The sequence below is a fragment of the Triticum urartu genome, chromosome 1 (genome assembly GCF_003073215.2).
Source record: "Triticum urartu cultivar G1812 chromosome 1, Tu2.1, whole genome shotgun sequence".
Taxonomy (NCBI): domain Eukaryota; kingdom Viridiplantae; phylum Streptophyta; class Magnoliopsida; order Poales; family Poaceae; genus Triticum; species Triticum urartu.
Window position 1 is genome coordinate 473165655 of NC_053022.1, and position 72089 is coordinate 473237743.

Consider the following 72089-nt stretch of genomic DNA (forward strand, 5'->3'; position numbering starts at 1 on the left):
CCTAGCCCCCTCCGGTGTCTATATAAACCGGAGGGTTTAGTCCGTAGGACGACAACAATCATATCATAGGCTAGCTTCTAGGGTTTAGCCTCTACGATCTCGTGGTAGATCAAATCTTGTAATACTCATATCATCAAGATCAATCAAGCAGGAAGTAGGGTATTACCTCCATCGAGAGGGCCCGAACCTGGGTAAACATCGTGTCCTCCGTCTCCTGTTACCATCCGCCTTAGACGCACAGCTTGGGACCCCCTACCCGAGATCCGCCGGTTTTGACACCGACACCCTGATTGGTACGATTAGCCGTCTATACCACTTTTTTAAGTATAATCGCCCCACTTTGTTACGATTTCAGAATAGTTACATCATGTACCAGTAGAGGGGAACCGGATCCTTTAACATTGAGAAGGAATGTTAGAGAAGCTACAGTACCCTAACTTTCCTTCTTTCTCTTCAAATGATTATGGCTAAAATGATTTAAATTAATTTGCAAATTGATAATCTACCGTATATATTTATAGTAATTACATGCAAACAAATTGATGATGAAATAAAATAAAATTTAAATTATTTATATCTACAGTAAATACCAACACTAAACAACCTATTAACTATCACCGTCCCTAACTTTTCTTCTTTATTTTACACTAGGCTAACACTGTAGCACTGTGACATTCCTTTCAATGTTAAGAGGACCCCAGGCTTTACACTTTATGCTTCCGGCTCGTATGTTGTGTGGAATTGTGAGCGGATAACAATTTCACACAGGAAACAGCTATGACCATGATTACGCCAAGCTATTTAGGTGAGACTATAGAATACTCAAGCTTCCGGCAGGACCATCTCCACTGTGTATTGAATCCTGCCAGCCGGCCACAGATCTGTTCCGATCTGCGAACCACACGAGCGACCCCTGTCCACAAAAAGCTTGCGGTCTGTCGACACCGCATCGTGTATCTCGTCAGTGCAGAATTTCCATGCTCGCCGAGATTTATTACCACGTTACAGCTCGTATCCGTTGAAACTGAATCAACATCCAAATTTACCACATTGATCTTCATGCAAAGTGCTGAATGGTCTGATGATTAACATTGTGCAGACTACACAGCTAGCACACCATGACCAGAACGACAGTGCAAAATTGCTGGTTCTGCAATTTAATGGGTTAACGGCCCGGACACAACATGCATGTCTAATCATTGAAGAACCCAGAGCGCATGGCATCTCGATCATATATTCCCTGCGCTCGCTGCCACTCTTCTTCGTTAACCTCCCACTATCCACTCACGTTTCAAGCATCGAGTGAGAAACAGCATCGTCGACGTCCATCGACCTCTTCGTGCATGAGAAACGGCATGGCCGCTCCTAGGTTCAGGCCGATCGAGGAGTGCGCCACGGAAGGGCGGTCGCGGCAGACGGTCGCCGCCGACCTCGACGGCACGCTGCTCCTGTCCCGGAGCGCGTTCCCCTACTACCTCCTCATCGCGCTCGAGGCCGGCGGCCTCCTGCGCGCGCTCGCCCTCCTCGCGTCCGTGCCGCTGGTGTACCTCACCTACATCTCCGTGTCCGAGCCGCTGGCGGTGCGCACGTTCGTGTACATCGCCGTGGCTGGCCTGAGGGTTAGCGACGTCGAGGCGGTGGCGCGGTCGGTGCTCCCCAGGTTCTACGCCGGCGACGTGCACCCGGAGGGGTGGCGGGTGTTCCGCTCGTTCGGCAGGAGGTGCATCGTCACGGCGAGCCCCCGGGTGATGGTGGAGCCGTTCGCCAGGGCGTTCCTCGGCGCCGACAGGGTCATCGGGACGGAGCTGGAGGTGGACGGGTCCGGGCGGGCGACGGGGTTCGTCGCGCAGCCCGGCGTGCTCGTCGGCGAGCACAAGAGGCAGGCGGTGACGAGGGAGTTCGGCGACGCGCTGCCGGACGTCGGCATGGGGGACAGGGAGAGTGACTTCGACTTCATGTCCATCTGCAAGGTATGCTCAAGTGCTCGACTACTCCATGTTCAGTTAATTGACAACCTTCTCTACACACATTTCTCGCGTGTACAGTTATCGAAAAGTAGGCCGTCAGCCCTGATTTTTGTTGGCGTACATTTGACCACCAATACATTAGTGCAGTGCAGTACATTGCTTCCCCATCTACATCGTAGTCTGCAATTTTGCCGTCCTAGATAGCAATGTTGCAACTCTGGTGCAGTTCGACCCATTATACTCAAGGATTGGCCACTTGTCGACATATCACATATTCCATAACGGGATTACTAAATCTCTGTCGACTGATACATAACTAAGTCTAGGTCGATGTTATATTCGTGAGACCTTATGTGGAGATTCATGCGAAGCGATATATTTTTTTAAAAAAACTTCCATTCCATTTATATATTCTTCCACTTGACTGAGACTTGGTTAAGTTTTAATCGACTGGGATCTAGCCACACCCATTCCAGAATGCTCTTGTTAGTTGCATCAAAGCTGCATTTATAGGAACCCTTATAACGACATTTGATGGGATCTATACTCTCAAAAGCCCTCGAGTAAGATATTTGAATATAATAGTAAAACAAACACGACCACATATGAATAAACACACTATATGCATTGAAGTCACACAAATTTATTTGTAGAGAACATGTCTCTATTTTCTTTGTTAGAATTGGAAGCAAAACAAATTTAGATAAGGATTACTCTAGTCCCAAATATTCATTAAAAAATCCAATGAAAAATATAATTTTAAATCCGAACGTATCTTCCACAATTGACAACCAAAAAAATATAGAATAAGTACGTGTTTTAATATTTATCAATGCGGTTAAATGAGTAGTCTTGAAAATTGGTAAAGTATTTAAGGGTCTCAATGAAAAAAAATATACATTTGGTAGTACGATAACTTTTGAAGTAAAAAGGATTAGTACAAACAAAAAATTGTTGTGTCATCTCGAACACTATTATCTAATAAAAGTGGTGGAAACCACTAAGACACCTAAAAATATTGCAAACACATATGTACAATCGCAAGCAAAGACCCTGTTTATTTAGGTTTTGTTATTGCACAAAAAATGCAAGCAATTTACTTGTAATAGAATAATAGCTTCATTGATATAAGCATTCACATAAAATCTGAATTGTCAACTCACGGTAGTTTTTCATGTATAAAAATATTTACACTAACAAAAACTTAAATGTTTTTCTCATGACTAAACCACCCAAGTTGGTTATTCTTTTTGAGAAATTTGATTTTCTTATTAAAACTTAGTAAAAAATTGGGAAAAAATCATAATTTCAGATGAGTTCAAGAATATTCTCAAACTCTCCTAGGGTATGTATGAGCCTAGATTGAATTGGCAGAGTCTCTTCAATTTTATTTTAAAAAATTATATCCAACTTTGGCTGAAGGTTCTACAACTATTGTAAACTTTAAATTGGATGGTCATAATTATCTCAAAATATCCAAAAGTATTTGGCGGACATGGTTTATAGTGCGAGAATATTTTGATTTTCTAATATAGTTTGTATCTCAATTTGGATAAAAAAAGGCAGGGCAACCAATGGCATGTGAGGGTGCAGTTGGAACTGGGACAAATTGGTCGGACCCAGTTGCATGTCGATTGTGGACTTTCAAATTGGACAAAATATGTTAGCAGTTGCGTATCGAGGATGGACTTGCAACTGGGACAAAAAAGACGAACCACTCAATTGCATGTTAGAGATGGAGATGCAACTGGGGAAAAATGGCTAGCCCCCACCCACCCAACCCCAATTGCTTGTCGAGGGTGGAACTGCAATTTGGACAAAATTGGTTAGGGCCCAATTGCGTATGTAGGGTGGATTAGCAACTAGGACAAAAAATGTGCCCTCCAATTGCATGTCGGGGGTGTGAAGGTGCAACTGGGACAAAAAGAGTTGCCCCCTCCACTGCATGTCGAGGGTTGACTTGCAACAGGACAAAAATGGAGTTTGAGTCTAGGTGCATATCGACGGTGGACTTTCAATTAAAAAAGGCGGGCCCCGAATTGCATGTCGGGAGTGGAGTCGCTACTGAGACAAAAAAATGGCAGGCCGCCTCAATTGCATGTCGGAGGTGGATTTGCAATTAGGACAAAAAGGGTGGGGCCCCGAGTTGCATGTCAAGGATGGACTTGTAACTTGGACAAAAAATGGGTGAGGCACTAGTTGCATGTCGAGCGTAAACTTGCAACTAGGACCCCCAAACTGCATGTTGGGGGTGAAGTGGCAACTGGGGACAAAAACGAGTCGGCCTCCTAGTTGCATATCGAGGGTGTACTTGCAAGTTGCTACTAAAAAAGGGACCTGCTTGCATGTTGGGGATGGCATTACAACTGGGACAAAAATGGTTCCCGTCCCCAACCAAAAAAAGGTTGTGTGCCGAGGGTGGACTTATGATCAGGACAATAAAAAAGGCTTTCCTGAGTTGCATGTCAGCGTGGACTTGCAACTAGGATAAAAATGGATCGGACTGACTTGCGTATCGAGGATGGATTTGCAACTAGGACAAAAAAGGTCTATGAATAAAAACCACAAAATCCAAAGATGAAAATAGGGCAAAAGGGATACAAATGGATCTGAGGTCACTCGTCACATCATCATTCACTGCCATCTTTTTCGTCGCGAGAAAAAAAAAATCAAACCCCTCAGTCGACTCCCTCCTTCCTACTCGCGTCGGCTCTACTCCAAGGCAAAGGGCAATGAAAGAGAGATAGTGACAAATAAAACTAAGGAGGCAGCAACCATCTCATATTTTCAACTTGTACAACACATTCTTAAAAGAAATGGGCCCTCGAGGCCGTGTCATGAAGACAACCTAACAAAAGACACATGCACGAACGGGCCAACAAGTGGACACTGGACCTACGATGAGACATGGAAGTACAGGACGTACGTGACAAAACAACCTACGATCAAGATTTGTACAACATTTAAAACGAACAGGTCAAACGTCGGGAATTAGATGAGACCTTGCTAAATCTATTTAAAAAATAATGAATTTAAAACAAATAAATAAGAAGGAAAAGGAAAAATAAAAAATAAATAAGGAAAAGGAGAAATTAAAAAACCAATATTTTATAGAAAAAAGTTATGAATTGAAAACAATTGAACTTAAAAGAAAGTTCAAAAAATCAAAGCAAATAAATTAAAAACAATAAGGAAAAGTGGAAAAGGAAAAGGAAAAGGAAAGTAACACAACTCTGACTTGTACTCCCTCTGTAAACTAATATAAGAGTGTTTAGATTACTACTTTAGTATTCTAAACGCTCTTATATTAGTTTATGGAGGTAGTATATTTCTACCCCCACCCCATAGGGGAAAACAATGAAAAAGGCCCACTCTTTGATTGCATTGCATGAGACAAAAATATGTCCTTTTAGCCATTTTTTGTCAAGTTATATTTGAGCAAATAAAAAAGAAAAATTTAGAAAAACAATGCACTGCTGAGTTGCTGAAGTTTGAAACTCCTCCCTTACATATATGCATAAACTGTATGCTAGCGTCGTTGCGGGCAGTGTGAAAAACAAAATCGATACACCATTTACTGAGCATAAAAGAAAAAATTACAAAAATGTATTGTTCAGTTTGTCTCATCCAAAATGCACACTTTTTCGATTAGTCCTATCCTCTCAAAACACAAAACTAGAGTCATCAGTAAAAAGATATGAATAAAGTTCGAAGCCCTCAACACAGAGGCAAACATGGCCCAACAAAAAGCTGAAAAACACTAACAAAGCACCGAAAATACTAATTGAGGAGTACTTTTTTCAAGAGTCACTTACACCACCGGTGCTCAAACTTGGCGCGAAAAGTCACTTTAGTGCTAAAACTTGCGAAGTACATTGAACCGATGCAACAACTTGGCTTAGACATGCAAATACGGTGCAAAATGCAACTGAATACGCCCACGGGGCTCACCAAGCGTGACAGCATGGCATGGGTCCACTGTCAGCGACCCAAGTTGAAGACTTTTGGCCCGCTTCTTTCCAAAAACACCCTCAACATTTTTCTACTCACAATAAAGCCAGTGACATAGGTAAAAATAATTAGTTGTCTCAGCATCCTACGTACATTATATGACAAAAAAAAATTTGGTCAACCGCGGACTCAATCCGAGGACCTGCGGTACAGGGCGTGCGCAACTAGCCACAGCCTTGGGAATTTGTTGTCTCATATGAATACATATCTTTTATACAATTTTCCTTAAAGAATGTAAATTAAGATTTTTGACACGTACAAGTTTAAAAAGATGGCTTAAGAACTCAAACTAGCGACCACATAAAGACCTGTAACCGATCCTTCCACTCCAATTAGAAAATTTTCATGTAATTTCATAAAATACTCAATTATTAATTTTATACTATACATATAATTAAATTAAGAAATACACAAATATTTGTATAACTCATTTAAACAAGTTTGTATATATTCAAATAAATGCTCATATAAGTAAAAAAAATCACAGTTTTACTAAAACTAGTCATCCTTTAGAAAACAATTATGTTGGTTCAAGAAGTTGTTTTAATAAAGATTGTGTGTTTTCTAAAAAAGCATGTATTAACACACAAATAGAAAAAATATATACAGGTGTGTTATATCGGCGTGTTATAAATATTATATACATAACAATGAAATAACTTACTTAAAATTGTCACGTATTATTTTGAAATATTCATGTACTTAGTTTATGAATTATAAAAAATGTTTGTATAATTAACGAATACAAATATTTCTTAAATTATAATTCATAAATATTATTTTTCAATTATTGAAACGTTTAAATAATTATACACATAATTTTATAACTCATAGGTATGTCCTTTAAAATAATGTTAGTATAATAAAAAAATATTCATAATGCAGAAAATAAAATGTTGATACGAATATTCAATAGTGTTAATACTTAAGTTATGTAAAAAAAAATAGGTCACAAGTGAAAATTATACAGAAGTTGATGGTTATAAATATTTAGTAAATGTTTGTATTCAATATTTTGTATAATTTAAATATGAGCCACGAATGTACAAAAATGTTCGTATTCCTTAAACATTTTGAATGATTTTATTTACTAACCATAAATTTTCATGTATAATATTTATAGCATAGTAATATTTGAACATTATTTTATTACTTACTACATGTATTTTGCAAATATCTTGAAAACAATTATCGCGTACAAAATGAGCCACACTAACTGCAGTCCATGCCGAGTGAGCGTCATTGTTATAAGATATTTAGGCTAGCTATCCAATATATCCGAGGAAAATGTTGGGGCTGCAGTGGCTAGTACCTTCAGTGTGCACGTTGCAGTTCTCATGTTTACACGGAGCAGGACGAATTTTTGTGATTATTTACAATTTATACTACTGACTGGGGGCCCCAGCTCGCTGGCGCTTTCTTGTGAAAAAAAATAACAGGGCACACGCCCGGCATCTTGCGTCCTAACAATGGACCCATGCCACCCTGTCACGTCTAGTCAGCCCTGTGGGTGTATTCAATTGCATTTTGTACCGTATTTGCATAAGGAAGCCAAGTTGTTGCATCGATGTGGAAGTAAAACCGTGCTTTTCACGAAAGGAAAAAAAATGTGACATAGTCTAATGTATTTGTAGAAATACAGGGGCAGAGCTGCCTATGCATTGAGCATGCAACATTCTCTTGGACCTCCATGACATGATGTGCATATGGGCTAAAGTTTTTTAGAGACAGCATACTGTATATGACTCTTTTTATAACCAAGAAACATATATGGCTAAGACGCCCCCATGCATGCAGGAAGGGTACATCGTGACTCGGAGTAAGTACAGCCCGGTGCCAAAGAACCAGCTGGAGGGCCCCGTCATCCTCCACGACGGCCGCCTCGTCCAGCGCCCGACCGACATCAACGCCCTGCTCACCTTCCTGTGGTTGCCGATCGGCTTCGCCCTGGCGCTCCTCCGCGTGCACGTCAAGCCGCTCCTCCCCGACCGCGTCGCCTTCTACGCCTACAAGCTCATGGGCGTCAAGCTCGCCGTGCGCGGCAACCCGCCGCCGCCGGCCACGAAGGGCCGGCCGGGCGTCCTCTTCGTGTGCAACCACCGCACCGCTCTCGACCCGACCATGGTCTCCGTCGCGCTGGGCCGCACGGTGACACGCGTCACGCACAACAGCGCCTCCGGCGTCCTGACGGACCACACCTCGCCGGTCAAGGCCGTCGCGCTGTCCGGGGAGCGCGACGGGGACGCGGCCCGCATCCGGCGGCTGCTGGAGGAGGGCGACCTCGTCGTGTTCCCCGAGGGCACGGCGTGCCGCGAGCCGTTACTGCTGCGGTTCGGCGCGCTCTTCGCGGAGCTCACGGACCGCATCGTGCCCGTGGCCATCGCCACCAAGGAGAGCATGTTACACGGCTCGACGGTCCGCGGGATGAAGACCATGGACCCCTACTTCTTCTTCATGAACCCGCGGCCGACGTACGAGATCACGTTCCTCGACCAGCTGCCAAGGGAGCTCACCTGCGGCGATGGCAAGTCGCCGGTCGAGGTGGCGAACTACGTCCAGAAGTTACTGGCCCGGGTGCTCGGGTTCGAGTGCACGAGCATCACGCGCGAGGAGAAGTACGGGGATCGTCGGAGCCGCGTGGCGTCCAACGACGACGGACCTGGAGAAGCCAACAGCGTAAGCACTTGAGCTAGGGGTATATATGAATGCATTCTCGATTTTTTATGTGTTAATAATGGCCATTCATCGTTTCCAATTGTTGTCATGTGTTCTAATTTTCTGTTTCAAGTTGTACAGTAACCCTTAGCAAGATCAGAGCCGCGAAGCTACCCAACCATGGTGTGTTTGACTTGTCGTGGATGTCTTGCTAGTTGCTATTTTCTTTTAGGGCATATTTGGTTCTAGGCAAAGTAGATTGAGATTGAATCCTTCGGTATAGCATTATTTACATTTTGGGTTCAAATGAATAGAGTAAAGGAAAAGCGAAGAAATATTCCTTCGATATCATTTGATCTCACTTTTAAATGAAGAACACAGTAATTTAACAATCCACTTTGACCTTTTTTGGGGGGCACAATAGCTAAATGTCAGCCGACTGACTTTAGCTTTTGTCGTGACTCGATTTTCAGAAGGGCAAAGAAGTTTGCATGAGGGAGGCCGGAGGGAAGGAAGGAGCTCCGCCGGAGGGCTGCCCCATCATCTATCTTAGGGTGGGGGTTGGAGGCGGCAGCACGATGGTGGTCGGGAGCGGTAGCACGGGACGGTGCAAGTTCGCCGGCGAAAATCTCCGTCGGTGCCGGGGCTAGGGGGGAGGGGGCGGCGACACGGTGGTGGGCCGCGGTTGGTGAAGGGCGGTGCGGCGAGGCTATGCGTGAGCGCCATCGTTTGCGGGTGGCGGGAGCAGGTGGTTAGGCCGGCGACGGCGGGGCGGTGGAGAAGAAGGAAGCGGGATGTTGAAGAAGGAAGTTGGTCCATTCATTTTCGCATCCAATGGTTGGTAAAATCGACTGACCCAAAAGAAAATTCAGGCGGTTGTCGAAGGAAGGGGGGCATTTCAGCCCACGCTTTTCTCCACCCACCGCCGCTTACGATTCCGGCCATACCAGCCGTCGGGATCACGACGGTGGGCCGCCACACACCCGAGATTGTCCTTCACCACTTCCTCCTTCCTCGGCCAGCGGGAAAGTTGCAGATCGGCGGTTGTTTGTCGTGGCCGCCGGATTTGGCGTTTCCGACCACCGACGGCTGCGCCAAACCATGGATTGGTCGGGGAGCACCCCGCACAACCCCGACAAAGCCCTAACGATGTATGCGGGTACTGGCTCATCCTCTAGCCGTCATCGTCGGTTTGCCGGCTAGGACTCGGCCGGCGCTCGCGCAGCGGCTCGCCGATGCCGCTCATACAGTGTGACTACTGCACACAGATAGTGCTGCGCCTAACGTCTAGCACGCCGCAACACCCCAGATAGGTATTCTTCAAATGCGAAAACGACGGAGTATGTTCTTGTTTTCATTCAGCTTTGTCAACCTATTCGGTTCAATTTCGATAGCTTATTGACATGGTCATGTGGGTAGGAAGGTGGACGCTCATTTTGGTATTGGGAAAAAGAATACATCAATTTATTGATAGGAATAAACTTAATATATGTTCGTGCGCTCGGTGGTAGAATTGAGGCTAATAATGCGACTGCATGTGCAATTAAAGAAGAAGCTAGAGGGGAAGCACCGTCTTCTTTTTTTGAATCAAAAAAGAAGAATGAAGAATGCCAGATTAAGAATCTGCAGATTAACAATGAAGGCATGAAAAAGATGTTGGTCCAACTAATAAGAGCAATTATGGAAATTGGATATCTTCTAGATGCTTAGTTGTGATTCTTGTTTTTTTGTATTACTATTCTACCAAAGATTTGGTGAATTATTATGTATCCAATGTCTTTGATAAAATAAAGAAGCAAAAAAATGTATATTCACGCTCGAAATTGAAATGCAAATTACTGATTTACGGGCCGGCGCAGGCGGCGGACGAGCAGACCCTGCAAAACGGACCGTAAAAAAGGACATTGCTGCCGCCCGTACTGGTCCCCAAAACCGTTTTTTCACTAACTGTAAATGCATTTTGCGGGTCAGCTAGAGATGCTCTTGGTCGTGAAGGTGGTTCATGCCAAAGTTTCGAAATGAGCGCCTCTTCGGCTAGAGATACTTAACTTCATTAATAATAAAATCATAACAATGTCTTCGAAGAAATAAACAGTGGTTTTGGCCCTCTTCGGCGCGACTTGAGCGCTGGTCACTCCTGGATATACAGGGTAGCCGACCAGTCCATGATATTTCTTGATATCGTGCAATCATACAAATCCATTACGTATCTGCTGCGCAACATGTGTTACATACATACATGCATGTGACATGTCCAGGTGACCACATCGTCCACAGGTCGCCATGTCACATCTTATGCGCTGGTACTGTAGTGGTACAACACACAGGGCGGCCAGATGCGGTGCACTGCATCAAGGTGAAGGTGCATGGGACACGAACTGCAGGAACTCGTCGTCGCACAGGAGGCGGCCCATGGTGTCCGGGGCGAGGCACACCTCCACGTCCACGCTGCCGTCCCCGGCCTGCCCCGGGAACGCCGACATCTTGCCGTCGAACTTGTTCGCCCGCCCGCTCCGCACCGCGAGCGCCCTGCCCCAGCCGAAGTCGTTGCCGTCGTACATCGGGAACCGCGGCGAGCTGCCCATGGTGAGCGCCGCGCCGTCGGGGTTCCCCAGCGGGAAGCACCGGGGCGCCGCCTCCCAGTCCGCCGCGGCCTTCCGGATGGCGCCGTCCTCGTGCGCCACCACGGTCGCGTGCAGCCTGGCCGCCGCCCACCCGAGGTCGTGGGACGCCAGCTCCGCCACCGTCGCCGTCGTCGCCACGCTCTGGATCGCGTTGCCGAAGTAGACCGGGGAGATCTTCGGGCGCAGGCGGTGCCGGCAGTTCACCGCCATGCGGAACGTTGTCTTCGCGTCGGCGGCCAGCTGCAGCCGCGCCCGCGTCACGGCCCTCCACATGTGCGCGCACATCGACTGGAAGGAGGAGATCTCCCCGCAGCCTCCCTGGACCTTCAGATCATGCACGAGCTTGCCTTTAACCTCGTCGTCTTCGTTGCTTTTTCTGCAGCGGTTGGCCGCCGCCTTCAGGCCGCGAATCGACGCGGCGCTGAAGTGGATGACTCGCTCACGGAGGGGCGCCGATGCGTCGAACGTCACCGCGGGGCCGTCGCGTCCGGAGAAGCGGAGGACAGCCGTGGAGCCGCCGAAGAAGTTGCGGCTGAAGTCCGGCGGCTGGACTGGCTCGCCACGGCACAGCCCAGCCCACGTGTTGAAGAAGTGCCAGAATGAGGTGCCGTCCACGACGGAGTGGTTGGCGACGAGGCCGACGAAGACAGCGCCGTCGCCGAGCACGGTGACCTGAAACGACGTGAGCGGGCGGCGGTGGCCTTCGTAGCTGACGGTGCGGTCCATCGGGAACAGATCCTTCGTCAGCCTGGTGGGCACGTCGGCGTCGCGCACGAGGAAGTCGGCGAGCGACAGAGCGGGCGCCACGGCATGGTAGAACTCGACGGCAGCGCCGTCGTTGCACCGGATGACGATGCGGTCGTCGGGGAGCGTGACGAGCCGTCCCGCGAGCGCCGGGAAGACGCCGAGCGCGCGGGAGAGCGACAGCGCGAGCGACGACACGAGGCGGGCGTTCGGCATGCCCGCGGGCGGGAAGAAGAGCCCCTTCTGAATGTAGTGGCACGACAGCATGGGCATGTCGGAGACGGACAGCCTGAGGTCTCCGACCGGCGGCGCGCCCTCCGGAAGAACCAGCTGCTTGGAGACGACGGTGATGCTCGGCGCCGGCGCGCCCGCGCAAACCATTTGGTTCAGCACGGCCATGGACGCAGGCGCCGGTGCGGCCTCCACCACGACGTCGGCGGAGATCGGCGGAGCCATACTGTGTGTAGTGGCTGCTGCGCGCGCTCTCGGTGATGGCGTCACACAGGATGGCGTTGGGCATCGCTCGGTGGTCGACACGTTATATAGACACGGAGCTGGGTCTGGGTTCATGCATCTGGCCTTCTCCTGTTCATCTTGTACATTGTTGCGAGGTGACCGTGGGCTGTGGCTCCCAGGTACACTTTGAGTGGATGTGCTGATAAGAAGTTGTGCTTCCTGGCCAGAGAAAGCAGAGAACCATAGAATAGACGAGGGGCCGCCCTTGGATAAAAATCCAACGGTTCACAACCCTGAAAATATATTAGTTTCAATCGACTTTCTCCGAACCCTGGACCATCCCTCTGATAAACATTCTCTTATAAATTCTGTCGTCGTGAGGACGGGCGTTGACCTATTGGCTGGGCAGCTGAGGTAGCTGCCAGCCCGCCCGGGTTCAAGCCTTGGCTCTAAGACGCGCTCGCAGAATTTCTTTTATAAAAAAAAGACCAATAAAGATTAGCTTTTGGGTTGGTCTTATTTTTAGAAAAAAAACGTCGTCGTCAAAACTAGCAACAACGTCACCCCTCATCCAAACTGGTCAACCATACGCACCAACGTGTTTCTCATGAGACCTCATTTCTTCTCCACCAAAATCGTCTGAAAACATAAAAAAATATCTTCAGTTGACGAGGAATAGGAAAACCGAGAGGATAATTTACCACTGGCTCAAACGATGCAGCATTTACCAAACCTGTCGCTCTCACAAAGAAAAAGGCATTGCAAAGTCACATTTGAGCGCACGTTTGCATAGGTGGGATTCTGCCCAGATATTTGCGGATTGGCATAGAAATTCACAGTAGTGTACGTATTCTCTCTGATCCTCAACGTGGGTAGTCTTGGACAGTGATGTGCACCTGGAAAGTGGCACCTTTTTCTTGCGGGGACTGGAAAGTGGCACTTTGACAGGGAATTACATTAAAACGTGTTGCTTGAAATAAAACAAATGTGTTTTTTTTTGCGGGAATAAAACAAATGTGTTATTATAAAATAAAATTTTCTATTCTAAGTTAACATAGAAATTACCATTTACATGTTGATAATTTCTAGTGGCGTTTTTTTCAGCAGAATTTAGTACGTAATTAAAGAAATTGTAGTCTGTGCACAACTAGATCGACTTAGGAATAACTATTTCCAGTGCTATGTAGAATCCAATAGAAAACTACATCTGATGATGAATCTATTCCTATCAATTATGTTGATGGTTCTAATATTAATTGTGTTAACTAATTACTTGATCAGGCAAATTGTAAACCATGTTTTCTCCAACCAGAACAAATTTCTCTGGTTGAGGGGAATCAGGCCTCTGTGTAACAAGTTCATTTTTTTTCTTAAAAGAGAAAACGGGTTTATAATTAGTGGACATATGTTGAAAGCAATGGTTATAGGTGGATCATTAGTTAAATCAAATGTTGCCGAACAAGCAAGTGGAAGGACTTGAAGAACAGTAAAAGCCATATATGATGGTCCATAGTTGGTAGTGCCATATATTCGAGAGTTAGACACTGATGCTACTACATGAAAAATACATTATGTGTTATCCCAAAAGAACACGAGCAAGGTTCAAATTCTCACAGTTCCCACTATTCTCTGCGTTTGCAACACTATCCTTGTTTGCCATTGCAGCATCACACCGCTCCATCATCTACACGCTCGTCTCTCCACACCATTTGCACATCTGCTCCTCGACTTTGCATCCTGCGTTCTCAAGCATAAGAGGTGATGTAAAGCACATACTATGTCACAACTTTACATAACCAACAACACAATCATGAACATTTTTTTTCTTAGGACATAGGTAGCATGAGTAAGGGCATGTACAATGGTGGCATATGGTTACATATGCCCCATGACAAAAAGTAATTTGAGGCATCTATATTTATTTTTTTTCTCCCAACGCAATCTACCACTAGTGACCTCATTAAAAAATAGAAAATAAAGACTCACACATGCATCTCTACTTTTTACTCCAACCTTTTCAGCTTTTGTCACCGGACCATATTTTTTCTCTTCAAGTACCCGCCTCCTGAAGAGGATCCCGCTTCCCTATCCGAACCTACTTTACATCATATCCGATCCTACATGGCATGCGAGGCATCACCTTGAGGCTATGCATTGTACATGCCCTAACACTATACCACTTGGTCAAGAATCCATCGAGGAACAAAGGAGTAGTGAAGCAATACTTTCAACCAACCCATCATAGTCCCCACTTGCCCTTCCACCCCTCTTCATCTTCCTAAACCAATTGATGCTTAGCTCTTCTGCTTTCTTCCCTCGCATTGCCTCTTTTTTCTTTTTTCCTTTTCTTGTACAAAAAAGCACTCATCACCCTTGTAAGAGATTGTTCGGATGTGCAATCGCCTGTCTTTTTCAAGTCTTTCCTCGACATCAGCCGCACATTCGACGTGCATCTTTTTCACAAAAAGAATGGTTAGATCTGCATGAGAGGACGCAGAAAACTATATTTATCCAGAGGAAAGTGTAAACCATCCACAAAATCATTCAAATGGTCAAAAAAAAGGAGCACAAATCTTAGAACAACCAACAACTAATAAGATTACGTAACTCAATCACATATTCTATCACTGAATAGCCATCCAGCCTGGTTGTCTAAATCTCGCATAACCATCTCAAGTTTGACATGAAGTTTTAGGACCTTGTTTTGTTTGGGCATCAGATTCGGCTGAATCGGCTATGGATTTGATGCGCTGGCCAAACTGATTTGACAGGATCGGAATCAGGTTTGGTACTGAAGTACACCGAGACATTGCTTTAGCTCAATACACTAAAAATAACCCAAATAAGATTTTTCACTCATTTTTTAAATCTTATTTGAAAGAGTTGTTTGTTTCAGATTCAGCTAATCTGAATTTGGTCCTCAAGGCCCGGTCATTGATTGGTCATAGAAATACAACAGATACAAACTCTTTAAATGGACCTTAAACGTGCAGTGTAGCCTGACCGGCACACCTCATATCTAATTCAAATGTAGATTCTCTAAAGCTGAAAAAAAACCCTGCCTTGGACTGCGCCCTTTGTTCGTACCCGTGCCGTGTGAGGCATGTGATGCATCGCCAAGTGCACCTCTTTGGCATGTGCGTGCAGGGCCAATCCCGGCTTGTCCTCCTGTCTCCAAACATTTTCATCTCACCAGCGCAGATCTCGATACAATGTACGCAGTACACATCACGATCCGGTCGCCACATGACATGCCGGGGCACACACGTGTCACACAAGCTTTCTGATTGCGCGCACAGCAACAGCGGCGGGACCCGCCTGCGCCTCGGCCCTTGGAGCGGAACCAGATGATCCCCAGCGACTGCTGGCGACGCGGTACGAGCTCCGGTCGACCGTCCCTCGTGCGGCCTGTCCCCGTGGCCCACCGCACCGCCGCAACGCGCCAGGCCATCGAATCCCCCCGGCGGTGCGCCGTCGCTGTCGCGGGGTGGCCGTGCCATTATTAGACGGAGCACCCGGGCGTGCGCGCGCGCGGCTGAGGTTCGCGGAGGCTGCGGAGGGGAGCAGCCGATGGCCCCCGGCGGCCCGGGGGCGTCGTGGCGCGTCGCCAGCCGCAGCCAAGCGGATGGGGGAGGGGCGGCCGGTGAGACAGTGTGGGTGCGCCGTTGGCCTCGGCGGGCCGAGGCATGGAGCTGCATGCCGCTCTGCCCGCCCCGCCGTACGTAGCGAGGCGACGACGGGGCCGGCGACGCGCCTGGGCAGGACGTCGGCCGGGAGCAGAACGAACAAGACAGTCGAAGCCATGCCCCCTAGCGCGAAAAACAGGAACTTGGGTAGGTGTGGTAGGGCCTGTCGTGTGATTTATAATTCTTTATTATTTATAATCCAGTTGGAACGTGAGCTAAATATGTTGAAAGTTCCGTCTATATCGAAGTTGATTGAGATCTTTATAGGGGTCCGGGGTGAACATCAGCTCTAGCAGATTCCCTAATATAAGTAATAATAAGGACCTTAAAACAAATTTAAGCTTTGGAGCTTAATGCTTTTTTCAGATCCTAAAAATTTAACAATTATATTTTTCACCTCCTATTTTTCTTTTCGAGGGGGTAAATGGAGTGTATTACTCAAGAGCAAAGAAATTCATCCCTACACAAATTAGAAATGTTCTGGGCCCGAGTGGAGCCAAACCACACGGTCCTTCGTCCTTCCCAAATTAGCCAACACATGACTATTTTATTCTACTTTCTTGAGTTATGAGTAATCCTACACTCCCGCTCAAACAAAAGCCTCTTAACCTCCGTGAGCACCATGGCATATTGGGAACGATCTTGCCCCGAAGCATTGATCAGTTGAACAGCTTGCAAACCATCACACTCCAAGATAATAGTAATTCTATTAATTGGTCTGCAAGTGCCCAACCCGCCATGCACGCAGCAAGCTATGCATGCTAAATATGAAAGAAGTTCCGTCTGTATCGAAGTTCATTGAGATCTTTATAGGGGTCCGGGGTGAACATCAACCCCACCAGATTCCCTAATATAAGCATAAGGATTTTAAAACAAATTAAGCTTTGGAGCTTAATGCTTTTTTTCAGATCCTAAAATTGTAATCATTATATTTTTCATCTCACATTTTTCCCTTTTGAGGGGGTAAAAGGAATGTAATACTCAAGAGCAAAGAAATTCATCCCTACACAAACTAGGTGATCATTACATCTCCTATTTTTCTTTTTGAGGGGGTAAATGGAGTGTATTACTAAAGAGCAAATGAATTCGGTCATCTCAATTTGAACAAAGTACAGACCAGAAATACTAACAGGTGCACAGTGATTATCAACAACGTCCCCACACCTCCCGGGTCGTCCCGCTCGAGCGACCACGGGGGTGAACCAATCTCGCTGCCGCAGGCAGCCCACCAGACTCCTCGTCTAGCCGCCGCCTGAGGCCTTGCCGACGAAGCCTGCACGGGTTTGAGGATGGCGGCGGCGAGGCGTTCTCTCTCTCCCGGCTTGGATCCCATTGGTGGCGTCTCACTGAAGGCCTCTGGCGGATCAACATGGCAACTACAGCAGGGCTGCGGCACCCTCCCGCGAGCGGCTGCTTGGCGTTGGTCATGCTGTGAGGCTCGATGCATGATGTGGAGGTGCGTGCTCGACGCAGGGTTGCTCCGTCCAGGTGTGGCTCCTTCTTCGGGCGGCAAGGTCCCGATCTGATCCCTGGAGGGAGTAGCGGAGCGGTGGCCACCCTCTGGGTCGGCTGGGGTTGGACCAGCGGAGTGAGTGGGCAAGAGTGCAAGACCAGGTGGTCGCGGCCGTCGCCGGGTTCAGGTCGGGTCCCTTTGGATCCGGCGCTTGGACGCTGTTGGCCGTGCTGGATGGTGGTGTTCATCACTAGCCATGCCTGATCGATGGATTCGGCGCCTGGATGATTGACTACAGTTGTTCTTCATGATCCTCCTTCCTTGTGGGTTGAGCACCATGGCACTTTCATCTCTGCAGGTTTTGGTTCACGCTCGCTGCCGGATCTAGAGCAGCAGACGCAGATTTGGTGGTATGGGATGGTTCGGCCCGACGTCGACGACGTCCCTCGACGTTGTTACCCTCCCTCGAGGCGAAGTCAAGGTCCATCCTATCCACCTCTGAACCTCTTCCGGACGAAAGTCCAAAATTCGTATGGATGGGCGGCGGCGGCCTGCATCGTACCCTGCATGGAGGCGCCGTCTTGGGAAGCTCAAGTGTTCAGGGAAGAGTTGTTGTGGGTGGTGGGCTCCGCGTAGCTCTAGCAATGCGACGGTGTGGAGGTTGGCAGGAGGAGCGGCGTTGTATCTACCGCGTCGACCGTCGATGACGACGAGTATTGGCAACATGCTGGATCTCGACGACAGATGTATCTGGATGAACGAGCGCAGGGCAGTGTTGACCGCCTCGAACTTTAATTTCACAGTACATTCGAGCATATAAACTTTGTTCGAACTTCAATTTCACATGAATATAATTCAAACTCTTTACATGTCCATATCACAAAAATAAATAGCATTTCAAATCCTAATTGTAAAATTTTAAATTCAAAATCAAACATAACAGAGGGTTCAAAGTTCAAACATAACACATGATCCACATAAAACATGAATAAGCACAACAAAACTATTGCCCATATGATGGTGGTTGGGGGAGGGGCGCCAACGGGGTCGGTTGTTGACCGCCTCGTCGCTAGATGTTTGACGCCGTTGGGTCTGCTCGGTTGGCCTTGGGTTGCTCGGTTGGCGTGTTCTAGGTGGGGTGGGGCTGGCATTAGGGGCCCGTTTGGGATTAGGCCTGGGAAAAAAGGTTGCCTGGATACAGCCTGAGAGGATGCAAAATTTTGTGTGGCGAGGCTTGCCTCCTGGACGTGTATTTGGTTCCTATCCATAGCCTGGCTCATGTGACTTGAGTATTTAAAATATTTTCAACGAGGATACAGTACAACTCCCAGGCCTTAATTACCTCCAGGCCGCTGCGGCAGCCCGCCAGGCGCATAGAAAGAGACGCCTGGACCAGGCTAAATCTGGCTGCCTGGGCTAATATTTTTTTTTTTTGCTGAGTGTACCAGGCTAATCACATATTCCCTTCGTTCGAAAATATTTTTCATTAAAATGGATAAAAATAGATGTATTTAGATTAAAAATACGTCTAGATACATCCTCTTGCATTCATTTTGATAACAAGTATTTTCCGAACGGAGAAAGTACGAGGGACAACCAGGCCAGGCAGGATTCGTTTTTACGAGGACATGAAGCAAACAACTCTCAGGCAGAATCCGGAGCATCCAGGTCAGGCATGCGGTGGCATGGAACTATGGAAGGAAGCCAAATACCCCCTAGGTCCCTTTGTCGGCCTGCATGGCTGGCATGGCTTCCCGGCAGGTGTATTCTGTGTAATCTATCTGCCGGTTCGGCTTTAGCGGCAGGTGGGAGGAGAGGAGCACGGACAAAAGAAGAGGTCGAAATAGAAATTGATGTAAGATGGAACTTTATGTCTTTCTTACGAGTAGTACTTACTGATGTTCACACATTTAAAAATTGTTAAAAATTTAAAAGAATAATGTAATTTAATTATTTAAATGTCTTCGCACATTTCGAAAATGTTAAAGTATTTTTTATTAAAACCAGATATTATTTTCAAAAATATTTGTTGAAAGAGTGAAAATTGGAAAGATGAAAAGAACAGAACAACATAATTAAGACAAAAAATAAAAAAGGGATTATAAAAGAGAATCAATATGTAAAATGGAAGACTTAATGAAAAGGAAAAGGGAGATAAAAGAAAATTAGTAAAAAAGGAAAACGGAAAACCGGAGCAAAATTCAGAAATAGACCAAAGACCGAACGACACAACCAACACTAACAAAACAGAGAAAACGCCGACAAGCTGCTCGTCAGTGCCTGCAGCGCTGCTTTGCGTCGATGGCGCTCACCTGCCTGCTTCTTGGGCCGGCCCAAAAAGTTCCTGGCTCGCTATTCACTAGTCGTGGTTGACCGGTCAAGTGTTGACTTATTAAAAGAGGCAAAAATCAAAAAATATCACGAATTCAAAAAAATTCATGGATTTGAAAAAGAATCGAAAATTCAAAATGTTCACGGATATAGAAAATTACGTGTACTTAAAACTCATGGATTTGCAAAAAAAATTAAGGATTTTGCTGAAAAAGTACGTGAATTTGAAATATGTCCATTAAATTGAAAAGGTTCCATTGATTTTGAAAAAAGAAGTTCAGAGATTTGAAAAAAAAATCATTGATTTTGAAAGATATTGAACTTTGAGGAAAAAGTTTTGGATTTGAATTTTTTATCGAATTTGAAAAAAAACATTAATTTGAAAAGTTCCAAATTTGAGAAAAAGCTTCAAATTTGCATAAAATCCATGCATTTTAAAAATAAGGAAAAATAAGAAGGAACAAGAAAAAAGAAAAAAAAAAGAAATAAGAACCGTCCGAAAACCGACCAGCGAACCGGGAAAAACAGTTTGGAAGCTTCCCAAAACCACCGGGAGCTTTCACGGATTGAAGAAAGAAGAAATGGAAGAAAAGAAGTAATTTGGCACAAACGTTAAGTCCTCGTCGGTCAATGTCATTCCCTAAGAACGAAGAGGTCTTGAAATCAAATCGCCATGCCCGTAACCTTTTTTGAAGTTTAGCAGGAAAGGAAAAGATGGTAAATGGGCCGAGCCAACACAGAGGGGTGTGTGCTCCCGTTTGCGAATAACAAAGTAATAGGCATTGAGGGTGCCGAATAGGACTTCGCGAAAACGCCGCCCTTCCTGCGCTACAAACTGGGCGGGCACATCCGTGCACTTGTGGGCCATTCCTCGCTATTGCCGCCAGCATTGAGCGCCATTTAACATGTTGCCTTCTGGACTTGCAAAATCAATATCTCGCTTATAATGAGTAGATCTGCAGTCTCGCTTGAAGCTTTTCCCCCGATCTGTAGCGACTGGGCAGGCCCATTTTCTTCTCTGCGTCGAGGGAGCGAAGTGACTTCTCCTGGTTGAGGTTTGATCCCTTTTTTAGTATTTCTTTTGGTTTTATATGTTTCTTCGTTCGTTTTCTATGTTTTTCTAGTTTTCTTTCTTTCTTTCACAGTTTCAATGGTTTTCTTTTCTTTCATTTTTCTTCCTTTTTCTCTTTGTATATGTCGGTTTCACTGTTGTTTTTTCAATTTTCTTTGTTTCTTTCTTGGTTTTCATCAGCTTTTTTGTTTTTCTTCATTTCTTTCTCAGATTTCTCGGTTTTTCCTTCTCTTGCATTGATTTTTGTTTATTTTTGTTTTTATTGGTTCGTTTGGTTTTCTTTGTTTCTTCACCCTTTTATCGATTTACGTTTTATTAAACACATGCCAAAATTTTCTCATACGCATTCAAAAAATGTCGCATACATTAGAAACATTTTTTATTTACACGTTAACATTTTGAAATACATTTTTTAAAGGTATACATTCTTTATCTACGCATACCAATAGAAACTGAACATTTGCCTAAAAGAAAGAAAAAGAAAAAAGGAACTGAACATTGTGCTTGCTGTTGAGAAGCATTGTTGATGGTGTTTCCTTTGAATATGCTTAGTGGGGTGTTATGAAAGGCCACGTATTCCATGCACAAAGCAGTATGAGTTGTGTGTTTGCATTTATAACTATACTGCTTACGAGAATTTCCCTTCTCTCGTTCCATGCTGAATACATTTTGGGATGATAAAGTAGGAACTTAGGTATGTGATGCTCAATTTTGTAGATGCATTTGCTTATATATAAGTCAGATGCTCATAAACATTGACATGCCTATCCATTCACAAAGTTCGCAAGGCAACCCTGCAGCAAAGACCATACTCATATCCATTTCTTGATAAATTCTTCTAGTTCCAGAATCCAGTTTGGGAGTACTCTACGATTGGTTTATTTGGTCACATCGAGAATGTATGCACATGTATGCTACCTTCATGTTGGTATATAGGGAGCTTTAAGTAGCATGCGGTAAGAGAAGTTTCGCATTACAAATTTTTGCGTGATTTCCTTGAAGAAATCTGTATGCCGCTTTCGCACAACTTAATAAACTTCTTGTATGTACTCTAGATGTATAAAATTTGAGAATGGCACGACGCTGGATTTCAACTTTTTTATAGTATAAACTTCTTGGTTATGCTTCGAACTTAACAAAAACTTGTCATCTGTCACAAAAACAAGTTGGACTTTGATGAACCTGTGCGTGCTAGCGCAATTAGTTTCCTATAAGTAGATTATGTATCTGGTTGGGCCTTGATGGATTTTGTTGGCCGAAACATTGCCCCACCAGCAGCAGAACTGATGGCGATTTGGAAGGGACTGGTGCAAGTTGGGGAGGCCTGGTCCAAAACACTGTTGTAATGGTCCCTGGCTTCATCTGCAGCACTGTAGTAGAGTGAAGCCGACCGTTGAATCAGATTTGCCGGCGAGGAGCGGCTGGCTACCATTCGTCCTGAGAATAGTTTTCCGAAGCAATCTCCTAGAAATAGCAGGTGCGCAGTTTCTGTTTAGAGGCTTGAAATTCATAGTAACACTTTGCTAGAACAGTAATAATTCAGGCTAGAGCTGGAGTGAAAGCTCACAGGCGCGGACATGTGGGCACTGCGATCTGGTGCGTGGTCCAGTCATAATTCCCCTTCAGATCTTTGCAAGAAATGAGATTTCTACTATGCCATAGCTAGCCATCTGTTAACGGGGCCACTGGAGTTGATGAGCACCAGGAGATATTTAGCGACTTGCAACCAACGGACGAATACCTCTTTGTTAATTTCCACCTTTTAACCTCACCCACACATGGGCAGGATGATTGCAGTATATTCTACTTACCTTTGCTATTTCTGTGCTAGTTTATTTCGTCCACAGCTAGTTATACTTTCGTTTGCTTAAATCTGTTGGCTGGGCAACTGAGGTTGCTGCCAGGCCACCCGAGTTCGAGTCCCGACTCGGACGCACGGTGCTCGCGGAGTTTCTCCTATAAAAAAAATGCCAACAAGAATTAGCCCTTGGATTGGTCTCATTTTTTATTTATTTTAAAATCTGTGGGAGCCGCCCGGCCCATAACCATGTTGTCTTACACAAATTTTAATTTGAAACGGATCGTTTTACACAAATTATTTCTCTATAGTATCCATCTTACAAGCTACCCTCTCTGTAAAGAAATGTAAAAGTGTTTACCCTAATGCAGTGATTTAAACACTTGATATTTTGTACGGAGGACCTTATATTTAGGAATGGAGGTAGTAAGTACTTATAGTCATAGAACCAAGAATCTTGATCACTTTCAGATTAAAAAAAAGTACGTAAAATGTGGAATGACAGTATGCCAGCTCTGTTATGGAAAACTTTGTCAAGGGTAGGGGAGCAAGAGAAGGCGCCACTTCTTCTTTCTTTTTCTTTTTTTTTATGGTAAAGAGAAGGCGCCACTTTGTAACTGGTAGGAGCAGGTTATTTTTGCTCGTGCGTGTTCCCCACTGCCACTGGGTGTGTGTGTGGTTGCGTGCATGTGCCCATTATTGGGCCTTCCTCTAGCACGCACCCAGGTGCAGCTCCCCCAGTCTCAACCGGCGCCTAGAATAATTGGATGGTCCTACATTTTCCGTTGCGAAATTGTAGGTAGTGCCTCTGAACACGTGACACATCCGTGTCGTGCGCGGTCTTGCAAGGCATACCGGCCATGTCTCTTTCTACGGGAGCGGATACGTACTCAAAATGCCGAGTTACACGTCGACGACACTCTACTTCTGGTAATACATACTACGTGTTGAACGGTTGCAGTTGGAGCTGGAAGAGCGGTCGGCCCCCAACGGTGATGCAGGGCTGGCCTGGCTACCTGCTGCTGATTCCAACGAGTCAGTGGTGGCGGTCGGTCGCCAACGGTGATGCAACGCCGGCCGGTCGGCAGCTGCTCGTCAGCCGGTCTGCAGCCCGGCCCGGTTGGTCTGCTGTGACGGAGCTTATTAGCCCCGCGGGCCAGCGCAGTGTGGCGATAACGATGCCCCTCCGGCTGTGGCTGGGGCATCCCGTCCCATGACGTCGCCTCAGCGAGATCAGTTGTTGCCGGGTTCCTATCTAACTCAACTCAGCAGCTCATCTTGACCAGTCTATGGCTTCCCAGCAGCAGCAGCTTAGAGCAACTCTAACGGGATGATTCATTTCGCCCACGGGCTTCCGTTTGAATCGGCGTGAACACAAAAGTCGGCCCAATGCGTCAATCCAAACGGACGCGTGTCCGCTTTTCGTCCGCTACGACCCATTTTCGTTCTTTTTTTTTGAGCCGGATTTACGTCGGCGCGGACACGATACGGACGCGCTCGCCTTCTCCCCCTATCCCGATGGTCGGTGGCACATTGACCATCCTCTCCCATGCCAACAAGCCCTCGTTAGCCTCCTTCATCGCCACCGTCGCCGCCCACACCGACCATTTATCCCATGGCTCTGCCAGCTGCCTGCGCCACAACATCTCTGCTGCTACGTCGCCACCTCCCACGTCGCCCGCCACCGTCGTCTTGCCTTCGGGAAACGAAAGCTAACCACCCTCGCTCCCATCGACACAGCCGTGACCGCGACCAAGAAGCTTCCTCGCCGCCCCGTCCAAATCCTCACCAGCACGCTCGTCGGACGTCGGCATGCTCATCAGACGCCGCCAGGGCAGATAGCTGGTCCGAGGACGACGCGAGTCCCTTCGCCGACCGTCTCCTTCGTCGACGCCTGCAAACTGTTCGACAGTTTGCCAAGATACAAAATGGACTCCGCCGACGAGTTTTTTTTCCACAGTTTTCTTTGCAACTCTGACGATTCCTCGTCCGATGATGAGGAGGAGAACTTGGCTGCCGTGTTGGTCCATCACCACCTCAATAGCCAGCGCCCGTCGTTCCGTGGCACCTTCCGGCGTTGAATCGCAACCGGGAGAGTGGACATTTCCTTCTTTGGAAGGACTACTTTGACACAACAAACCCGTTGTTCAAACATTAGAAATTCCGCCGCCGTTTTCGTATGAGTAGTCATCTTTTCAACCGTATTAGAGAGGGAGTGGTCGACTATAATGACTATTTCGAGTGCAAAGAGGATGTCGTTGAAAAAATTTGTTTCTCCTCTTATAAAAAATGCACTGCCGCCATCCGAATGCTTGCATACGGAGTGCCCAGTGAACTCTTTGATGAGTACGTCCGTATGAGCGAGTCTACATGCCTAGACTCCATGTATAAGTTCTGCAAGGCTGTTATTGCTGTGTTTGGCCCTGAGTATTTGAGAGAGCCGACTCCTGAAGATACAACCCATTTGTTGGCGATGAATGCCAGCAGGGGCTTCCCAGGGATGCTTAGCAGTATAGATTACATGCACTGGGAGTGGAAGAACTACCCTTCTGCTTGACAAGGGGAGTATAAGGGCCATGTCAGGGCATGCACTGTCATACTTGAGGCCGTTGCATCTCCATATTCTGGATCTGACACTCTTTCTTTGGCATGGCTGGATCACACAATGATATCAACGTGCTTCAGCGCTCACCGGTGTTTGTTAGGCTTGCCGAAGGCAACAGCCCACCGGTGAACTTTACTACCAACGGCCACAACTACGACAAAGGGTACTACCTGGATGACAGTATCTATCCCCAGTGGACCACTATTGTGAAGACAATCCCCAACCCTGTCGGAGAGAAGAGGAAAAGATTTACACAAAAGCAAGAGAGTGCTAGGAAGGACGTCGAGCGTGCCTTTGGTGTTTTGTAATCTCGATGGGGCATCGTTCGGTATCCTGGTAATACTTGGAGCACGCAGAAACTATCGGAGGTGATGACTGCTTGTGTTATCATGCACAATATGATTGTAGAAGATGAGCGCCCGGAACGTTTGTACGATCAAGTGTTTCAGTTTCAGGGTGAGAATGTTGTGCGTGAGCATGAAGGAACGGCAACGTTTGAACAGTTCACCCAATTTCATCGTGACATGCGTGGTTAGAAAACCCATATGCAACCATAAAATAATTTGGTTGAGCATATGTGGGCTTATGTTGGCAATCAATAGATATATCTTTTTTTATTCGACTTGCAAAACTATGTGAGACATTTTTTCTTTTATTCGGCTTGTAAAACTGTGCTATTTTATTCCGTTGAAACTATGTTATTTATTTGGTCCTCGACTATATGTATGAATGCAAAAGTTGTATGTGAAAACAATGCAAAAAAATGAGGTATTTATTGGAAAAAGGACGGCGAGCCGGTCAAACCGGCACATATGGATCGACGTGTTGGACGGCCGATCTAAACCGACAAAAAAGAAAAAGAAAAAACGCGCGTTAGAGTTGCTCTTGCATGCACTGAGCAAAACTAGCATCGCCCAATTCAAGGCATTTCTCGTGGGTCTCCTGCTGCCATGGCTGCACGCACGAGAGCATCCAGGATTTGTGATGTCTGGTGGGGGTTAAACTACTCTTGGCCCCCTGCCGGGAAACTGCACCTGCCGCGCCCGGTCATTACGTTCACCAACAATTCCGTCTGCCACCACCGTTGCCTACGGTGGTCGGTTCGGGAGCGCATTTGTTTACTGCCCTTGGCATCGATGTGGTCAAGTGCCAATTAGTACGCCAGAAACCAGACTGAGCTTTCGCTCGCTCCGAGTGCGGGGTTAGCTCGACCTACTTAACTTAGGGCCGATGATCATCCTCCTCCTACCAGTAGGCTCTTTCTACCGAATCTAGCGATGGATGCTCGCGCCTTTCCCTTCATTTTGGAAAACGGAGCGAGTGGCCACCCCCACCCTTTTTTATACGCGAGAGCGTGCCCAGCTGAAGTAGACCGGCGAAAAGATCAGCGATTGTGCGCCAAAAGCATTGCCGCAGCTTCTTTAAGCAGACGAACAAGCTACTACTACCACTCCTAGTAGTGCATAAATGAACATGCTCGTCGAATTTTGGTAACGCCGGCTGATAAGTGGCCCCGAACCAACGGATCCCAGTGATCCTGAGTGTACTTGTGTGCAGTGAGTGGTGCACGCTGACGCGGAGTCTTAATATGCTGCTAACTCGTGTGTTTAATTTTATTTAATCTAGTAATTTTTTCAAAGGAACCGGTTGGAATTCTGATCGCCGCCGGTGCATCTTTTCGCTGCTTTCGCAGTATCGGGGGCAGCAAATCTCTCTCCGTGGGTGCGGGTGGTCCGGGCGCGGGAAAGGAGGACGGAATCTCGAATCGCCGGGCGCAGGCACGCAGACGCAGCGGCCCTCTCCGCCTCCAGTCCGCAGTCCGGTAGCCCCCCGGCGGCTCAATCATACGCCCAGTTGCAGCGCGCGCCCCAGGAATCGGAATACCGGTGCGCGCAAAAGGGGCCCCCGGAGAGGGACGCCGACACACGATGCGGCCGGCCCCTCCCCCTCGACCTTCCTTCCGGAAAGGCGAAAGCGGCCGGGCGTGGAACTGTCGATGCGGCCACGGACGCCAGCTCCGGCCAATGGCAGCCCGGCAACGCCGAGCACACTCACCGCCACTCCGGTGCTCCGCCGTATTGTATGCTCCCCAGGGACAGAGGAAAAGGGGGGAGGAGGCGGGCAAAGCCAAAGCAAAGGAAAGGCCGCGCCCACCTTGCTTGCGTCGGATTGCATGCATCTTCCCGCCGCCCACTTGCGCTGCAAGTTGCACTCTTGTGTGGCAACTGTCCTACTAGAGTGATTCCATGGGCCGGAGCCGATGCTCGCTATAGCTAGCTAGCTAGGCTGCACTGTACCGTGCCACGGTGGTGGTGCTGTAATGAGCATCGCGACAGTGACGGTGTAGTATAGGGCCAGAAATATTCATATTTTCACGTTTCGAAAAATTCTGCAAAAATTACAGATACACATGGAGGCATGGTGTAAATGCGTGTAGATTTTCAAGACGGAATACGCTGAAATGAGGGCTGTGTAAAAGGAAAAACAAATCTGGGGCTTTTGAGCACATGGTACTATTCATCCTCAAAGCCCGTGAATTTGTTTTCTTTTTGGTACAAATCACATTTCAAGATATTTCATCTTGAAATTTTAAGCGCATATACATTTCATCCTTGTATTCTTGCATATATTTTTTAGACTTTTTTTAAACAAGGAAGTTTGAATATTGCATTGTTCAAAAAAAAAAGTTCTCCACGGAGCCCCGTCACTAACACGCCCCGCTCATTAGTTTTGTGGTATGCGAGCTACATAAAACCGGCTCCCGTAGAAAGAAGACATCCGACGACCATTAGAAGTAGAGAGGGGCTAAATACTAATAATGGTTGATGCGACGGGAGTGACATATTATATCTGCTAGAGCCGAGTCAGAAGCAACAAAACCAATGAAACAAGCAACTAATCCCACATTAGAAGTCAACATTGCTTGTAAATCTTAGTGACGGAGCCAGGAATCATGAAGGGGGCAATTTTTCCAGGAATTAGAAGGGTATCTTTGCACAATTTACCCCAGGGAGGGGGAGGGGGGCATTGGCCCCCTGGCCCCGTCTCTGGTAAATCTCTTATATGTATGTATGGATGTCTACAACAAAAGTTGATGTAGATGCCGAGGTGTCAACCTTCTTTTCGATGAAGCGGGGGCTTACTTGTGCTCCTCCTTCGTTCAGGGCATGCTTTTCTTGTGCTCTTGGTACGAGCGCGTCCGCCGTTGCTGCCCATCCTGTAGCAGGAGCGCTTGACCGCCAGGTCACATAAGTTGATGTAGATGTCAGGGCTCGTTACTGGTAAATCTCTAATATGTATGGCCATGTGCATAAGTTGATGCAGATGCCGGGGTTCCAACCTCCTTTTCGAAAGAAAAAACCGTGTCTCACCATGCCCGAATGTTATCGACGCCGACTCCTACTCCACGGAGAAGAAGAGACGTACACATTCCGCGAAAAAGAAGAAGAAACGTAGACAGGAGAGCTTGCTCGGGTGAGAACATTCTTGCTCTTGTGCATCGCCGATGACGAGGAGATGCCGCGGCCACTGAAATGAAGCGCCGGAAGGGCGTGCGTGCGCCACCGGTGGGCCTTTCCAAGTGGATCCGCGGGAATGTCTGCTCCTGTGCGAAAACGAAATGGATCCGATCCGGATTCCGAGCAACTTTTTGCGTTCCTTGCGATGATCGGTGCGTCTCCGTGGACTTCCGGCACGGAGGAGGACGAGGCGATCTCCGCTCTGTTGCGCCCTGCTGCTGCTCCTGGCCCCCTTTGGGTTGGGTGGCTCACGCACCGCGCGCCAGCCACACCACCGTCAGCATCGGTCGCAACCTCCGTCTCAGCCAAGCTAAACCGGCGGCAACGAGCCCTTCTCCTCCTCCGATTGGCCGAGGAGGAATCACTTGTCGAGGGCCGAGCACGGGCGTTGTTTAGTCCCGATCTCTGACACGACCAAGTCTCAGCCAAGCTACTACTAGCACGCACGATGGAATGCTTCCAACTTGAAATTTCCAGCCGGAGAGGAGCCAATAAACATGGAGAGTCGTAGTACGATATTGATCCGCCTCAGGCCTCGCTCCCTCAAAAACGACAGGGAACAGCACAAGAAAACCACGGTAATCATAATCATAATCGTAATCATAACCATTAATTAATATAGCAGGGGTCAATGAGAGGGTGACCAATGCTAACACACCCAAATCGAAAGATCAACACCATACGGTATGCTGCTGCTACCCAAATACGTACTCTACTGCATGCATGACACTAATAACGGACCAAATACATCAAAAGTACAGTAAATAAAAAAAGAAAAACTCGGCACTACGGTACTCCTGTGCTAGTGTGCTTCCCATGGCTCGGGAGTAGCAAATAATAGAGAGGAATATTGCTAATTATTTCACCGTGGTCGTGGTGTTATGTACACGGAGGCCAAACGCGGAAGAAATGCCGTCTCCATCCTGCTCTCATGCTCCCTCTCCGTCCGTCCGTCCGTCCGTCCAGTGTGCTCCTGCGTGGATGATCTCTGCTGGCTGGCTGGGACCAAGAGCACGTGCGACGCTGGGTGGCTCTCCTTCCTCGTGCACGCCCGAGGACGACGCAGCTTTCTCCGACGGCGGCTGGGCTGCGGCTGCTCCAAGGAACAGTGGTCAACCGAGAGGCTGGAGCTGGCCGCATTGATGCATCTGCATCAGAGCAGAGTCGCCGTGGTAGCCGTTATTGCTGGCCTCCAGCTTCACGCTGCCGTAGAGGTGGGCCGGCATGAAGTGGTGGTGCCCGCCCAGAGGCGGCGGCGGCTTGCTGTCGGCGAGCGCGCCGAACTGCTCCGGGGCGGAGGAGGTGGCGGTGAGCGCGGAGGGCGGCGAGGGCGAGGGGTTGGTGTTGCTGGCGTGGTCGTCGTCGGGAATGTTGACGGTGGTGATGTCGTGGATGCTGGAGCGGCGCTTGTCCTTGCCGCCGGAGTTGAGCCGGATGAAGTACTTCTGCGCGTGGCTGGCCACCTGCGTCGGCGTCCGGCTCGTCACGTAGTTGCGCGAGATGTTCCGCCAGTCCCCGCGCCCGTACTTCTTCAGGCCCATCAAGAAGAGCCTGCGGTGAACAGAACGAGATTCAAGGCTGTGTGGTGTACATGTGTGGGTGTGGGTTAGGCAATCGAGATTCAGGGCTTACTTGTGCTCCTCCTCCGTCCAGGGCACGCCCTTCTTGCGCTCCTGGTCCGCGCCGCGCCCGCGCTTGCCGTTGCCGCCCGCCGCCATGTAGCAGGAGCGCTTGAACGCCAGGTCGCCGCCGCCGTCCCAGTCGAGGGTGAACCCGGAGGCCGGGGCGTTGGCGTTGTAGTGGGGGAAGGGGACGAGGCCGGCCTCGATGAAGCAGACGTCGTTCTCGAGGTCGTCGTACTGCCGCATGACGTCGGCCACCGTCTTGCCGGGCAGCAGCGCCGCCACCCGCTCCCACCGGTCCGGCGCGTCCCCGTCGACCCGCGCGAGCGCCTCCTCGAACTGCTTGTTCTCCGCCGGCGACCACGCCCCGCCGCCGACGCCGCCGGTGCCCCGCTGGTCCTGCAGGAACCAGCCGCCCGCTTGGCCGGCGAAGTAGGGCGCCGGCGGCACCGGCAGCACCTCCATCCACGACTCCTGCTTCATCATCTCCCTCTCTCTCTCTCTCTCTCTCTCTCTCTCTCTCTCAGCCGACCAAGATTCCGCCCACCGTTGTCAGGCAAACCCACGGGAGGAGCGGAGGAGAAGAGAAGAGAAGAGAGGGGGAGTGGCAGTGGCAGGGGAGGCGGTATTTATGCGGTGGCGGCGGTATCGATCCGGGGCCGGCAGATGCCGAAGTGGGTCGAGGGAGGCAGAGAGGAGATGATTCGGCCTCCACCGCGGGAGGGGAGGGGAGGGGGGCGCGCTTAAAGAAGGAAGAGGCTCGGTGATTGGGCCTTGGTGGAGTTTGCGGTCTCTCGACCAAACAAAAGCCTCCTGATCTCCCACCCCCCCTCGCCCCTCGCTTTCTGTGTCCGCGACCGCGAGCGAGCGAGCTTCGGGGAGAGGGAGAGACAGAGGGCGCAGAGAGAGGCAGAGAGGAGGAGGAGGAGGAGGAGGCGGGTGCTTCGGCCGCGTGCTGTGCTGTGCTGTGCTGTGCGGGTGCAGGCGACGTCGCCTTTCTTTATTGGCCGTTGCTTGCCGCTTTTCCCAAGGCTGGGGCTGGAGCTGGAGCTCGACTCGTCTCGTCCTAGCGGTAGCAGCGGCATTTATTATTCCGCGCTCCGCTTGTCCGGAAACGCACTTTCTTCCATTTAGGGTAGGTCCACGCCCCTCGTTTCTGTGGCGCTCAACAAACTCATTTTTTTTTGCGACGGTGAGAAACCGTTTCCCTCCCTCCCAGTAACAATTCCTCGTGTTTTCCACACATCCTCACTTCCTCTCTCGTTTCTTCACTCTTTTCTTCTTCCTGGTGGCGCCTTCCACTGTTGCTGGTTTTGTACCGTGTTGGTATTCATGTGGACCGTGGGTGAGAAACTCATTACGTTGATTTTTTTAACACGGTACAGACGCAAGCACTCATGTACACGCGTATACACTCATCCCGATAAACGCACACACGCACATCCTATCTATACGAGCGCATTCGAAAGACTGAGCCAGCATATCACTTTGAAATGTACACAGTAGTCGATTGAAACGTATCCTCCCACTGAATGCGCATCGCCGAAAATTCTGAAATAAATTCAAAAATAAATGCAAGTATCATGATTTGAATTCTAAGGAACTTGAGATATCACGGTCTCTTTAGCCATCTAATTATAGGTTGGTCCGCCACATTGACCATCTTTGTTGATATCCGAATTCGCTCGTCAGCGTCACGTATGCTCTGGGTATCTTTGTAGCCCATAATAAACGTGATAACCAAGCGTGGATCGTTTTGGTTCGAACATCGGAATCACGTTCCGATTTAAAAAATTGGCGTTGCTGTCTCCAATCAAGGCAACGTGGCTCACCCTTGATTAGGTAGCTAAACCTGTCACTGTATATCGCGTCAATTTCATTTTAGGCAGATCCAAGCGAGAGCTTCTATAAAAGCTATATATACTTTGAACCCGCAAAAGGAAAAACAATATACTTTGTCTTTAAGCTGAAGTATTTGCTACGTTTAGTTTTTGTCCCAACCTTCAAAACCAAACACGATTGCTGACCCTTCAAAATTGATATTGTGTTCCCTCTGCCAAAATACAACAGTGGACATGGATGCACATGACCGATTTGAGAAAAAGAAAAGTCAAATGTTTCTGATTTTTTTTGAAAACAAACATGATCTAGCGTTATGCGTGTGTGTAAAGTATCACAACGGCTGCAAACAAGGCTCTGTAGAAGCCATCCCCCTTCCTCTCTCTCGCGACCGCGTCGCCCCCCGCGGGCGGCCGGCCGCGCACCTTTCTCTCCTGTCTCTTGCCCCTCTCTGCCCCTCATCCCCGCCGCCGTCGTTGGCGCCCGCGGTCGGCCTGGCCCTGGGGTCGCTGGTGGCGGCAGCCCTCCTGCACTTCCCCTCTTGGTGGCTCGGGCGCGGGGCAGAGTTGCACCGGGGGGTGCTCCTAGGCGGCGGCGGCCCAGCTGGCGGCGGGGTTCCTTGTCGCAGAGCGGGCGGGCGGCTGGGCGGCGGCGCCGTCGTTGGCGGTGGGGTGGCGCTGTGGCTCGTCCTGGGGGCGGCGCTCGGCCCAGATCTAGGCCCTACGGGGCCCATCTGGACCTGGGCGGGCTGGCGGCGGGGCTGGTTGGCGGCATGATTCCTGGGATGCAGGGGAGCAGCGTTGCGTGAAGGGGGCTGGCGGCTCCGACGCCATCTTGCTGCAGCACGGCCGACGGGGCTTAGCGGGCCCGTTTCGGGTCTGGCCGGGCCAGGGGTGGCCTGGCATGCCCCGCTACCATGTCCGGTCGGCTACCGCGATAGTGCCGGAGGCACGTCTTCTCGCACGACGGCGGTGGAGGTGGTTCCCTTCCGCTCGGCCTTGGTGCTGCTGCTCTCGTCGCGTGGCGCTTCTCTCCGATCTTCTCGGTCTCGTGGTGCTGCTCGTAGTGAGACGGCGTGGGCGGCGGCGCAACCGCGGTGGCGCATTGGGTGGTTATTTGGTTTGTTGGCTCCTGATGGGCGGTGGTGTTTGGTGTGCGGGAGAAATCCTTGCCGGTTCGTCCCGCACCGATGCCGTGACACCGGCGGGTGCCATCATTCCTTCTTAAAGGGCGTCGGTGATAGCCATCCCCTACTTTCCTCCGCATACCAGGGGAAACTCTAGAACTTGTCCGGGCAGCAGCGTCGTCGGCGTCGCATACCTTCTTGGAGATGCTGTTTGGTATGCGGCACTCGGAGCCTTGGGCTGTGGTGGGGTGTTTTCGGAGGGCGCAGCGGTGGCGGGCCCTTCTGCGTTTTGTCGAGCTGCCGTTGTTGGCATTATGTTTCTTCTTCTTTTTTGTCTTTGGGCTTGTTGTGCTCCTCGCCCCAACTTTAGATGTATCTATGTTGGCTGGTTGCTTTGGAATACAAAGCGGGGGAAACCCTTTTTCGGTAAAGTATCACAATAAACTGATAAAGATATAATATAAAGGTTACTATTTACACTTTTTGTACATGCTATTTTGTCTTTTTGCCAGAATTTCCACATGATGCATTTTGTCACGAAACTTTTGTTTAGACGTGGAACTATTTGTTTTGTAAAACTATTTGCATTATTGGGTTATTTGCACAGTCATAGGGCCTCCAGTCGGACGAGATGCAGCCGCGCATTGGGCGCACGACCGGCACATCGAGGAAAACCTTCGGACGCCGCCTCATTTCTGTATCCAAACGGATAAAATTCAAACAAAACCGACATTTGTTTGGGGTTGTGCATTGGAGTTGGCCTAAATCATGTTTGCTATTAAAAATTCCAAAATATTTGATTTTTTTCAACAACAACAAAAACATCATCATCAATAACAACAAAGCCTTTAGTTCTAAACCCATCAGATCTCGCGACCAACTCATGTTCTGTCACATGGATAGCAAGCTTCCACGCAATCCTGTCCAGGGGAGTTCTTTAGTGATATTCTAGTCCTTCAAATCTGTCTTTAGGGACTCCTTGCATGTGAAGTTTGGTATGCTCCAACCTCTTTTGACATTATCAGCACGCTTAAGCCGTTCGCTATGCACTAGAGCTTCTGGAGAACTGCGTTGAATACGCCCAAGACATCTCAGAACATGTTGGACAAACTTCTTTACAATATGTGCTACCCAACTCTATCCCCCATATCATCAATTCAGATCCGATCCCTCCTTGTGGCCACCCATCCATCTCAACATGTGCATTTCCGCTACACCAACTGTTGAACTTGTCGCCTTTTAGTCAGCGAAAACTCAACACCATACAACATTGTGGGTCAAATCGTCGTCCTATAGAACCTGCCTGTTAGCTTTTGTGGCACTATCTTGTCACAAAGAATCCCAGAAACTCGATGCCACTTCATCCATCTGACTTTGATTCGATGGCTCACATGTTCATCGATATCACCATCTTTCTGCAGCATTGACCCCAAATATCGAAAGGTGTCCTTCTGAGGTACCACATGCCCATCAAATCTCACCTCCTCCTCCTCCTCATGCCCAGTAGTACCAAAACCGCACCTCATGCACTAGGTTTTAGTTCTACTAAGCTTAAAACCTTTTGACTCAAAGGTTTGTCTCCATAGCACTAACTTTGTATTAACCCATGTATGACTATCATTAACTATCACCACAACATTCGCAAAGAGCATACACCATGGGACATCCCCCATTTATATATATATCCCTTGTGACCTCATCGATGGCTGTCGGTTTTTTCCGCTAAGGGATGGCATGATATCCTTTACTGACGGGACATGACACTGGTGGGGCCACCACTAGTAGAAAACAGGGCTTTGGTTGAGGCCAGGATAAGGGCATTAATCCCGGTTCACTCACGAACCGGGACCAAAGGGTGCATCAGTCCCGGTTCGTGAGGCCAGGGCGCCGGCCGGGCCTCGCGGGCCATTGGTCCCGGTTCGTCTGACCCCTTTGGTCCCGTTTCTAGACACGAACCAGGACCAGTGGGCCTCGCTCCTGGCCTAGCTCCTTTAGTCCCGGTCTATGGCTGGAACTGGGACCAAATGTTGTCCTTTAGTCCCGGTTTTAACCACAAACCGAGACCAATTCAGATCCGATCCCTCCTTGTGGCCACCCATCCATCTCAACATGTGCATTTTCGATAGAGGCAAAGGTGTCCCATCTTTTGATGAGAAAGTAATTATCATTTCGGTGGAGTAGACTTTGAGGACCCGACTACGAACGTGCGAGGATGTCGCGCCTTAGCAATCGCTAAACCAACTCTCCGAGGTTATTGACCACGCCGGAGCATGATCAACCTGACCACGAGGGTCTATTTCCTGCAAGCAAACGAAGAACAAGCAAGAAACTGAGATTGCAATCTGGATATTGCGAATATAAGATGAAAACTTTATTGATCAAGGTGGGGTTATGTGACATCTTGGTCTGGTCGTTGAGCACAAACGAAGTACGCAAAGTTACAACTATGGCAAACTTTTAATCTAAACAAAACCCAAAGTCTAAACGGTGCCCTAAGGGTTGTATATTTGGAGGAAGAGGGGCGAATTTCGTGGCCCTTGGAGGAGGGGTCCAAAACCAACCCTAACTCTTGTTTCCCCACACATAAGAACTCTAAAAACAGCCTATAATCAAGTATTTCGAAATTACAAGGGCCTAGCCCAATAATAAGGTGACGCAGCACCTAGAATAGCCTCTGGCCGAAATTTATGACGTGGCATCTTGTATATTTCGTCCAAGGCTTCATGCACTCATTATGGTGGCTTCAAAGTCCTGTAATCATCACTTATAACTCCGTTCTTGTTCCCCTTGCGCATGCCATCATCTCCATGCTTGAACTTGCTCCAAGGTTCATCTTTCTTGTCCAAGCTAGGCCCTTCATTTGTAAGCAAAACAAATGTATCCAATTTAGGCATCATCATATTCTCACGAACATTAGAATCGTTACCAAGAAACGAAAGTACCTGGTAATTCAATTGGCGTGCGCGAGCTCTAGTAATTGGTCCAGTATGTATAGCAGCAGGGGCTGTGGGTGTAACAATGGTATTGATGTCGTCATCAGCCTCCCTTTCTTGAAATGAAGTCGTCCTCGACGGAAGCTCGTCTTTCTCACCCAAATAAGGCTTCAAATCTGCAATGTTAAAAGTGGGACTAACCCCAAAATCTGCAGGCAGCTCAAGTTTATGTGCATTATCATTTATTTTCTCTAACACCTTAAAAGGACCATCATCACATGGCATTACTTTGATTTGTGCAAAGTAGAAAATATATCCTTACACAAATGTAACCAAACAAGATCGCTAGGTGCAAACACAACATGTTTTCTACCTTTATCTTCAGCAAGTTTATATTTAGCATTCATACGCTCAATGTTTTCCTTAGTTAACTCATGCATTTTTAAGATTAATTCAGCACTTTTTTAGCATCAAAATTAACCTTCTCCGAAGATGGAAGAGGGAATAAATCAATAGGTGCATGAGGTAGGAAACCATACACAATTTCAAAAGGCACATCTTAGTAGTAGAATGCAACGAACGATTATAAGCAAATTCAATATGAGACAAGCATTCTTCTCACATTTTCTTGTTATTCTTCAAAACAGCCCTAAGCATAGTAGACAATGTTCTATTGACTACCGCAGTTTGTCCATTGGTTTGGGGGTGACATGTAGTACTAAAAAGCAGTTTAGTCCCCAACTTAGCCCATAAACATCTCCAAAAGTCGCTAAGAAATTTAGTATCACGATCTGAAACAATAGTATTTGGCACACCATGCACGCGAATAATTTCACGAAAGAACAAATCATCAACATTAGCAGCAGCATCGCTTTTTATGACATGGTATAAAGTGTGCCATTTTCGAGAATCTATCCACGACAACAAATATGCTATCCTTCCCCCTCTTTGTTCGAGGTAAACCCAAAACAAAGTCCATAGATATATCCTCCCATGGAACACAAGGTACAGACAAATGTATATATAAACCATGAGGATTGAGTCATGACTTAGCTTTTTGACATGTAGTGCAGCGAGCAACAAAGCGCTCAACATCCCATCTCATCTTTGGCCAAAAGAAATGTGTAGCAAGTACATCCTCCGTCTTCTTCACGCCAAAATATCTCATTAGTCCTCCTCCATGCGCCTCCTGCAAAAATAGAAGACGAACGGAGCTAGCTGGAATGCATAGCTTGTTAGCACGAAACACAAATCCATCATTAATGACGAACTTGTTCCATGTTCTCCCTTCTTTATAATTCAGTAATACATCTTTAAATCCAGCATCATGCACATATTGATCTTTGATGGTCTACAAACCAAATTTTTTAAAGTCAAGTTGTGAAAGCATAGTATAACGACGAGACAATGCATCAGCAATAACATTTTCTTTACCCTTCTTGTGTTTAATGACATAAGGGAAAGTCTCAATGAATTCAACCCCTTTAGCATGTATACTGTTCAATTTTGCTTGACTTTTAATATGTTTCAAAGATTCATGATCAGAATGTATAACAAATTCTTTAGGCCATAAATAATGTTGACATGTTTCTAAGGTCCGAACAAGAGCATATAATTATTTATCATAAGTAGAATAGTTCAAACTAGGCCCACTCAATTTTTCAGAAAAGTATGCAACAGGTTTGCCATCAGCATCACATTCAAGCTGAAAAGTCTTATTAAAATCTGGAAGTTGGAGTAAAGGAGAATGTGTCAACTTATCTTTCAATACCATGAAGGCTTCTTCCTGTGCGATACCCCAAACAAAAGGCACATCCTTCTTTGTAAGCTCATTGAGAGGTGCAGCAATGGTGCTTAAATCTCTCACAAAACGCCTATAGAAACCGGCGAGGCCAAGAAAACTCCACACTTGTGTGACCATTTTGGGCTGCGGCCAACTCTCAATAGCTTCAATCTTGGCATTATCAACTTCAATTCCCTGTGGAGTAACAACATAGCCAATAAAAGACACTCGATTGGTGCAAAAGGTGCACTTCCCAAGGTTACCAAACAAACGTGCATCACGTAGAGCAATAAAACAACACGTAAATGTTCCTCCAAAGATCTGCTATAAATCAGTATATCATCAAAATAGACTACCACAAATCGTCCAATGAAAGCACGTAAAACTTTGTTCATTAATCTCATGAAATTACTAGGTGCATTAGTTAACCCAAAAGGCATGACTAAGCACTCATATAATCCAAACTTAGTTTTAAATGTTGTTTTCCATTCATCTCCCAATTTCATACGAATTTGATGGTATCCACTACGCAAATCAACTTTGGAGAATATTGTGGAGCCACTCAATTCATCAAGCATATCATCTAGCCTAGAAATAGGATGACGATAACGAATAGTAATATTATTAATGCCTCTACAATCAACACACATACGCCATGTATCATCCTTTTTTGGCACTAGAATAATAGGAACAACACAAGGACTAAGGGATTCACGTATATAACCTTTGTCGAGCAGCTCCTGTACTTGACGCATAATCTCCTTCGTCTCCTCTGGATTGGTACAGTATGGTGCACGGTTAGGTAGCGATGCACCGGGAATTAAGTCAATCTGATGCTCAATCCCTCGAATAGGTGGTAATCCCAGTGGCACGTCTTGTGGAAAGACATCATCAAACTCCTGCAAAATATTAGTGACAGCAAGAGGCAAAGAGGAAGGCACGTCCTCGAATGAAAATAATGCCTCTTTGCACACAAAAGCATAGCAAACAGATTTGCTGAAATCTAGATAATCAATATCAGATTTGGTGGCAAGTAAACATCCATTTTTCAATTTAATTTCGGAAGCAACATGAGATGATGGTTTGTTATTAGGCTTCATTTATTGCTCAAATTCTTTTGCCACAATTTGATTTTCACTTTTATTTTGCTCATGTTTTGCTTTACTAGCTCGATTAATATCATCTTTCAAAATAGAATCAGGAGTCATAGAAAGCAAATTAATATGTTTATCCTTATGAACAAGAGTATACTGATTGTCTCTACCATGGTGTACATAATTTTTATCGAATTGTCATGTTTACCAAGTAATAAAGAACATGCTTGCATGGGTACCACATCACAATCAACATAATCAGCATATGCAGAGATACTAAAATGCAGATGAACAGTATGTGTTACCTTAACCTTGCCGCTGTTGTTGAACCATTGGATATAGTAAGAATGTGTATGTGGTCTTGTGGTGAGAGATATCTTCTCCACCATCTCCATGCTAGCCAAGTTGCTGCAGCTCCCTCCATCTATGATGACGCGAACAGAACGTTACTTCACAACTCCCTTTGTATGGAACAAATTATGCCTCTGGTTTTTGCTCAGCTTTTGTAACCTACACACTCAAAACACGTTGAACAACTAAACATTCATAGAACAACATTCATACCTGTCAGCATCTTCAGGAGCCATGTATTGCGTCTCATGATCAGAATCATCTCCACCGTGTTCTTCACTTGTAATAAGAGCCAAAGTCTCCTCATCATAGTCACTAGCGGACTCATACCCACCATCCTCAGTAACAATCATCACACACTTAGATGGGCATTCTCTCGCATAATGACCTCCACCCTTGCATCGACGACAAATAATATAATGTGTTTGCCCTATCGATGCCATGGATGAAGAAGAGGTCTGTGCAGAACCGGAAGGTGTACTCCTGGCAGATGGTGGCGATGGTGCCTGTTTTCTTGTATCTCGGTTGGAATTGGCGGCTAAAGTCAGTGGTGCTGCAGTAGGACGTGTGAGGTAGAGGATTCACACGGTGTCCATGATGAAGATCGGCCTGCAGAAAAGTTAGTTCGCTCCAATGCCTGTCGATCCTGCACTTCACGTTTAGCTTTGCAAGAAAGATGGAATAAATGAGTGATATTATTATACTCAAATTCTAGAATGGTCTGAATCTCTTTATTTAATCCATCCATAAAACATGCAAGCATAGCTTCATTATCCTCAACAATACCGGACCTAATCATTCCAGTTTGTAATTCCTGATAGTATTCTTCTACAAATTTTTTTCCTTGTCTTAAACGCTACAATTTTTGAAGTAATTCACGTTGATAATATGGTGGAACCCAACGAGTGTGCATAGCAGTTTTCAAAGCAGCCCAAGCAGCTGGAATAGGATATAATCTACAATGTTCAGACCACCAAACACATGCAAAACTAGTGAAAGCACAAACAGCAGCAGGAACACGTCTATCCTTAGGATGTTGTAAACATGTAAAACGTTGTTCAGTTTCTAACTCCCAAGTAAGATATATATCAGGAACATATCTACCCTCAAATGGTGGAATATTCAATTTTAGTTTAGGAAGATGGTCATGATCTCGTATCTCAGGTGGTGGTGCAGCCCTACCGTTGCGACGATATGCATGAGGGCGACTTGGTGGTGGTGCTGGTGGTTGCACGTAGTTCTGATTTTGATCAACCTCATCCTCGTAATGGTCCTCCACCTCTGCAATAGCAGCAGGAGCTATAGAAGCATCAACAGTAGGGACAACAGCACCAGAATTTTGACCAGGCTCAAGGGGAGCGCACAGTGCTCGTCCCACTTGATTTGGAAGGCGATGTTGTTGTTGTTGTTGTTGTTGTTGTTGTTGCTGCTGCTGCTACTGCTGTAGAGGTGCGACAGGTGCAGCGGGCGGTGGTTGTGGAAGACGCATGAGTACTTCATCGAACTTTGCGTCCAACTTGGTGTCAATTGTCTTCTCAACGTCATCAATCCTCTCTAGTGCCTTTCAGAAGGTGGCCACGACGTCTTCCACCTGTTGACTCCACATTTGCTGAAATTTATCATGGAGCTCCTTCTTCGTCATGTTTTCCCAGTCAATATCGTCGGCTTGTGGTCCTGCCATGGTTAGCAGCAATAGGAACACACAAGAATATGATCCTACAGACTACTAGAAGCGACAGTGTAACACCCACGATGCGGCTATATCTCCCACGTGTCGGAGCACGACTTAGAGGCATAACCGCATTGTAGGCATGTCGCAAGAGGGGTAATCTTTACACGTCCCATGTACTGAATAAGAAAGAGATACAGAGTTGGCTTACAATCATCACTTCACACAATACATAAATATAACATTACATCATCCAGAATACAATCAAGGTCCGACTACGGAACCAAAATAAAGACAACCCCAAATGCGATAGATCCCCGATCGCCCCAACTGGGCTCCACTACTGATCGTCTGGAAAGAAAACATAGTAACGTCCTGAATCCTCGTCGAACTCCCATTTGAGTTCGGTCGCATCCCCTGGAATGGCATCATCGGCACCTGCATCTGGTTTTGGAAGTAATCTGTGAGTCACGGGGAGTCAGCAATCTCACACCCTCGCGATCAAGACTATTTAAGCTCATGGGTAGGAAAAAGGTAGTGAGGTGGAGCTGCAGCAAGCACTAGCATATATGGTGGCTAACATACGCAAATGAGAGCGAGAAGAGGAGCAAAGCACGGTCGATAAACTATGATCAAGAAGTGATCCTATAACTACTTATGTTCAAGCATAACACGAGACCGTGTGCTCTTCCCGGACTCCGCCGAAAAGAGACCATCACGGCTACACACGCGGTTGATGCATTTTATTAAGTTAAGTGTCAAGTTTTCTACAATCGGACATTAAAAAATTCCCATCTGCCCATAACCGCGGGCACGACTTTCGAAAGTTCAAAACCCTGCAGGGGTGTCCCAACTTAGCCCATCACCAGCTCTCACGGTCAACGAAGGATATTCCTTCTCCCAGGACGACCCGATCAGACTCGGAATCCCGGTTACAAGACATTTCGACAATGGTAAAACAAGACCAGCAAGACCACCCGCTGTGCCGACAAATCCCGATAGGAGCTGCACATATCTCGTTCTCAGGGCACACCGGATAAGCTAAGCGTACGGTAGCCAACGTAACCCAATTTGCCAAGGGACGGCCCCGCACGGTGCTCTAGGTTGGACCAACACTTAGAGAAGCACTGACCCGGGGGGGGGGGGAGTTAAAATAAAGATGACCCTTGAGTCCACGAAACCCAAGGGAAATGGCTTAGGTGGCAAATGGTAAAACCAAGGTCGGGCCTTGCTGGAGGAGTTTTATTCAAGGTGAACTGTCAAGGGGTTCCCATTATAACCCAATCGCGTAAGGAACGCAAAATCAAGGAACATAACACGGGTATGACGGAAACTAGGGCGGCAAGAGTGGAACAAAACACCAGGCATAAGGCCGAGCCTTCCACCCTTTACCAAGTATATAGATGCATTAAAGTAGACAAGGTATAATAATGATATCCCAACAATAATCTTGTTCCAACAAGGAACAAACTCCAATCTTCACCTGCAACTAGCAACACTATAAGAGGGGCTGAGCAAAGTGGTAACATAGCCAAACAACGGTTTGCTAGGACAAGGTGGGTTAGAGGTTTGACATGGCAATATGGGAGGCATGATATAGCAAGTGGTAGGTATCGCGGCATAGGCATAGCAATAGAGCGAGAAACTAGCAAGCAAAGATAGAAGTGATTTCGAGCGTATGGTCATCTTGCCTGCAAAGATCTCCGAGTTGACGTAAGCTTGATCCTCATAAGCGTACTCAACAGGTTCCTCGATCACGTAATTGTCTCCCGTATCTACCCAAGGCAAGAACACAAGCAAAAGAAAACACAATCAACCACGGTGCAATGCGCAAGCAACATGATGCAAAACATGGCATGATATGCGGGATGTGAAATGCAATGCATATGCGTGCTCCAGAAGAAATAGATTGAACCAGGCCTCAACTTGGCAAACCAAGAGTGCCGCTGGAAAGATGGGTTGATTTCGGTCGAAATCGATATAAAGATCACCGGAATCGGATGCACAGTTTGCAAATGGCAAGCAAAACAATAATGGCCCAATTCTGCGATTAACAACACGATGCCATCTAGAATGCAGCAAGAAACTAAGCTACTGCACTCTAACATAGCAACAAAGCACATGGCTGGGATCTACTCAAGATGCTTGACAAAAGATGAACACTGAGCTATGGCTAAATTACACAATAGCAGGTTCAAACAAGCATGGCAAAAGTGCAAAAGATATCAGCTTCACAGTCTTGGTGAAAATAACAACATGTCAGGATTTAACATCAGGAAGCAATGTTTGGAGCAAGATAACCACATGCTACAGGAACAGAACATAGCAAAGCAAGGCATGGCATGAAACTACTCAAAGCATATAACAAAAGTCCCTTACTGGCCATAAGCCAAAAGGGGACAGAAGACATGATGGCACCCATGTAAACATTGCAAGTTTCGTTAACAGATTCAGACTTAGTAGAAAAGCTGGACATGGCATAAACATAGTTACGTAGGCATGTTTACGAGATCGATGCACTCACCACAAGGCATTGTATGACAAACTAAGCATACACCCAGCAAGAAGACATGATCAAGAAGCTAAACATGGCAAGAACAACCTCATATCATGCATGGATCAACTACAACAACCTTGGCAAAATTGATTAACACGTAAACAATCTTCCAGGAACATTTTATAGCAAAAGTAGAGCAAGATTGAGTCATGCTAGGGTACTCCATAATTGCAAACAAACACATGGATGGGTAGAGCATAACCATATGCCAAAATCATCCTTACTGAACATACTCAAAAGAAGCATGGATCACTCTGTAGTAACATGAATACATGGCATAAAAATAACATCAGGGAAATGACAATGAAAATCTAAGTCCCTGAAATCAGCAATAACATGAGAGCTACTTTGCATGCTTGTTTCACTCATCAAAGTGCACAAAGAGACATGACATAAATACTAGCATGTAGCAGGCAAGAAAATGAAACTAACCATGGGACAAACACCTACATAGCATGATTGAAATAAATCACACAAAAATGAGAAAACAACCTCATGAGGCAAAAAGCCTTGCTCATGAGCTTGCTCAAATGAAAAAACCAATGCTACCACTGGATTGGTGGGATTTTTCTACCCCAAAAACATATATAATATGTTAGGGTTGCTGTAGAAAAATCCCTACAAATGCTTTAAGATGCAAACTGCCTAAAAAGGAAATAGGCAGAAAAGGAATTAGCCTAAAACGGAAACGTCCCGATCTGGACTTACCAGATAAGGAAAGGCCCGAAATGGAAAAGACCCAAAATGGAAATCTGCCTGATTAGGTTTAAAACAGGGGTGTGCAGATGACATGTGGGCCCGTGGGTCCACGTGTCAGGTGAGTGTGTGTGGGTGCGTATGAGAGACTAGCAAGTGGGCCTGGCGGGACGTGAGGCTGACCGGTGGGTCCGGCTTGGTTCCACAGGGCGGTGACGCACGCGCGCGGGAGCAGGGGAAAACAGAGGAGGGGTCGGCGGTGACCGAGCGCGGCGGGGGCCTCGCCGGAGTTGCTCTGGTGGCCCTACGACATGGCGGAGAGGCGCAAAAAGGATCGCGGGAAGATCCCGCGTTCTCGGGTGCCACTAGCCACACCTGACGACGACGGATTCGATGCCGGCGAAGAGCTATAGAGGCGGCGAGGAGCGCGGAGGAACGAGGCGAGGCGATGGACTAACGGGGCCGCAAGAGCTCGGCTCAGACACGCGCGGCACTAGGAATCTCCTAGACATGACAAAAACGGCGAAGGGTGCCCGGAGCATCTCATTTGCGCGAGGTCCGGTGGCGGCGCGATCGGGCACGAGCACCTAACGGCGACGGAGCGCACAAAACGAGGGGAAAAAGGGAAGGGGAAGGAGCGCAATCTCACCACGAACATGACGGGGTGCTCGGCTTGGCGTGGAGTGGACGGAGACGGTGGTAAGGCGCAACGAATAGCCGCGGTGGCCGGAGTTGAAGATGAGGAAGAAGACGACACAACGACGGGTCTCGGCTCCACGTAGTCGACGTCGTGGACGTAGATGACGGCGGGGAAGATGAAGTACATGGCAGGCGAGGCCAGAGTCGACGATGAGCACGCCGGCGACGAGGACGCGCTCTTAGATGCGCACGGGAACGGCTGAAACCGATGGATCCGGAGTGTTTGGTGGCCTGGCGGCGGTAGGGAGAGGGAGAGGGAACCCTAGGGGATTAGGTAGGGCAAGGAGGGAGAGCTAAAAGGGCCCAGGGCGACGAGGCGAAGCTCGCGCGCTCTCGTGCTCGCGGTCCCCATGGCGACGACGAGAGGAGAGGGAAAAGGTGGGTGCGCGCTATAGGGAGGCACCGACAGGTGGGGCTGAGGCGGCCACGTGGCAAGAGGCTAGCGGGGGTGTGCGAGCGAACGGGTGAGAAAAGGAGGGAGAGGGGGCCGAGCGGGCTGGCTGGCGTGCTGGGCTCGCTGGCGCGGGGCTAGCTGGGCCTGCCTGAGAGGCCAAGGCCCAGTTGGGTGCTGCTGTTGCGGCTCTGCTTCTCTTCCTTTTCTAATTTTCTTCAGACAGAAAAAACAAAAGGAAAATCACAGGGGAATTGGGGAGGAGTTTGAGTAATATAAAAATATCCTCATGATCCTGAATTTGTGTAGCATTTAATAAAATTGCTTTGGTAATTTTTAAAGGTAGAAAAATATTCCAAGTGTGAATAAAATTCAAACTTGATGCATTTTTGAACCCAACCAAAACAATTCTAAAAGAGGTGAAATTTGGCAGGGGGTTCAAGGCATGGTGCTAGAATTTTGGGAAAAAGATGAGCATTAAAGGAAGGAGGGTAGAGGTGCACTTGCCAAAGAAAGAAAAGAGGGGAAGAGGTGGTGATGAGTGAAGGGGAAAGATGATGCTTGGATTTCCAGGATCATGCCACAAAGCAACATGCTAAGATGAAGATGCACATGATGATGCCATGATGCAACAAGATGAACATGATATGAAATGCATGACAAGAATAAAACAAAACAAAGGCAAAAACCCAACCACGAGGGAATATCATAACTTAGATCCAGAAATGGCAAGAGTTGGAATACCAATATGGCAAGTTACATACGGGGCGTTACAGACAGTGTGTCACAAATCTGTCAAGCAAATCTCAAATTCTTACCAGTTCTTACCCAACAGCAGGTGGTGATCGGCAACCATTGTAGTCAAAACTTGAAGGAAATATGCCCTAGAGGCAATAATAAAGTTGTTATTTATATTTCCTTATATCATGATAAATGTTTACTATTCATGCTAGAATTGTATTAACCGGAAACTTAGTAGATGTGTGAATACATAGACAAACAGAGTGTCACTAGTATGCCTCTACTTGACTAGCTTGTTAATCAAAGATGGTTAAGTTTCCTAGCCATAGACAAGAGTTGTCATTTGATTAACGGGATCACATCATTAGAGAATAATGTGATTGACTTGACCCATCCGTTAGCTTAGCACTTGATCTTTTAAGTTTACTGCTATTGCTTTCTTCATGACTTATACATGTTCCTATGACTATGAGATTATGCAACTCCCGAATACTGGAGGAACACTTAGTGTGCTATCAAACATCACAACGTAACTGGGTGACTATAAAGATGCTCTGCAGGTGTCTCCGATGGTGCTTGTTGAGTTGGCATAGATCAAGATTAGGATTTGTCACTCCGTGTATCGGAGAGGTATCTCTGGGCCCTCTCGGTAATGCACATCACTATAAGCCTTGCAAGCAGTGTGACTAATGAGTTAGTTACGGGATGTTGCATTATGGAACGAGTAAATAGACTTGCCAGTAACGAGATGGAACTAGGTATTGAGATACCGACGAACGAATCTCGGGCAAGTAACATACCGATGACAAAGGGAACAATGTATATTGTTATCCGATTTGACCAATAAAGATCTTTGTAGAATATGTAGGAACCAATATGAGCATCCAGGTTCCGCTATTGGTTATTGACGGGAGACGAGTCTCGATCATGTCTATATAGTTCTCGAACTCGTAGGGTCCGCACGCTTAACGTTCGGTGACGATCGGTATTATGAGTTTATGTGTTTTGATGTACATGAAGGTAGTTCGGAGTCTTGGATGTGATCACGGATATGACGAGGAGTCTCGAAATGGTCAAGACATAAAGATTGATATATTGGACGGCTATGTTCGGACACCGGAAGTGTTCTGGGAGGTTTCAGATAAAATCGGAGTGACGGAGGGTTACCGAAACCCCCCGGGAAGTTACTGGGCCCTTAGTGGGCTTTAGGGGAGAGAGAGGGCAGCAGCCAGGAGGTGGCGCCCCTCAAGGGAGTCTGAATTGGACTAGGGGAGGGGGGCGCGACCCCTCTTTCCCTCTCCCTCCCCCTCTCCTTCCTCCCCCTCCTAGTAGGACTCGGAAAGGAGGAATCCTACTCCTACTAGGAGGAGGATTCCTCCCCCTTGGCGAGCCCTCTAGGGCCGGCCGACCTCCTCCTCCCCTCCTTTATACACAGGGGAGGGGGGCACCCCATAGACACACAAGTTGATTGTTTAGTCATGTGCGGTGCCCCCATCCACAGATTTCCACCTCAGTCATATCGTTGTAGAGCTTAGGCGAAGCCCTGCGTCTCTAACTTCATCATCACCGTCATCACGCCATCGTGCTAATGAAACTCGCCCTCGACCTCAGCTGGATCTAGAGTTTGTGGGACGTCACCGAGCTGAATGTGTGCAGATCGCGGAGGTGTCGTACCTTCGGTGCTAGGATCGGTTGGATCATGAAGACGTACAACTACATCAACCGCGTTGTCATAACTCTTCCTCTTATAGTCTATGAGGGTACATGGACAACACTCTCCCCTCTTGTTGCTATGCATCACCATGATCTTGCGTGTGCGTAGGAATTTTTTTATATTACTGCATTCCCCAACAGTGGCATCAGAGCTAGGTCTATGCGTAGATGTTATATGCATGAATAGAACACAAAGGAGTTGTGGGCGTGGGTATATACATATTGCTTGCCGTCACTAGTTGATTCTTTATTCAGCGGTGTTGTTGGATGAATCGGCTCAGACCGACATTACGCGTACGCTTACGCGAGACTGGTTCTACCGACGTGCTTCGCACATAGGTGGCTAGTGGGTGTTAGTTTCTCCAACTTTAGTTGAATCTGATTCAATGAACAGGGTTCTTTCTGAAGATCAAAAAGCAATCACTATACCGCGTTGTGGTTTTTGATGCGTAGGTAAGAACGGTTCTTGCTCAGCCATAGCAGCCATGCAAAATTTGCAACAACAAAGTAGAGGACGTCTAACTTGTTTTTGTAGGGCATGTTGTGATGTGATATGGTCAAGACATGATGCTAAATTTTATTGTATGAGATGATCATGTTTTGTAACAGAGTTATCCGCAACTGGCAGGAGCCATATGGTTGTCGCTTTATTGTATGAAATGCAATCGCCATGTAATCGCTTTACTTTATCACTAAGCGGTAGCGATAGTCGTAGAAGCAATAGTTGGCGAGACGACAACGACGCTTCGATGGAGATCAAGGTGTCAAGCCGGTGACTATGGTGATCATGACGGTGCTTTGGAGATGGAGATCAAAGGCACAAGATGATGATGGCCATATCATATCACTTATATTGATTGCATGTGATGTTTATCCTTTATGCATCTCATTTTGCTTAGTTCAGCGGTAGCATTATAAGATGATCTCTCACTAAATTTCAAGGTATAAGTGTTCTCCCTGAGTATGCATCGTTGCTACAGTTCGTCGTGCTGAGACACCACGTGATGATCGGGTGTGATAAGCTCTAGCATATGCGGAATACTCGGGTTAAACTTGACGAGCCTAGCATATGCAGATATGGTCTCGGAACACTAAGACCGAAAGGTCGGGCGTGAATCATATAGTAGATATGATCAACATAGTGATGTTCACCATTGAAAACTACTCCATCTCACATGATGATCGGACATGGTTTAGTTGATGTGGATCACGTGATCACTTAGATGATTAGAGGGATGTCTATCTAAGTGGGAGTTCTTAAGTAATATGATTAATTGAACTTCAATTTATCATGAACTTAGTACATGATAGTATTTTGCATGTCTATGTTGTTTTAGATAGATGGCCCGTGCTGTTGTTCCGTTGAATTTTAATGCATTCCTAGAGAAAGCTAAGTTGAAAGATGATGGTTGCAATTACACGGACTGGGTCCGTAACTTGAGGATTATCCTCATTGCTGCACAGAAGAATTACGTCCTGGATGTTGGGGAACATAGTAATTTCAAAAAAAAATCCTACGCACACGCAAGATCATGGTGATGCATAGCAACGAGAGGGGAGAGTGTTGTCCACGTACCCTCGTAGACCGTTAAGCAGAAGCGTTATGACAACGCGGTTGATGTAGTCGTACGTCTTCATGATTGACCGATCCTCAGTACCGAACATACGGCACCTCCGCGTTCAGCACACGTTCAGCTCGGTGATGTCCCGCGAACTCACGATCCAGTAGAGCTCGGGGAAGAGTTTCGTCAGCATGACGGTGTGGTGACGATGTTGATGAAGCTACCATTGCAGGGCTTCACCTAAGCACCGCTACAAATATGACCGAGGTGGATTATGGTGGAGGGGGGCACCGCACACGGCTGGGAGAGATCAATGATCAACTTGTGTGTATAGAGGTGCCCCTGCCCCCGTATATAAAGGAGGAAGGGGGAGGCCGGCCGGCCCTAGAGGGCGCGCCAGGAGGAGGAATCCTCCTCCTAGTAGGAGTATGATTCCCCTCTTTCCTACTCCTACTAGGAGGGGGAAAGGAAGGGGGAGAAGGAGAAGGAAAGGGGGCGCCACCCCCCCTCTCCTAGTCCAATTCAGACCAGAGCGGGAGGCGGCGCGTGGGCTGCCCTGGCCGGCCCCTCTCTCTCTCCACTAGGGCCCAATAAGGCCCATTAACCCCCGGGGGGTTCCGGTAACCCCTCCGGCACTCTGGTAAAATCCCGACTTCACCCGGAACTCTTCCGATGTCCAAATGTAGGCTTCCAATATATCAATATTTATGTCTTGACCATTTCGAGACTCCTCGTCATGTCCGTGATCATATACGGGACTCCGAACTACCTTCGGTACATCAAAACATATAAACTCATAATACCGATCGTCACAGAACTTTAAGCGTGCGGACCCTACAGGTTCGAGAACTATGTAGACATGACCGAGACATGTCTCCGTTCAATAACCAACAGTGGAGCCTGGATGCTCATATTGGTTCCTACATATTCTACGAAGATCTTTATCGGTCAAACCGCATAACAATATACGTTGTTCCCTTTGTCATCGGTATGTTACTTGCCCGAGATTTGATCGTCGGTATCCTAATACCTAGCTCAATCTCGTTACTGGCAAGTCTCTTTACTCGTTCCGTAATGCAACATCCCACAACTAACTCATTAGTCACATTGCTTGCAAGGCTTATAGTGATGTGCATTACCGAGTTGGCCCAGAGATACCTCTCCAACAATCGGAGTGACAAATCCTATTCGTGATCTATGCGAACTCCACGAACACCATCGGAGACACCTGTAGAGCACCTTTATAATCACCCAGTTACGTTGTGATGTTTGGTAGCACACAAAGTGTTCCTCTGGTATTCGGGAGTTGCATAATCTCATAGTCATAGGAACATGTATAAGTCATGAAGAAAGCAATAGCAGTAAACTTAAACGATCAAGTGCTAAGCTAACGAAATGGGTCAAGTCAATCACATCATTCTCTAATGATGTGATCCCGTTGATCAAATAACAACTCATGTCTATGGCGAGGAAACTTAGCCATCTTTGATCAATGAGCTAGTCAAGTAGAGGCATACTAGTGATACTATGTTTATCTATGTATTCACACATGTATTATGTTTCCGGTTAATACAATTCTAGCATGAATAATAAACATTTATCATGAAATAAGGAAATAAATAATAACTTCATTATTGCCTCTAGGGCATATTTCCTTCAGTCTCCCATGGAGTCTTGGTGCTGATCATGTTTTGCTCGTGGAAGAGGCTTAGTCAGCGAGTCTGCAACATTCAGATCCGTATGTATTTTGCATATCTCTATGTCTCGCACCTGGACTTGATCCCGGATGGAATTGAAGCGTCTCTTGATGTGCTTGGTTCTCTTGTGAAATCTGGAATACTTTGCTAGGGCAATTGCACCAGTATTGTCACAAAAGATTTTCATTGGACCCGATGCACTAGGTATGACACCTAGATCGGATATGAACTCCATCCAGACTCCTTCATGTGTTGCTTCTGAAGCAGCTATGTACTCCGCTTCACACGTAGAACCCGCCTCGACGCTTTGTTTAGAACTGCTCCAGCTGACAGCTCCACCGTTCAATATAAACACGTATCCGGTTTGCGATTTAGAATCGTCCGGATCAGTGTCAAAGATTGCATTGACATAACCATTTACGACGAGCTCTTTGTCACCTCCATAAACGAGAAACATATCCTTAGTCCTTTTCGGGTATTTCAGGATGTTCTTGACCGCTGTCTAGTGATCCACTTCTGGATTACTTTGGTACCTCCCTGCTAAACTAATAGCAAGGCACACATCAGGTCTGGTACACAACATTGCATACATGATAGTGCCTATGGCTGAAGCATAGGGAACACTTTTCATTTTCTCTCTATTTTCTGAAGTGGTCGGGCATTGAGTCTTACTCAACTTCACACCTTGTAACACAGGCAAGAACCCTTTCTTAGCTTGATCCATTTTGAACTTCTTCAAAAACTTTATCAAGGTATGTGCTTTGTGAAAGTCCAATTAAGTGTCTTGATCTATCTCTATAAATCTTGATGCCTAATATATAAGCAGCTTCACCGAGGTCTTTCATTGAAAAACTCTTATTCAAGTATCCTTTTATGCTATCCAGAAATTCTATATCATTTCCAATCAACAATATGTCATCCATATATAATATTAGAAATGCTACAGAGCTCCCACTCACTTTCTTGTAAATACAGACTTCTCCAAAAGTCTCTATAAAACCATATGCTTTGATCACACTATCAAAACGTTTATTCCAACTCCGAGATGCTTGCACCAGTACATAAATGGATCGCTGGAGCTTGCACACTTTGTTAGTACCCTTTGGATAGATAAAACCTTCAGGTTGCATCATATACGACTCTTCTTCCAGAAATCCATTCAGGAATGCAGTCTTTACATCCATTTGCCAAATTTCATAATCATAAAATGCGGCAATTGCTAACATGATTCGGACGGACTTAAGCGTCGCCACGGGCGAGAAGGTCTCATCATAGTCAACTCCTTGAACTTGTCGAAAACCTTTTGCAACAAGTCCAGCTTTGTAGACAGTAACATTACCGTCAGCGCCAGTCTTCTTCTTGAAGATCCATTTATTCTTGATGGCTTGCCGATCATCGGGCAAGTCAACCAAAGTCCACACTATGTTCTCATACATGGATCCCATCTCAGATTTCATGGCTTCAAGCCATTTTACGGAATCTGGGCTCATCATCGCCTCCTCATAGTTCGTAGGTTCGTCATGGTCAAGTAACATGACCTTCAGAACAGGATTACCATACCACTCTAGTGCGGATCTTACTCTGGTTGACCTACGAGGTTTAGTAGTAACTTGATCTGAAGTTTCATGATCATCATGATTATCTACCTCACTAATTGGTGTAGGTGTCACAGGAACCGGTTTCTCTGATGAACTACTCTCCAATAAGGGAGCAGGTACAGTTACCTCATCAAGTTCTACTTTCCTCCCGCTCACTTCTTTCGAGAGAAACTCCTTCTCTAGAAATGATCCATTCTTAGCAACAAATGTCTTGCCTTCGGATCTGAGATAGAAGGTGTACCCAACAGTCTCCTTTGGGTATCCTATGAATACACATTTCTCCGATTTGGGTTCGAGCTTATCAGGTTGAAGTTTTTTCACATAAGCATCGCAGCCCCAAACTTTAAGAAACGACAACTTTGGTTTCTTGCCAAACCGCAGTTCATAAGGCGTCGTCTTAACGGATTTCGATGGTGCCCTATTTAACGTGAATGCAGCTGTCTCTAAAGCATAATCCCAAAATGATAGCGGTAAATCAGTAAGAGACATCATGGATCGCACCATATCTAGTAAAGTACGATTACGACGTTCAGACACACCAGTACGCTATGGTGTTCCGGGTGGCGTGAGTTGCAAAACTATTCCGCATTGTTTCAAATGTAGACCAAACTTGTAACTCAAATATTCTCCTCCACGATCAGATCGTAGAAACTTTATTTTCTTGTTATGATGATTTTCCACTTCACTCTGAAATTCTTTGAACTTTTCAAATGTTTCAGACTTATGTTTCATTAAGTAGATATACCCATATCTGCTCAAATCATCTGTGAAGGTGAGAAAATAACGATACCCGCCGTGAGCTTCAATATTCATCGGGCCACATACATCGGTATGTATGATTTCCAATAAATCTGTTGCTCACTCCATTGTTCCGGAGAACGGCGTTTTAGTCATCTTTCCCATGAGGCATGGTTCGCAAGTACCAAGTGATTCATAATCAAGTGATTCTAGAAGTCCATCAGTATGGAGTTTCTTCATGCGCTTTACACCAATATGACCGAAATGGCAGTGCCACAAATAAGTTGCACTATCATTATCGACTCTGCATCTTTTGGCTTCAACATTATGAATATGTGTATCACTACTATCGAGATTCAACACAAATAGACCACTCTTCAAGGGTGCATGACCATAGAAGATATTACTCATATAAATAGAGCAACCATTTTTCTCAGATTTAAATGAATAACCGTCTCGCATCAAACAAGATCCAGATATAATGTTCATGCTTAACGCTGGCACCAAATAACAATTGTTTAGGTCTAAAACTAATCCCGATGGTAGATGTAGAGGTAGCGTGCCGACGACGATCACATCAACTTTGGAACCATTTCCCACACGCATCGTCACCTCGTCCTTAGCCAGTCTTCGCTTAATCCGTAGTCCCTGTTTCGAGTTGCAAATATTAGCAACATAACCAGTATCAAATACCCAGGTGATACTGCGAGCTCTAGTGAGGTACACATCAATAACATGTATATCACATATACCTTTTTTCACCTTGCCTTCCTTCTTATCCGCCAAACACTTGGGGCAGTTCTGCTTCCAGTGACCAGTCCCTTTACAGTAGAAGAACTCAGTCTCAAGCTTAGGTCCAGACTTGGGTTTCTTCTCTTGAGCATCAACTTGTGTGTCGTTCTTCTTGAAGTTCCCTTTCTTCTTCCCTTTACCCTTTTTCTTGAAACTGGTGGTCTTGTTGACCATCAACACTTGATGCTCCTTCTTGATTTCTACCTCCGCAGCCTTTAGCATTGCGAAGAGCTCGGGAATCGTCTTATCCATCCCTTGCATATTATAGTTCATCACGAAGCTCTTGTAGCTTGGTGGCAGTGATTGAAGAACTCTGTCAATGACACTATCAACCGGAAGATTAACTCCCAGCTGAGTCAAGTGATTATGGTACCCAAACATTCTGAGTATATGTTCACTGACAGAACTATTCTCCTCCATCTTGCAGCTGTAGAACTTATTGGAGACTTCATATCTCTCAATCCGGGCATTTGCTTGAAATATTAACTTCAACTCCTGGAACATCTCATATGCTCCATGACGTTCAAAACGTCGTGGAAGTCCCGGTTCTAAGCCGTAAAGCATGGCACACTGAACTATTGAGTAGTCATCATCTTTGCTCTGCCAGACGTTCATAACATCTGGCGTTCTTCCTGCAGCGGGTTTGGCAACCAGCGGTGCTTCCAGGACGTAATTCTTCTATGCAGCAATGAGGATAATCCTCAAGTTATGGACCCAGTCCATGTAATTGCTACCATCATCTTTCAACTTTGCTTTCTCAAGGAACGCATTAAAATTTAACAGAACAACAGCACGGGCCATCTATCTACAATAACATAGACAAGCAAAATACTATCAGGTACTAAGTTCATGATAAATTTAAGTTCAATTAATCATATTACTTAAGAACTCCCACTTAGATAGACATCCCTCTAATCATGTAAGTGATCATGTGATCCATATCAACTAAACCATAACCGATCATCACGTGAAATGGAGTAGTTTTCAATGGTGAACAGCACTATGTTGATCATATCTACTATATGATTCACGCTCGACCTTTCGGTCTCAGTTTTCCGAGGCCATATCTGCATATGCTAGGCTCGTCAAGTTTAACCCGAGTATTCTGCGCGTGTAAAACTGTCTTACACCCATTGTAGATGAACGTTGAGCTTATCACACCCGACCATCACGTGGTGTCTCGACACAACGAACTTTGGCAACAGTGCATACTCAGGGAGAACACTTGTGCCTTGAAATTTAGTGAGAGATCATCTTATAATGCTACCGTCAAACAAAGCAGAATAAGATGCATAAAGGATAAACATCACATGCAATGAATATAAGTGATATGATATGGCCATCATCATCTTGTGCCTTTGATCTCCATCTCCAAAGCACCATCATGATCACCATCGTCACCGGCGCGACACCTTGATCTCCATTGTAGCATCGTTGTCTTCTCGCCAACTATTGCTTCTACGACTATCGCTACCGCTTAGTGATAAAGTAAAGCAATTACAGGGCGATTGCATTGCATACAATAAAGCGACAACCATATGGCTCCTGCCAGTTACCAATAACTCTATTACAAAACATGATCATCTCATACAATAAATATAGCATCATGTCTTGACCATATCACGTCACAACATGCCCTGCAAAAACAAGTTAGACGTCGTCTACTTTGTTGTTGCAAGTTTTACGTGGCTGCTACGGGCTGAGCAAGAACCGTTCTTACCTAGGCATCAAAACCACAATGATAGTTCGTCAAGTTAGTATTGTTTTAACCTTCTCAAGGACCGGGCGTAGCCACACTCGGTTCAACTAAAGTTGGAGAAACTGACACCCGCCAGCCACCTGTGTGCAAAGCACGTCGGTAGAACCAGTCTCACCTAAGCGTACGCGTAATGTCGGTCCGGGCCGCTTCATCCAACAATACCGCCGAACCAAAGTATGACATGCTGGTAAGCAGTACGACTTGTATTTCCCACAACTCACTTGTGTTCTACTCGTGCATATAACATCTACGCAATAACCTGGCTCGGATGCCACTATTGGGGAATGTAGTAATTTCAAAAAAATTCCTATGCACACGCAAGATCATGGTGATGCATAGCAACGAGAGTGGAGAGTGTCGTCCACGTACCCTCGTAGACCGTAAAGCGGAAGCGTTATGAAAACGTGGTTGATGTAGTCGTACGCCTTCATGATCGAACGATCCTCAGTACCGAACGTACGGCACCTCCGCGTTCAGCACACGTTCAGCTCGGTGACGTCCCACGAACTCATGATCCAGTAGAGCTTGGGGAAGAGTTTCGTCAGCACGACGGTGTGGTGACAATGTTGATGAAGCTACAGTATGACCGAGGTGGATTATGGTGGAGGGGGGCACCGCACATGGCTGGGAGAGATCAATGATCAACTTGTGTGTATAGAGGTGCCCCTGCCCCGTATATAAAGGAGCAAGGGGGAGGCCGGTCGGTCCTAGAGGGTGCGCCAGGATTAGGAATCCTCCTCCTAGTAGGAGTAGGATTCCCCTCTTTCCTACTCCTACTAGGAGGGGGAACGGAAGGGGGAGAAGGAGAAGGAAAGGGGGGGCGCTCCCCCTCTCCTAGTCCAATTCGGACCAGAGGGGGAGGGGGCACGCGGCCTGCCCTGACCGCCCCCTTTCTCTCTCTCCACTAGGGCCCAATAAGGCCCATTAACCCCCCGGGGGTTCCGGTAACCCCTCCGGCACTCTGGTAAAATCCCGATTTCACCCGAAACTCTTCCGATGTCCAAATGTAGGCTTCTAATATATCAATCTTTATGTCTCGACCATTTCGAGACTCCTCGTCATGTCCGTGATCATATCTGGGACTCCGAACTACCTTCAGTACATCAAAACATATAAACTCATAATACCGATCGTCACAGAACTGTAAGCGTGCGGACCCTACGGGTTCGAGAACTATGTAGACTGATACGTCTCCAACGTATCTATAATTTGTGATTGCTCCATGCTATATTATCTACTGTTTTGGACATTATTGGGCTTTATTATCCACTTTTATATTATTTTTGGGACTAACCTATTAACCGAAGGCCCAGCCCAGAATTGCTGTTTTTTTTGCCTATTTTAGGGTTTCAAAGAAAAGGAATATCAAACAGAGTCCAAACAAAATGAAACCTTCGGGAATGTGATTTTCGGAACGAACATGATCCAGGAGACTTGGACCCTACGTCAAGAAATAAAGGAGGAGGCCACGAGGTAGGGGGGCGCCCTCCACCCTCGTGGGCCCCCTGTTGCTCCACCGACGTACTCCTTCCTCATATATATACCTACATACCCCCAAATGATCAGATACGGAGCCAAAACCCTAATTCCACTGCCGCAACTTTCTGTATCCACGAGATCCCATCTTGGGGCCTGTTCCAGAGCTCCACCGGAGGGGGCATCCATCACGGAAGGCCTCTAAATCAACACCATAGCCTCTTCGATAAAGTGTCAGTAGTTTACTTCAGACCTTCGGGTCCATAGTTATTAGCTAGATGACTTCTTCTCTCTTTTTGGATCTCAACACAATGTTCTCCCCCTCTCTTGTGGAGATCTATTCGATGTAATCTTCTTTTTGCGGTGTGTTTATCGAGACCGATGAATTGTGGGTTTATGATCAAGATTATGTATGAACAATATTTGAATCTTCTCTGAATTCTTTTATGTATGATTGGTTATCTTTGCAAGTCTCTTCGAATTATCAGTTTGGTCTAGCCTACTAGATTGATCTTTCTTGCAATGGGAGAAGTGCTTAGCTTTGGGTTCAATCTTGCGGTGTCCTTTCCCAGTGACAGTAAGGGCAGCAAGGCACGTATTGTATTGTTGCCATCGAGGATAACAAGATGGGGTTTTATCATATTGCATGAATTTATCCCTCTACATCATGTCATCTTGCTACAGGTGTTACTCTATTTTCATGAACTTAATACTCTAGATGCATGCTGGATAACGGTCGATGAGTGGAGTAATAGTAGTAGATGCAGGCAGGAGTCGGTCTACTTGTCTCGGACGTGATGCCTATATACATGATCATACCCAGGTATTCTCATAACTATGCTCAATTCTGTCAATTGCTCAACAGTAATTTGTTCACCCACCGTAAAATACTTATGCTCTTGAGAGAAGCCACTAGTGAAACCTATGGTCCCCGGGTCTATCTTCATCATATTAATCTTCCAATACTTAGTTATTTCCTTTGCTTTTTACTTTGCTTTTATTTTACTTTGCATCTTTATCATAAAAATACCAAAAATATTATCTTATCATATCTATCAGATCTCACTCTCGTAAGTGACCGTGAAGGGATTGACAACCCCTTATCGCGTTGGTTGCGAGGAGTTATTTGTTTTGTGCAGGTACGAGTGACTCGCGCGTAGCCTCCTACTGGATTGATACCTTGGTTGTCAAAAACTGAGGGAAATCATAACGCTACTTTGCTGCATCATCCTTTCCTCTTCAAGGAAATCCAACGCAGTGCTCAAGAGGTAGCATAGTGATACGTCTCCGTCGTATCTATAATATTTGATTGTTCCATGCCAATATTCTACAACTTTCATATAATTTTGGCAACTTTTTATACTTTTTTTAGGACTAACATATTGATCCAGTGCCCAGTGCCAGTTCCTGTTTGTTGCATGTTTCTTGTTTCGCAGAATATCCATATCAAACGGAGTCCAAACGGAATAAAAACTGACGGAGATTTTTTTTGGAATATATATGATTTTTGGGAAGAAGAATCTATGCGAGACGATGCTCGAGGGGCCCACGAGGTAGGGGGCGCCCCCCAGGGTGTCAGGCGCGCCCCTGACCCTCGTGGCCACCCCGTAAGGCAGTTGGAGCCCTTCTTTCGCCGCAAGAAAGCTAATTTCTGGATAGAGATCGTGTTAAAATTTCAGCCCAATCGGAGTTACGGATCTCCGGGAATATAAGAAACGGTGAAAGGGAAGAATCTGAGAACGCAGAAACAGAGAGAGACAGATCCAATCTCGGAGGGGCTCTTGCCCCTCCTGTGCCATGGAGGCCATGGACCAGAGGGGAAACCCTTCTCCCATCTAGGGAGAAGGTCAAGGAAGAAGAAGAAGGAGGGGGGCTCTCTCTCCCCCTCGCTTCCGGTGGCACCAGAGTGCCACCGGGGGCCATCATCATCACCGCGATCTACACCAACACCTCCGCCATCTTCACCAACATCTCCATCACCTTCCCCCCTCTATCTACAGCGGTCCACTCTCCCGCAACCCGCTGTACCATCTACTTGAACATGATGCTTTATGCTTCATATTATTATCCAATGATGTGTTGCCATCCTATGATGTCTGAGTAGATTTTCGTTGTCCTATCGGTGGTTGATGAATTGCTATGATTTATTTAATTTGCTTGTGGTTATGTTGTTGTCCTTTGGTGCCCATCATATGATTGCGCGGATGGATCACACCCTAGGGTTGGTTGTATGTTGATAGGACTATGTATTGGAGGGCAAGAGTGACAGAAGCTTCAACCTAGCATAGAAATTGATGCATACGGGATTGAAGGGGGACCAATATATCTTAATGCTATGGTTGGGTTTTACCTTAATGAACATTAGTAGTTGCGGATGCTTGCTAATAGTTCCAATCATAAGTGCATAGAATTCCAAGTCAGGGATGACATGCTAGCAGTGGCCTCTCCCACATAATACTTGCTATCGGTCTAGTAAAGTAGTCAATTGCTTAGGGGCAATTTCGCAACTCCTGCCACCACTTTTCCACACTCGCTATATTTACTTTATTGTTTCTTTATCTAAACAGCCCCTACTTTTTATTTACGTACTCTTTATTATCTTGCAAACCTATCCAACAACACCTACAAAGTACTTCTAGTTTCATACTTGTTCTAGGTAAAGCAAACGTCATGCGTGCATAGAGTTGTATCAGTGGCCAATAGAACTTGAGGGAATATTTGTTCTACCTTTAGCTCCTCGTTGGTTTCGACACTCTTATTTATCGAAAACTATTGCGATCCCCTATACTTGTGGGTTATCAAGACCTTTTTCTGGCGCCGTTGTCGGGGAGCAATAGCGTGGGGTGAATATTCTCGTGTGTGCTTGTTTGCTTTATCACTAAGTAATTTTTATTTGCTCTTCTTAGTTGTTTCCTATCTTTAGTTATGGGTAGGAAACGCAAAATACCAAAAAAATTAGTTGTACCTACTGAACCAATGGTTGAAGAACCAATCCAAATCTATCACACTGCTGAAGCTTATTACTTGGATCATCTTCGATCCCTATGTGCTCGTGCTGAAACCCCAACTAGCTTAGTTGAGGGCAAATCTTTAGATGAGCATGCTTGTTATGTGCGACACCGCATATCTGAAAAAGGGAAAACTTTACTGGATCAAATTCATCGTTTGCAATGCTGTGCTTGGAATTTATGTGAAATATATGATTATACTTGTTGTTGTGAAGACCCTAAGAAACACCTTCCCTACCAATGTTTGTTTAGTGATAATGGAATCGTATCCTCTTATGCTAAGGGTGTTTATAGTTACTATGATGTTCCACAAATTGAAGAATTTGTTGCTTTTAAGGGTGCTTACGAAATTGCTTCTTTGATTGAAAAGTATGATGCTACTCTTTACAAATCTGAAAATTTTGCCATATTTAAATATTGCTATGATAATTATGCTTCTAATGCCTATGTTGAACGATATATTGAGTACTACTCTGCTGTCCAAGAAGAGACTAATATTTTGCAGGAGTCTATGGAAGAAGAAATTGATGAAACTGTGAGCTCATTGGATGAAAAAGATGAGGAGGAGAGCGAAGAACAAAAGGAGGAAGAGCGTATTAGCTACCCGTGCCCACCTTCTAATGAGAGTAACTCTTCAACTCATACATTGTTTAATTTCCCTTCATGCTTACCGGAGGATGATTGCTATGATGATTGCTATGATCCCGATGATTTTTTTTGAAATATCCCTTTTTGATGATGCTTGCTATGCTTGTGGCCAAGATGCCAATATGAATTATGCTTATGGAGATGAACTTGCTATAGTTCCTTATGTTAAACATAAAATTGTTGCTATTGCACCCACGTATGATAGTCCTATTATCTTTTTAAATTCTCTCGACTACACTATATCAGAGAAGTTTGCACTTATTAACGAATATATTGATGGGTTGTCTTTTACCGTTGCACATGATGATTTTGATGAATATAATATGCATGTGCTTGCTGCTCCTACTTGCAATTATTATGAGAGAGGAACTATATCTCCGCCTCTTTATGTTTCCAATACAACAAAATTGCAAGAAACCGGTTATACTATGCATTGGCCTTTACTTTGTGTGCATGAATTGTTCTTTTATGACATGCCTATGCATAGGAAGCGAGTTAGACTTCATCATTGCATGATATATGTTACTTTGTGCTCACTTCTAAATTACAAATCCTTGTTAATTAAAATTGGCTTTGATATACCTTGGGATCCGGGTGGACCCATTACTTGAGCACTATATGCCTAGCTTAATGGCTTTAAAGAAAGCGCTGCCAGGGAGACAACCCGGAAGTTTTAGAGAGTCATTTATTTCTGTTGAGTGCTTTTGTATAGTTTAAAAACAACAAAACTAAAGAGGGGAACCCAAAACTTTTTCAAAAAGGAAAGCGAAAGTGAGAAAGACAAGCATTGTTGAAGTGGGAGCTAGCCTTGAACTTTGTTCATGCTCACGGAAACTTTGTGAATCTTGATTACAGAAACTTCTCAACAAAGTTAATTATCCCCTTGTACAATTCCATTGTATTATAAAAATAATGTGCCAAGGTTTGCCTTTAGGATGTTTACATTTGCTTGATGGTTTGTACGGTGCAGGACAGAAACTTTGGCTGTAGTGCGCGGTTTTACATTTTTAGCTGGAACGTCAAATGGTTATGATTCTTTTCGCACTGTCTTCCTATACAAATTTTTTATTTTTACTAATTTTGTTAGAATTTTTAAAGTAACATAAGTATGGTGAATGTTCAGATTGCTACAGACTGTTCTGTTTTAGACAGATTCTGTTTTTGATGCATAGTTTGCTTGTTTTGATGAAACTATCAATTTATATCAGTGCATTAAGCCATGAAAAAGTTATATTACAGTAGACACAATGCAAAAACAAAATATGAATTGGTTTGGAACAGTACTTATAGTAGTGATTTGCTTTATTATACTAACGGATCTTACTGAGTTTTCTGTTGAAGTTTTGTGTGGATGAAGTGTTCGATGATTGAGAAGGTTTCGATGTGAGAAGAAGGAAGAGAGGCAAGATATCAAGCTTGGGGATTCCCGAGGCATCCCAAGTAAATATTCAAGGAGACTCAAGCGTCTAAGCTTGGGGATCCTGGGGAGGCATCCCCTCTTTCTTCAACAAATATCAGTATGTTTTCGGATTCGTTTTGTTCATGCGATATGTGCAATCTTGGAGCGTCTTTTGCATTTAGGTTTTTATTTTTCGTTTTATGCACCATGCTGGTATGATATAGTCCTTGGTTGATTTATAGAATGCTCATTGCACTTCACTTATATCTTTTTGAGTATGGCTTTATAGAATGCTTCATGTGCTTCACTTATATCATTTGAAGTTTGGATTGCCTGTTTCTCTTTACATAGACAACCGCCATTTGTAGAATGCTCTTTTGCTTCACTTATATTTGTTAGAGCACGGGCATATCTTTTGTAGAAAGAATTAAACTCTCGTGCTTCACTTATATCTATTTAGAGAAATGACAGGAACTGGTCATTCACATGGTTAGTCATAAAATCCTACATAAACTTGTAGATCGCTGAATATGATATGTTTGGTTCCTTGCAATAGTTTTGCGATATAAAGATGGTGATATTAGAGTCATGCTAGTCGAGTAATTGTGAAATTCAGAAATACTTGTGTTGAGGTTTGCAAGTCCCATAGCATGCACGTATGGTGAACCGTTATGTAACGAAGTCGGAGCATAAGGTGTTTATTGATTGTCTTCCTTATGAGTGGCGGTCGGGGACGAGCGATAGTCTTTTCCTACCAATCTATCCCCCTAGGAGCATGCGCGTAGTACTTTGTTTCGATGACTAATAGATTTTTGCAATAAATATGTGAGTTCTTTATGACTAATGTTGAGTCCATGGATTATACGCACTCTCACCCTTCCACCATTGCTAGCCTCTCTAGTACCATGCAACTTTCGCCGGTACCATAAACCCACCATATACCTTCCTCAAAACAGCCACCATACCTACCTATTATGGCATTTCCATAGCCATTTCGAGATATATTGCCATGCAACTTTCCACCGTTCCGTTCATCATGACACATTCATCATTGTCATATTGCTTAGCATGATCATGTAGTTGACATAGTATTTGTGGCAAAGCCACCGTTCATAATTCTTTCATACTTGTCACTCTTGATTCATTGCATATCCCGGTACACCGCCGGAGGCATTCATATAGAGTCATATCTTGTTCTAAGTATCGAGTTGTAATTCTTGAGTTGTAAGTAAATAGAAGTGTGATGATCATCATTCAATAGAGCATTGTCCCAAAAAAAGAAAGGCCAAATAAAAATAAAGGCCAAATAAAAAAAGCCAAATAAAAAAAAAATAAGAAGGGGCAATGCTACTATTCCTTTTTCCACACTTGTGCTTCAAAGTAGCACCATGTTCTTCATATAGAGAGTCTTTTGAGTTATCACTTTCATATACTAGTGGGAATCTTTCATTATAGAACTTGGCTTGTATATTCCAATGATGGGCTTCGTCAAAATGCCCTAGGTCTTCGTGAGCAAGCGAGTTGGATGCACACCCACTTAGTTTATTTTTGAGCTTTCATACACTTATAGCTCTAGTGCATCCGTTGCATGGCAATCCCTACTCACTCACATTGATATCTATTGATGGGCATCTCCATAGCCCGTTGATACGTCTAGTTGATGTGAGACTATCTTCTCCTTTTTGTCTTCTCCACCATCATATTCTATTCCACCTATAGTGCTATGTCCATGGCTCACGCTCACGCATTGCGTGAAAGTTGAAAAGGTTTGAGAACGTCAAAAGTATGAAACAATTGCTTGGCTTGTCATCGGGGTTGTGCATGATGTGAATATTTTGTGTGGTGAAGATGGAGCATAGCCAGACTATATGATTTTGTAGGGATGAGCTTTCTTTGGCTATGTTATTTCAATAAGACATAATTGCTTGGTTGGTATGCTTGAAGTATTATTATTTTTATGTCAAAGGATATATTATTGCTTTGAATCACTCGTGTCTTAATATTCGTGCCATGATTAGACATATGATCAAGATTATGCTAGGTAGCATTCCACATCAAAAATTATCTTTTTCTATCATTTACCTACTCGAGACGAGTAGGAATTAAGCTTGGGGATGTTGATACGTCTCCTCGTATCTATATTTTTTGATTGTTCCATGCCAATATTCTACAACTTTCATATACTTTTGGCAACTTTTTATACTATTTTGGGACTAACATATTGATCCAGTGCCTAATGACAGCTCCTGTTTGTTGCATGTTTTTTGTTTCGCAGAATATCCATATCAAACGGAGTCCAAACAGAATAAAAACTGACGGAGATTTTTTTGGAATATATATGATTTTTGGGAAGAAGAATCCACGCGAGACGATGCTCGAGGGGCCCACGAGGTAGGGGGGCGCGCCCCAGGGTGTTAGGCGTGCCCCTGACCGTCGTGGCCACCCCGTAAGGCGGTTGGATCCCTTCTTTCGCCGCAAGAAAGCTAATTTCTGGATAGAGATCGTGTTAAAATTTCAGCCCAATCGGAGTTACAGATCTCCGGGAATATAAGAAACGATGAAAGGAAAGAATCTGAGAACGCAGAAACAGAGAGAGACAGATCCAATCTCGGAGGGGCTCTCGCCCCTCCCGTGCCATGGAGGCCATGGACCAGAGGGGAAACCCTTCTCCCATCTAGGGAGAAGGTCAAGGAAGAATAAGGAGGGGGCTCTCTCCCCCTCGCTTCCGGTGGCACCGGAGTGCCACCGGGGGCCATCATCATCGCCGCGATCTACACCAACACCTCCGCCATCTTCACCAACATATCCATCACCTTCCCCCCTCTATCTACAGCGGTCCACTCTCCCGCAACCCGCTGTACCCTCTACTTGAACATGGTGCTTTATGCTTCATATTATTATCCAATGATGTGTTGCCATCCTATGATGTCTGAGTAGATTTTCGTTGTCCTATCAGTGGTTGATGAATTGCTATGATTGATTTAATTTTCTTGTGGTTATGTTGCTGTCCTTTGGTGCCCATCATATGATTGCGCGCATGGATCACACCCTAGGGTTAGTTGTATGTTGATAGGACTATGTATTGGAGGGCAAGAGTGACAGAAGCTTCAACCTAGCATAGAAATTGATGCATACGGGATTGAAGGGGGACCAATATATATTTATGCTATGGTTGGGTTTTACCTTAATGAACATTAGTAGTTGCGGATGCTTGCTAATAGTTCCAATCATAAGTGCATAGAATTCCAAGCCAGGGATGGCATGCTAGCAGTGGCCTCTCCCACATAATACTTGCTATCGGTCTAGTAAAGTAGTCAATTGCTTAGGGGCAATTTCGCAACTCCTGCCACCACTTTTCCACACTCACTATATTTACTTTATTGTTTCTTTATCTAAACAGCCCCTACTTTTTATTTACGTACTCTTTATTATCTTGCAAACCTATCCAACAACACCTACAAAGTACTTCTGGTTTCATACTTGTTCTAGGTAAAGCGAACGTCGAGCGTGCGTAGAGTTGTATCGGTGGCCGATAGAACTTGAGGGAATATTTGTTCTACCTTTAGCTCCTCGTTGGGTTCGACACTCTTACTTATCGAAAACTGTTGCAATCCCCTATACTTGTGGGTTATCACATAGACATGACCGAGACATGCCTTCGGTCAATAACCAATAGCGGAACCTGGATGCTCATATAGGTTCCTACGTATTCTATGAAGATCTTTATCGGTCAAACCGCATAACAATATACGTTGTTCCCTTTGTCAATGGTATGTTACTTGCCCGAGATTCGATCGTCAGTATCCTAATACCTAGCTCAATCTCGTTACCAGCAAGTCTCTTTAATCTTTCCAATAATGAAACGTCCCGCAACTAACTCATTAGTCACATTGCTTGCCAGGCTTACAGTGATGTGCATTACCGAGAGGGCCCAGAGATACCTCTCCAACAATCGGAGTGACAAATCCTATTCTTGATCTATGCCAACTCCATGAACACCATCGGAGACACCTGTAGAGCACCTTTATAATCACCCAGTTACGTTGTGACGTTTGGTAGCACGCAAAGTGTTCCTCCGGTATTCGGGAGTTGCATAATCTCATAGTCATAGGAACATGTATAAGTCATGAAGAAAGCAATAGCAGTAAACTTAAACGATCAAGTGCTAAGCTAACGAAATGGGTCAAGTCAATCACATCATTCTCCTAATGAAGCGGTCCGGTTGATCAAATAAAAACTCATGTCTATGGCTAGGAAACTTAGCTATCTTTGATCAATGAGCTAGTCAAGTAGAGGCATACTAGTGACACTGTGTTTGTCTATGTATTCACACATGTATTATGTTTCCGGTTAATACAATTCTAGCATGAATAATAAACATTTATAATGAAATAAGGAAATAAATAATAACTTAATTATTGCCTCTAGGGCATATTTCCTTCACTAGAAGCACCGCTAGGTGAAAAATCCACTGCAGGAGCAACACCAGATGTTATGAACGTCTGGCAGAGCAAAGCTATGATTACTCGATAGTTCAGTGTGCCATGCTTTACGGCTTAGAACCGGGACTTCAACGGCGTTTTGAACGTCATGGAGCATATGAGATATTCCAGGAGTTGAAGTTAATATTTCAAGCAAATGCCCGGATTGAGAGATATGAAGTCTCCAATAAGTTCTACAACTGCAAAATGGAGGAGAATAGTTCTGTCAGTGAACATATACTCAGAATGTCTGGGTACCACAACCACTTGACTCAACTAGGAGTTAATTTTCCTGATGATAGTGTCATCGACAGAGTTCTTCAATCGCTGCCACCAAGCTACAAGAGCTTCATGATGAACTATAATATGCAAGGGATGGATAAGACGATTCCCATGCTCTTCGCAATACTAAAGGCTGCGGAGGTAGAAATCAAGAAGGAGCATCAAGTGTTGATGGTCAATAAGACCACCAGTTTCAAGAAAAAGGGTAAAGGGAAGAAGGGGAACTTCAAGAAGAACGGCAAGCAAGTTGCTGCTCAAGTGAAGAAGCCAAAGTCTGGACCTAAGCCCAAGACTGAGTGCTTCTACTACAAAGGAACTGGTCACAGGAAGCAGAACTGCACCAAGTATTTGGCGGAGAAGAAGGATGGCAAAGTGAAAGGTATATTTGATATACATGTTATTGATGTGTACCTTACTAATGCTCGAAGTAGCGCCTGGGTATTTGATACTGGTTCTGTTGCTAATATATGCAACTCGAAACAGGGGCTACGGATTAAGCGAAGATTGGCTAAGAACGAGGTGACGATGTGATACGTCTCCAACGTATCTATATTTTTTGATTGTTCCATGCTATTATATTATCTGTTTTGGATGTTTAATGGGCCTTATTATACACTTCTATATTATTTTTGGGACTAACCTACTAACCAAAGGCCTAGTGCAAATTGCTGTTTTTTTGCCTATTTCAGTGTTTCGTAGAAAAGCAATATCAAACGTAATCCAAACGGAATGAAACCTTCGGGAGAGTGATTTTTGGAACAAACGCAATCCAGGAGACTTGGAGTGGACGTCAAGGAAGCATCGAGGAGGCCACGAGGCAGGGAGGCGCGCCCCCCACCCTCGTGGGCCCCTCATAGCTCCCCTGACCGACTTCTTTCGCCTATATATACTCATATACCCCGAAAACATCCGAGAGCACCACAAAACCCTATTTCCACCGCGGCAACCTTCTGTACCCAAGAGATCCCATCTTGGGGCCTTTTCCGGAGCTCCGTCGGAGGGGGAATCGATCACGGAGGGCTTCTACAGCAACCCCATAGCCTCTCCGATGATGTGTGAGTAGTTTACCACAGACCTTAGGGTCCATAGTTATTAGTTAGATGACTTCTTCTCTCTCTTTGGATCTCAATACAAAGTTCTCCTTGATCTTCTTAGAGATCTATTCGATGTAATTCTTTTTGCGGTGTGTTTGTCGGGATCCGACGAATTGTGGGTTTATGATCAAGATTATCTATGAACAATATTTGGTTCTTCTCTGAATTCTTTTATGTATGATTTGTTACCTTTGCAAGTCTCTTCGAATTATCAGTTTGGTTTGACCTACTAGATTGATCTTTCTTGCAATGGGAGAAGTGCTTAGATTTGGGTTCAATCTTGCTTTAATGCAATCTTATGAAGAAAAGCTTGAATTAGAAGTTTCTATCCCTAGAAAACTTTATGATGAGTGGGAACCTACTATTAAAATTAAGATTAAAGATCATGAATGCTATGCTTTATGTGATTTGGGTGCTAGTGTTTCCTTCCAAAAAAATGTGTGATGTGTTAGGTTTCCGTGAACTTGATGATTGTTCTTTAAACTTGCATCTTGCAGATTCCACCATTAAGAAACCTATGGGAAGGATTAATGATGTTCTTATAGTTGCAAATAGGAATTATGTGCCCGTAGATTTCATTGGTCTTGACATAGATTGCAATCATACATGTCCTATTATTCTTGGTTGACCTTTCCTTAGAACGATTGGTGCAACTATTGATATGAAAGAAGGAAATATTAGATTCCAATTTCCGTTAAGGAAAGGCATGCAACACTTTCCTAGAAAGAAAACTAAATTACCATATGAATCTATTATGAGATCCACTTATGAATTGCATACCAAAGATGACAATACCTAGATCTATTCTTGTTTTTATGCCTAGCTAGGGGTGTTAAACGATAGCGCTTGTTGGGAGGCAACCCAATTTTATTTTTGTTTCTTGCTTTTTGGTTCTGTTTAGTAATGAATAATTCATCGAGCTTCTGTTTAGATGTGGTTTTATGCTTTTAATTAGTGTTTGTGCCAAGTAGAACCTTTGGGAAGACTTGGGGGAAGTTTTTGCGATCTTGCTGTAAAAAACAGAAACTTTAGTGCTCACAAGATTTGCTGCCATTTTTTCACTAGAGAGTGCGATTAGGTTTATTATTTTTGCAGATGATTAATAGACAAATTCCTCAGTCCACCATTTTATTTCAGAATTTTTGGGGTTACAGAAGTATTCAAAACCTATAGATTACTACAGACTGTTATGTTTTTGACAGATTCTGTTTTTCGTGTGTTGTTTGCTTATTTTGATGAATCTATGGCTAGTATCGGGGGTATGAACCATAGAGAAGTTGGAATACAGTAGATTTAACACCAATATAAATAAATAATGAGTTCATTACAATACCTTAAGTGGTGGTTTGTTTTCTTATACTAACGGAGCTCATGAGATTTTCTGTTGAGTTTTGTGTTGTGAAGTTTTCAAGTTTTGGGTAAAGAATTGATGGATTATGGAATAAGGAGTGGCAAGAGCCTAAGATTGGGGATGCCCAAGGCACCCCAAGGTAAAATTCAAGGACAACCAAAAGCCTAAGCTTGGGGATGCCTGATACGTCTCCAACGTATCTATAATTTTTGATTGTTCCATGCTATTATATATTCTGTTTTGGATGTTTAATGGGATTTATTATACACTTTTATATTATTTTGGGGACTAACCTATTAACCCAAGGCCCAGTGCAAATTGTTGTTTTTTTTGCCTATTTCGGTGTTTCGCAGAAAAGGAATATCAAACGGAGTCCAAACGGAATGAAACCTTTGGGAACGTGATTTTTGCAACAAACGTGATCCAGAGGACTTGGAGTGGACGCCAAGAAACAACCGAGGAGGCCACGAGGCAGGGGGCGCACCCTCCCCCCTCATGGGCCCCTGCTGACTCAACCAACCTACTTCTTCCTCCTATATATACTCATATACCATGAAAACATCCAGGAGCTCCACGAAACCCTATTTCCACCGCCGTAACCTTCTGTACCCAAGAGATCCCATCTTGGGGCCTTTTCCGGAGCTCCGCCGGAGGGGGCATCGATCATGGAGGGCCTCTACATCAACTCCATGGCCCCTCCGATGATGTGTGAGTAGTTTACTTCAGACTTTCGGGTCCATAGTTATTAGCTAGATGGCTTCTTCTCTCTCTTTGGATCTCAATACAAAGTTCTCCTCGGTCTTCTTGGAGATCTATTCGATGTAACTCTTTTTGCGGTGTGTTTGTCGAGATCCAATGAATTGTGGGTTTACGATCAAGTCTATCTATGAACAATATTTGATTCTTCTCTGAAATCTTTTCTATATGATTGGTTATCTTTGCAAGTCTCTTCGAATTATCAGTTTGGTTTGGCCTACTAGATTGATCTTTCTTCAATGGGAGAAGTGCTTAGCTTTGGGTTCAATCTTGCGGTGCTCGATCCGAGTGACAGAAAGGGAAACGACACGTATTGTATTGTTGCCATCGAGGATAAAAAGATGGGGTTTATATCATATTGCTTGAGTTTATCCCTCTAGATCATGTCATCTTACCTAATGCGTTACTCTATTCTTATGAACTTAATACTCTAGATGAATGCTGGATAGCGGTCGATGTGTGGAGTAATAGTAGTAGATGCAGGCAGGAGTCGGTCTACTTGTCACGGACGTGATGCCTATATACATGATCATGCCTAGATATTCTCATAATTATTCGCTTTTCTATCAATTGCTCGACAGTAATTTGTTCACCCACCGTAATACTTATGCTATCTTGAGAGAATCCACTAGTGAAACCTATGGCCCCGGGGTCTATTCTCCATTATATTAATCTTCCATCAACAAGCTATTTCTATTACCTTTTATTTTGCAATATGTACTTTTAATCTTTATCATAAAAATAACAAAAATATTATCTTATCATCTCTATCAGATCTCACTCTCGTAAGTGACCTTGAAGGGATTGACAACCCCTTTATCGCGTTGGTTGCGATGTTCTTATTTGTTTGTGTAGGTACGAGGGACTTGCATGTGGCCTTCTACTGGATTGATACATTGGTTCTCAAAAACTAAGGGAAATACTTACGCTACTTTGCTGCATCACCCTTTCCTCTTCAAGGGAAAACCAACGCAGTGCTCAAGAGGTAGCACGAAGGATTTCTGGTGCCATTGCCGGGGAGTCCACGCACAAGTCAAGACATACCAAGTACCCATCACAAACTCTTATCCCTCGCATTACATTATTTTCCATTTGCCTCTCATTTTCCTCTCCCCCAGTTCACCCTTGCCGTTTTATTCGCCCTCTCTTTCCTTCCTGCCTTCTGTGTGCTCGTTCTTTTTGTAATTTGTTGCCATCATGTCTGAAACTGGGGTGGTTATCGTTGATAAGGATGATAATATGGAAAACTTTGATGCTATCGATGACCCTCTTGAAAATCCTACTATTTTACATATTAAAAAGTTTTAGATTGGT

The 72089-nt window shown here is 45.5% G+C and overlaps 3 protein-coding genes across 3 annotated transcripts; 1 reads left to right on the plus strand and 2 right to left on the minus strand.

Moving 5' to 3' along the window:
* The first annotated feature begins 1184 nt into the window (after positions 1 to 1184).
* Positions 1185 to 9007, plus strand: LOC125520211 (glycerol-3-phosphate 2-O-acyltransferase 6-like). Its single transcript, XM_048685061.1, has 2 exons — positions 1185 to 1970; positions 7776 to 9007. Exons 1-2 carry the CDS (start codon positions 1218 to 1220, stop codon positions 8664 to 8666), a joined length of 1644 nt encoding a protein of 547 aa, XP_048541018.1. The 5' UTR covers positions 1185 to 1217; the 3' UTR covers positions 8667 to 9007.
* A 1770-nt stretch (positions 9008 to 10777) lies between these two features.
* Positions 10778 to 12694, minus strand: LOC125520222 (uncharacterized acetyltransferase At3g50280-like). Its single transcript, XM_048685069.1, has one exon. The coding sequence runs from the start codon at positions 12569 to 12571 to the stop codon at positions 10985 to 10987; it is 1587 nt and encodes a 528-aa protein (XP_048541026.1). The 5' UTR covers positions 12572 to 12694; the 3' UTR covers positions 10778 to 10984.
* A 16811-nt stretch (positions 12695 to 29505) lies between these two features.
* Positions 29506 to 31536, minus strand: LOC125520225 (transcription factor DIVARICATA-like). Its single transcript, XM_048685083.1, has 2 exons — positions 30553 to 31536; positions 29506 to 30471 (listed from the first exon to the last, which is right to left on the minus strand). Exons 1-2 carry the CDS (start codon positions 31026 to 31028, stop codon positions 30033 to 30035), a joined length of 915 nt encoding a protein of 304 aa, XP_048541040.1. The 5' UTR covers positions 31029 to 31536; the 3' UTR covers positions 29506 to 30032.
* Positions 31537 to 72089: the final 40553 nt, after the last annotated feature.

Excerpts from the sequence above, each read along its gene's own strand:
- LOC125520211 (XM_048685061.1), top strand. The coding sequence starts at position 1,218 with ATGGCATCTCGATCATATATTCCCTGCGCTCGCTGCCACTCTTCTTCG. Across the intron at positions 1,971-7,775 it reads ACTTCATGTCCATCTGCAAG|GAAGGGTACATCGTGACTCG; the intron begins GTATGCTCAAGT and ends CCATGCATGCAG.
- LOC125520225 (XM_048685083.1), bottom strand. The coding sequence starts at position 31,028 with ATGATGAAGCAGGAGTCGTGGATGGAGGTGCTGCCGGTGCCGCCGGCG. Across the intron at positions 30,472-30,552 it reads TGGACGGAGGAGGAGCACAA|GCTCTTCTTGATGGGCCTGA; the intron begins GTAAGCCCTGAA and ends TGTTCACCGCAG.
- LOC125520222 (XM_048685069.1), bottom strand. The coding sequence starts at position 12,571 with ATGAACCCAGACCCAGCTCCGTGTCTATATAACGTGTCGACCACCGAG.